The following is a 71,475-nucleotide window of genomic DNA, read 5'->3' on the forward strand; positions in this document are numbered from 1 at the left end:
GGGTCTGAGAGAGCTCTGACTAAACTGCTCTGTGAGAACAGCTCTAACAGGACTATGACTAGCTGAAGGTCACCCAGCTGGCTGCGTGTGAAGGAGTAGGGAATCGAACCCAGCTCTCTGGATTAGGGGCCTCCGAGTGTCGGCAACCCACTGGCAGTGATGGTTAGCCTGGTGGAGATCTCTACTGGGGGGGGGGGCATCTGATCTTCCAAGCCCCAGCCTCAACCATATACCTGGCGGAAGAGTTCCATCTTGCAAGCCCTGTGGAATGCTGGAAGCTCCTGCAGGGCCTACAGCTCACCCGGGAACTCATTACACCAGGTCAGTGCCAGGACCAAAAAAAAGCCCTGGCCTTGGTTGAGGCCAGGCGAACTTCTCAGGGGCCAGGAATTACCATCAGGTTACTACGGGAGTTATAGGGTGACAGGCGGTCCTTCAGATCTGTGGGTTCCAGACCGCGAAGGGCCGGAAAGGTCAAAAACAGAGCCTTGAACCCGATCCAGGTAACAACTGGTAACCAATGCAGCTGCCTAAGCACTGGCAGGATATGGGCCCTCCAGGGTGTCCCAACAGCCACATTTTGCACCAGCTGCAATTTCCGGGTCAAGGACAAGCCTGCGTAGAACAAGCTACAGAAGTCAATTCTGGAGGTGACTATCACATGGATCACCATTGCTAAGTGCTCAGGAGGCAGGTAGGGTGCTAGTAGCCTCGCCTGAATGAGATGGTAGAATGCCTGGCTGGCTACCTTTGTGACCTGCACTTCCATGGAAGGCAAGGCATCCAGAGTCACCCTCAAATCTGTCTGTCTGTGATTTCTATACCACCCGGCCTTCCATATGGCTCAGGGCGGTTTACATACAACAACATGGGGGGATACATGGAACGAATTAATATATAACATAAACAAATACAACAACAACAATCTAGATAGCACAATTTCAGTGACCTTAAACAACAAAAAGCCTTGCCTGGAGCACCCAGTTTCACCCAAGCCTCAGCTGGACGAGAGCTTAGCACAACGGGCAGAGAGCTCTGACCAGCAGGGGAGAACGGAGCTGCAGACAAACCAGAGCTTAGATTCCAAAGTTGTTGCAGGAGTTCCTCATTCCTCTGTCTAGCCTCTAGTTGTAGTTCTCTTCCTTGTCAGTTGACCTGGCTCACCTGAGCCAATTAAGCTCACCTGAGCCAATTAAGCAATAACAGCCATGTGCTTGAAGAGAACTCCAGTCTAAAAGGCACCACACCATGATAGCAAAACAATTGCTGACTACGGAAGACTGTAAGTTATCACAGAGTTAGGACTGAAAGGCTATTGACAGCCTATATTAACTGGAGGCTGGGAGGCCTGGGTTGTGGAACTTATCCTTCTGCTGGTACCCTTGATGCACTGGAGTGAGGTAAGACATTCATTGCATTCTGTCTGTCCTTTGACTCTGTTTTTAAAATACTGATGCTCCCTACCTTCCTGGGAGCTCACCTGTGTCCTTTTCAGCAGAGAGCTGAAACATGAGACCAGCACAGGAAGCAAATGAAACAGCTGGCTTCCCTCCCTTTTCTGGGGGAGATAAAAGGTGGGATGGGGCAACTTACCAGCATCAGGGTATTTCAGAGAGTCCAGCGCCTCTTCCACCCAGCAAGCAGCAGGAAGAGGATAGATAAGCCCCAAAATTGGCCCTCATTGGCACATTTATTTCTCCCTATTGCTGGCACACACCCAGGAAGGGCCAATCAAGTAGGGAGTGAGTTGTCTGCACACAATTTGAACTGATTGGCCCTTGTTGATAGAGTGCAATTTGAATTGATTGGTTCTCATTGGCACTCTCTCCCTATTGACAACACCCCACCCCCCCAGAGAGGGCCGATCAGGTCAGGAGTGTTTACACACAACTTCAACTTTATAATGTTTAGTGATAGTGATGATGAATGGTTTGGGTTGAACTCTGCAGGGGGGGGGATGGGACATAATGAAAAGCATTAAATATGTCAGGACCGGAGACTAAAGGACAGATGCGCCCCCAATTGTAAAATGGAGACTGATTAACTGTGATCCCGCCACTATGCCTAAATGAAAGCATGCACCTTGAATAAAACTTTCAAAAATATGAATCATTGTTTTGATTTTCATAGATTATAGAAAGAAAAGAAAGAATATTCAAATGCAAATTGCATCATAAAACAGAATTTTTGCCCTGTCTGAATTCTAATGACTTAATCACATATCTGTATGGCTATTGCTTACATATTAATACATTTCAGATAATAATTCCAATGTCGTTTCAGTTCTTCAATTGGTCTTCAGTTCACTAAGATAGTTAGTTTTGCCATTTTACACGAGTCTCCTGTCTTATCCACCCATGCGGACCTCGTCACCAACTGTGTAGCGGCCATGGTGGTGGTGTGAAAGATCAGTCCCTTAAATAAAACTTGATTGGTCTTAAAGGTGCCACTAGTCTCAGACTGTGTCTGCTAGTTCAGACCCACTCAGAGACCCCCCTGAATCTACGGCAGGCATGCCCAAACTCTAGCTCTCCAGATATCTGTGAACTACAGTTCCCATGAGCCCTTGCCAGCATGTACTAGAAGGGGCTCTTGGGAATTGTAGTCCATGAACAATTGGAGCGTTGCAGTTCGACCACCCCTGTACCATGCCCAGGCTTCTGATCATGGAATGCCAAATTAGGGCTGCCAACCTCCAGGTGGTGCCTGGAGCTCTCCTGCTATTACAGTTGATCTCAAGATGACCAATGGCTTGGAGGATGGACTCAGTGGCCTCATACTCCACTGAAGTCCTTTCCCCAAAACCTGCCTTCCCAAATTTCCATGAATTTCCCTACCTGGAGTTGGCAACCTTAGGTCTAAATTTATTTCTTCCCTTGCATGCCTCCTTCCTTTCCCTTCCCCTTTTCTCTGCTGTTCCCCAATCTCTTCTCTCTCTCTCTCTTTCTCTCTTTCTTTTTTTTTGTCTCTGACCGTGTTTAAAAGAGAATCAGAAAACGTCACAGTTCTCTGGAGAGTTTAGCCTCTGATCTCCCTCGGACTCCATTTCTCCTTCCCTCTCTCCCCTCGTGTCCTTTCTTTTCACAGCCTTTTCTGTTTGGATCACAAGCCTGCCGGCAGAGTCTGTTCTTTGTGACTTCGTAATTGTCCGGCACCTGGTGTCAGAAGCGCTTTATAAATAATAAATCATGACTCTCTGGGAAGTTGTGAGGAATTTTTGCCTGGCTTCTGGACTCTGTGTAAAAATGGCAAGTTTTCTGAAATCCGGTTATGCAGACTCGACCTCTCAGAATTCGGTTTTGATCTCAGAAGCCAGCTTAAGCCTCCGGGACGGGGGGGGGGGGCGAGGGAAGAATCTAAATAAAACGAAGGCAAAGACAGATATCAGTTGAAAAAGAGAAGCCAAACAGGTTTTTCTACCTGCAGTCTGAGTCTCCTTGCCTCTCCGTTTCACAGGAAGCCTGAGAGGGACTCATAAGCAAACAAAATTTTGTTTCGGCAGCAGTCAACGGCTCTGCGAAGATTGGGGTCATGCAGGGTTATGACATTGCTGGCCTGAGCCAGTCGGACAATAACCTGACTCCAGATCCCCGCTGGGAAGAAAGATGGGATACGGCTGAAATAAGTAAATAAAAAATAATTAGAATTAATATGTCCCTGGGAGCAGAAATGAAAATATGGGTATCGAGCCACTCGTGTTTTGCAAATACAGAGTCGTATCTTATCATTTTTGTTCAGCAGCACGTGGAGCTTTTGTCATCTCTGGGTATTTCTAGGAACGGGCAGGAACTCCGTGGTAAGAACTTCCTGTAAACAGGCCTTATTGTCCTTTTAATGATTTCCTCTGCTTCCAGTGGTGGCAAGCAATAATGTTACCAAATCCCTCTGCAAGTTGAGAAATTCCTGGAGATTTCAGGATGCAGCCTGGGGAGAACAGGGGGGCCTCTGTGGGTTACCATGCCATCAAATCTACGTGGAAGTACAGTTGCCAGCTCTAGGGTGAGAAATACCTGGAGACTTTGGGAGTGGAGCTTCGGAGTGGGTCGTATTCAGGGCAGGGAGGAACCTCAGTGAAGTATAATGCTTGGGAGAGTACCCTCCAAATCAGCCACTTTCTCCAGAACAGAGCTCTTTAGTTAGGAGACGAGCTATAATTCTCAGGGATCCCCCCGTCCCACTGAAAGACTGACATACATTCTTGGGTCTTCACAAATCTAGGATCTGCCAAAGCAAATCACAGTGGCTCAGGAAAATGTGCTTTTTAGGGAAGACATCTGAGCATTTCTTGGGTGGGGGGGGGGGGGGACCCTGCAGTACAAAAGACTCCAGAGATGTCATGGCCTAGTTCTTTGCAAGGCCCAGAAAGCCCCGCCAAAGCTCTCTGGCCAAGCTGTGCGGGGGAGATACGGCTGTACAATGAGGCCCGGCCAGCTCCAGAGGATGTGCCACGTTCACTGCGAGGCGCCTATCTCCGGAACGTCTTCAAGTCCAATTAGTCTCAAACGTCTTTTGAGCTCGCTCTGAAATTGCGGCAGAAAAGAATATATTTCCGTTCTGGACATTTCAAGGCGGGATGTGGAGAAGCTGGACAAGAAATATTCGGAGGGAACAGGCGTTCTCTCAAACACTCTTCAGGCCGATTGAAGGCTGAGGGCCAAAATTTCTTTAAAAAAAAAAAGCATTCATTGGATGGATTTACAGGGCAATCTTTGGCAGTTCATTGTGCTCCCGCTCGGCCTGTTTTCCCTCAACATTTCCAGGATGTGATGAGTCACAAGAAGGACTCCCATCAAAGCAGCTCAGTGCACAGGACAATGGTGGAACCCCATATTTGCTGACTGGGGAATGAGTGTGAGGCGGGGTGCCCAGACAGAAGTTGGCAAGTAGCACAGGAATTGGGGGATCAGGCAAAGGCCGTTGTCAAGAGTCACACATTCACATTGCCGTTCACAGATCTTGACAAGGGCCTCAATTCGATCTCAGCTGCCGTCTTCCCATTACTTATGCCTCTTGAATCTTGCTAGGGATACTCGCCTCCAGGAGGGCAAGTCAAACAAAACCGGGCAGGCAAAAATAACCACAGATTTGAGAAACAAAAATCTGCAATGGAGGGGGGTTACGCTGACTATCGGGAAGTGTGCACAAAAATGAAACGATTATAGAACTTAAGTAGCAGTTTCTATTAATAACTCTTAAAGGAAGACAAAATGTGAGTCCAAAGGCCAACAAAAATTTGTTCCAGGCGTGAACTTTCATGTGCAGGCACACTTTCTCTGATGGAACAAAAATCATAAGACTACTGATATAAGGAGAGAGTAAATTAGCTCAATCAACCAATTAGCCCAACTTACCAACCAACCCAGTTCTCCAGTCTACTAGTCCTGGGGGACTTTAACGTCCATGCTGAGCTACTGTCCTCTGGAACTGGACAGGACCTAGTGTCAACCATGGCAACACTGGGGCTCTCGCAATTTGTTGTTGGCCCCACCCATCAAGCAGGCCACACCCTGGACCTTATTTTCGGCGTAGGTTTGGATGTGGATCTGGTCACAACAACAGCCGTGCCATGGTCAGATCACTATGCTCTAAAGGCTCGGCTAAGGCTTCCACCACCTCCTCAGTTGGGCGCCGAGCAAATTTTAGCTCGCCCGCGGAGACTTATGGATCCAATAGGATTCCTGAACGCTCTGCGGGAACCAATGCCTCCCGGCACTTCTCTCAATGGCCTGGTCAGTGACTGGCATGACAGACTGCTGACTGCCATTGATGAGATAGCTCCCCGACGCCCTCTCCGGCTCCGTCTCAAGCGAGCTCCCTGGTACACCGAGGAGCTTCGCGACAAGAAACGGGAACTGAGACGGCTAGAGCGAGTTTGGAGGAAGACTCGTGACGAAGCCTCGAGAACATCTTATAGAATGCAGATGAAAGCCTATGAGATGGCGGTGAAGTCAGTAAAACGCAATTTTTACTCGGCTACCATCGCATCTGCAGACTCACGCCCAGCTCAATTGTTTAAGGTAGTTCGATCTCTCACTGCCCTGATTGAAGGGCAACAAAACAGTAGCCAATTGGACATCAGCTGTGAGGCATTTGCGAGTCATTTTGCGGACAAAATCTCGACACTCCGCCACGACCTCCCCCCAACCTTAGATACAAAAAGTGAACTAGAGGCCCCTTGGCCGTCTTTGGAGAAAACTATGAGTAACTTCAGACGACTCACGCTGACCGAAGTGGACAGGATTCTAGCGACAACAAGACCAACTACATGCCCACTAGATCCTTGCCCATCCTGGCTCTTGAAAACAGCTGGCATAAAGATAATGGGCCCCCTCCGGGAGATAATCAACCTATCTCTAACAACAGGAGAATTCCCGGAGGGCTTGAAAGAGGCTGTGGTACGTCCACTGTTGAAAAAAACATCTCTAAACCCACAAGAGCCTAACAACTACAGGCCCGTGTCTCACTTAGCGTTTCTGGGCAAGATGATAGAAAGGGCAGTCGCAAACCAACTGACAGAATACCTGGAAGAAGCTTCGGTCTTAGACCCATCCCAGTCTGGCTTCCGGCCTGGCCATGGGGTAGAGACAGCGCTAATCGCCCTGACGGACGACCTCCGTCGCCAGTTGGATCGAGGCGGGTCGGCACTGCTGATATTATTAGACCTCTCAGCAGCGTTCGACACAGTCGATCACGAGCTTCTAGCTCGCCGCCTCATCGATGCTGGAATACAAGGGACAGCCCTTCAATGGCTGATCTCCTTCCTCCAGGGTCGTGGACAGAGGGTTGCAATAGGAGAGAAAACATCAGGCCGCCGGCAACTTACTTGTGGAGTCCCACAAGGAGCGGTCCTCTCTCCTATCCTATTCAACATCTTCATGCGCCCTCTCGCACAGCTGGTACGGACGTTCGGGCTGGGTTGCCATCAATATGCAGATGACACCCAGCTCTTCCTCCTGATGGATGGCCGCCCTGACTCTCCCCCAGAAGCATTAGCCAGCTGCCTGGAAGCAGTGACGAGATGGCTCAAGCAGAGTCGTCTGAAGCTCAATCCTTTAAAGACGGAGGTCCTGTGGCTAGGTAGGAAGGGCCCTTGCGAGGAAGCGCGCCTGCCTACCCTGGATGGCGTGCAGCTCTCCACGGCTCATGCCGCCAGGAACCTAGGCGTGATTCTGGACGCCTCCCTCACAATGGAGGCCCAGATCACAAAGGTAGCGCGGCTGGCATTCTACCATCTCCGCCAAGCCAAACTACTAGCGCCCTACCTGGCCCCGGAACACCTAGCCACAGTGATCCATGCGACGGTCACCTCTAGACTAGACTTTTGTAACTCGCTCTACGCAGGCCTGCCCTTAGCCCTGACCCGGAAACTACAACTAGTTCAAAATGCAGCAGCCAGGATCCTCACGGCAACACCGTGGAGGTCCCATATCCGGCCTATTCTTCATCAGCTGCAATGGCTACCAGTTGAATTCCGGATCAGACTAAAGGTTCTGGTAATTACCTTCAAGGCCATACGCGGTCAGGGCCCAGTGTACCTGAGGGACCGCCTCCCCGCCTATGCCCCCAAAAGAGCTCTACGCTCTACTGCCTCAAATCAGCTAAGGATCCCTGGCCCTAAAGAAGTCCGTCTGGTCTCGACCAGGGCCAGAGCATTCTCTGTTCTGGCCCCTACCTGGTGGAACGAGCTCCCAGAAGAGATCAGGGCCCTGACGGAGCTTAAACAGTTCCGCAGGGCCTGCAAGAAGGAGCTCCTCCATCAGGCATTTGGCCGAGACCAGACGTAATCAACAGCGACCAAGGGCCCCTGCTCCCCCCCCACCCCCCCTCAGAATTCAATCAATAAACCACCCCTCTCAGAATCCCATCAACAAGCCCTGGACCTGTTTGTATCACAACTGTTTACTGTTATACTGTGTTGTGTTTGGTTGCAATTGTTGGTTATTGATGTATATGTTTTACAGACTGTTTTATGTAAGGTTCCTTGTTATAATGTAAACCGCCCTGAGCCTCCGGGGAGGGCGGTATAGAAGTATGATAAATAAATAAATAAAATAAATAAAAATAAATTAGTAGTAATTTAGTAAACAGCATCGCAACAAATCTGCAGCAAGATAATGAAGATGGGATAGTTCCTTGCTAGAACAATAAAATATGTCCTTCCGGTTCAGTTGACATTCACAAAAACATAGGGGGATATAAAACTGTTAAGGTTAGTGATTAATGGCAGACGCTTTCCCAGTTGTGGGAAGAAGTAATTAAAAGGGACTTAAAAGACTAAATAAAATTTATAAAAAATCACTTATAAAGCAAATGTAATATAAAGAATAATAATAGTCTTTACTAATCATTCCTTTTTCAAAAAAGAAATAATTTCTTCATGCGCAGAAATAATGTTGACACTGAAGTGCTGAGACAGAAGACACAAGACTCTGCAAGACTCTAGTGGGTGCCTGCTGCAAGCCCTGTATTGCCGCTAGCTACATTTACGAGAGCCAGCTTGGTGTAGTGGTTAGGAGTGTGGACTTCTAACCCGGCGAGCCGGGTTCGATTCCGCGCTCCCCCACATGCAGCCAGTTGGGTGACCTTGGGCTCGCCACGGCACTGATAAAACTGTTCTGACCGGGCAGGAATCTCAGGGCTCTCTCAGCCTCTCCTCCCTCACAGGGTGTCTGTTGTGGGGAGAGGAAAGGGAAGGCGACTGTAAGCCGCTTTGAGGCTCCTTCGTGTAGAGAAAAGCGGCATATAAGAACCAACTCTTCTTCTTCTTCTTCTATGAGGCATCTTGTTAATATCAAATATGAAACTGACAATACCGGATGTCTGTCTTGTCTTTTGAATCTTCTGTAAAACCCAAATTTACTTTTGAGTCTTCTCTTCTATGAAAAGCCTGTGCTCTGACCTTAAAGAATCACATGCAGATGATCTTGGACCTCTGAGGAACCTTTTTCTTGTTTTTTGTAGCATTCACGGACTGGGTTACCCCTACGTACTAATTCCGGCACCCTGAACTTTGAAGTAGGCATGGAAATGAACTTGGCAAGCTGTTCCATTCCTGAAATCAAGGTGTTTCACAAGCGAGCTCTGGCTAGCAATTTAGCTGTTCTGCCCGGGGTAGAATTCCAGATACTTTTCGATGCAGCCGTCTAGGGAGAGGGGAATCCAAGATGCATCAAGGCCACATGAAGCAAGACAGTCCCACAGTTCAGATGGCCATGGCCTCTCCCAGCGAGCCTCGGCCACATGGGAACGAGCTTCCCCCAAGTACTTTAATCAACTCAAAAGGCAATTTGTCTAGCCCTCTGTTTATAACCTTGACAAGCAGACAGGTTATTTTAAAGCACGTTGCTAAAAGCAGACGTCAAATGCTCTCTCCTCCTCCGCAGACAATCCCCAGGCTGCCTCTAAAAGGGGAGCTCAGAGCATCCCTTGGTGTAAACATGGACTCTAGAGCAGGGGAAGTCAAGCTGTGGTCCTCCAGATGTTCATGAACTACAATTCCCATGAGCCCCTGCCAGCAAACGCTGGCAGGGGCTCATGGGAATCGTAGTCCATGAACATCTGGAGGACCACAGGTTGACTACCCCTGCTCTAGAAGACCAGGTAACCAGTCGCTTGGGACTGGTCCCTTGGGTTTGTTGACGTAGATGTCAAAATCGAAGAAAGTCATGGCCTTTCTTCTTCTGTGTGGGGGGCAGAATCATTCTCCCATGCTAAACCCCCTGGACATCTGACCAAGGGACAAATGGCATGATACAGTCACTTCACAACCTGTTGCTCTTGATTCGATGTGTCAGAACAGCTGATGTTACATGCACTCATCTCTGCGGTCACAATCAGAATGTGAAGAAGTATACCCCACTTTTCACTACCCGAAGGAGTCTCAAAGTGGCTGAGGATCCTAGAATCTTGGTGTTGGAAGAGCCCTCCGGGGTCATCTAGTCCAACTCCCTACAGAATGCAGGAAATTCAAAACTACCTGACCACCCACAATGACCCTAATTCCATACCCAGATGATTTCCCCCTCCAAAACCCAGAATCCTTGGGCAGTCTGGCCTGGAGGAAGTTTGCCTCCTGACCCCAAAGTGGCAATGGGCATTTCCCTGGGCATGCAAGAAAGGGCCACAAGAGCCAAGCTCAGACGCAATCCCTTCTGCCCACCACTCTTAAACTGCCTAAGTTCACAGAATCAGCATTTCTGTCAGATAGCAATCTAGCCTCTGCTTTAAAACTTCCAAAGTTCCATCATTTGTCTGTGCAGTGACACACTTTCCCCAGCTAAAACAAAGGTACTGTTATAGAAATAGAGACAGAGTTCAATGAGATCTGAACACAATGGAAAAATGGGCAAATGAAAACAAGATGCAATTTAATAAAGATTCTTTAGTAAAGTTCGGCATCTGGGTCAGAAAAATGAAAAGCAAGCCTACTGGATGGGGGATATGCTTCTAGGTAACACTGCGTGTGAACGAGACCTTGGGGTACTTGTGGACTGTAAGCTAAACATGAGCAGGCAGTGTGATGCAGCGGTAAAAAAGGCGAATGCCATTTTGGGCTGTATCAACAGGGGCATCACATCAAAATTACAAGATGTCATAGTCCCATTGTATACGGCACTGGTCAGACCACAACTGGAGTACTGTGTGCAGTTCTGGAGGCCTCACTTCAAGAAGGATGTAGAAAGGGTACACAGGAGAGCGACGAGGATGATCTGGGGCCAAGGGACCAAGCCCTATGAAGATAGGTTGGGGGACTTGGGAATGTTCAGCCTGGATAAAAGGAGGTTGAGAGGGGACATGATAGCCCTCTTTAAGTATTTGAAAGGTTGTCACTTGGAGGAGGGCAGGGCTGTTTCTGTTGGCTGCAGAGGAGAGGACACGCAGTAATGGGTTTAAACTACAAGTACAACAATATAAGCTAGATATCAGGGAAAAAAAAATTCACAGTCAGAGTAGTTCAGCAGTGGAATAGGCTGCCTAAGGAGGTGGTGAGCTCCCCCTCACTGGCAGTCTTCAAGCAAAGGTTGGATACACACTTTTCTTGGATGCTTTAGGATGCTTAGGGCTGATCCTGCGTTGAGCAGGGGGTTGGACTAGATGGCCTTTATGGACCCTTCCAACTCTATGATTCTATAAATCTGGAAACATCATGGTTGGCTTTGCTAGCACAGACTCTAATCACTTGGGTTGCCCTTCACAGCAGTCAGCGCTCAACATGGAGTCCTACATCTTCAGAGTTTCGAGGAATGCTGTGTGATTCACATGTGTTGACTAGACCTTCTCTGGGGTACTGGGATCAGTTAAAGGCATCATCTTCCAAGAAAGCTATAGACAAATTGGAACAAGTTCAGCAGAGGGTCAGGTGTCTGGAAAACAAAGAAAGGTGGCGGGAACTGGGTATGTGCAGTCTGGAGAAACAAAGACGAGGGAAGACACGATCAAACTGTTCAAATGCCTGAAGGGGATGTCTCATGGAAGAGGGCCAAGACTTGTTCTGTAGTACTGCAGAGGGAAGACTGAATCTCATAGGTTTAAATTCCAGGAGGGCAGATTTTTGTTTAATATCAGGAGGAACTTCCTCATGGAACCAGTTACCCAGAAGAAGTTAGGCTGTTCCTCAGCAGCGGTCTACAACAGGGGTAGTCAACCTGTGGTCCTCCATATGTGCATGGACTACAATTCCCATGAGCCCCTGCCAGCAAACGATGGCAGGGGCTCATTGGAATTGTAGTCCATGAACATATGGAGGACCACAGGTTGACTACCCCTGATCTACAAGCACAGGCTGCAGTGTCATCTGTTGGAGATGCTCCAACGTTTGTTTTTCTGCATGGTGGAGGAAGCGGAACCAGGTATCCTGAAAATATCCTTGTCACTCTAGGACTTCATGACTCTATGGATTCACACCAGTGCTCAGAAGAAAAAATTGGGAATCACAAAAGTTCTCCTGAAGTGGAGATGATATACATGTAAATGTCAGCCCTAAGGAAGATAGAAAGATCGTGAAGGGAAATGAGTAGTTATTGCATATCCCTATATCAAAGCCATGGGAAGGAAGGCTGCATGGTGGAATTGAATTTCTTTGTCACTCTAGGATTTCATGTCTCTATGGTTCACAACAGTGTTCACAAAAACAATTCAGGAATTGGTATAGAAATGATGGTATACCAATACTGGTATAGAAATGATGTAAAGACTTTTTCATATGTATATGTAAGCCAAGAGGAAGTTAGAAATACCATGAAGGTAAATGAGTGGGTTTTGTATATCCCTATAGCCTTTGTATATCCCGTATATCCCTTAGCTTCCAACGTGGTGTGGTTACCTTCCACCAAGCGGTGGAAGGTAACCACACCACGTTGGAAGCTAAGCAGAATCAGTGCCTGGATGGGAGACCACCAAGGAAGGCTCTGCAGAAGAAGGCAACGGCCAACCATCTCTGCTTCTCCCTTGCCTTGAAAGCCCTGGGATGGGCATGGGAACACCGCAAGTCAGTTGTCACCAGGCACCACGTACATACATATATTGAAGGTGTGATGAATCTAGATTGAACACGTGGTTGGGAAAGAATCCGATCTATCTCTGCAGTCAACCCGCCATGGCAGGCAACGTCTCTTGGGCTGCCAGGGCCTTTCTCCTCGACTTCCTCAGAATGACACCGCCGACAGAGTTTGGTGGTCCGTGAAAGCCAAGAACACACGTAGAATGTTGATGGAACCCCAAGGCCACATCTGGTAAGATGAGACCTCATACTCCATTGGCCAAATTGGAGGCGTTGGGCGAAAGCCTCAGCGACAACGGTCTTGGGTGGAGACGATCCGCCCTGGAGGGTAATCTCTGAACAGTTGGTGTGCTTTTCCACGGCGCGCCATGGATCTGATAAAAAAAATTCTGCCAGTCGGAATTTCATTAACCAAGCGAAAGAGGGGGTCAGGCCCAGAGCAATATGGCTGGAAAAGAGGGACCTGGAAACTCGAGACCGAGTCCAGCTGTCTTGTAAAGTGCTTCTCGCCGATTGGGACCCAGGGCATTGTTTGCTTTGGCCCACCACAGCTCTGGGCTGGAGCGAACAGCTGTTCAGATTTGCTGATGATATCACAATTAGCGGCAAATTGTTTAGTGCTTTCCCAGAGAGTAATGTTCCCGTCGCCCTTTGCGAAGGGAAGGGCCTGCCTGCATCTCCCACACCCCATGCAGACCAATTAACGGCGCTCAAAGCAAGGCGACTCTGCCTCCAGGATCTTCCGCCCGGTAATTTATCACACACACCCCTCCCCTTTTATTGCTACCACCAGAAAGGCGATCACAATAGCAAGGTTTGTGCTTCCCCCGAGATCCTTATATCTGCTAGACGGTCCAGGAGTAATGCTGAGTATCTCACGGAAGCCGGTTCAGCCACTTGGTGAAATTTTAGGAGTCAAATCGGTGACTTCATTCCTCTTGGGTAGCACAGGTTGGCTAGAATAGAGTCTTTGTGAAATGCGTCTGGATCAAGCTTCTTCAGTTCAGGCTCGGATTGGCTCGTTGGCTTACTCCTCCTGTGGTTTCGTTAATTGTGCGCATCAATGGCTGACTGATGCATGGACATCCCTCTGTGGGTCTGTAACAGAAGAAGAAGAAGAGTTGGTTCTTAGATGCCTCTTTTCTCCACCCGAAGGAGTCTCAAAGTGGCTTACAGTCGCCTTCCCATTCCTCTCCCCACAACAGACACCCTGTGAGTTGGGTGAGGCTGAGAGAGCCCTGATATCACTGCTTGGTCAGAACAGCTTTATCAGAGCCGTGGTGAGCCCAAGGTCACCCAGCTGGCTGCATGTGGGGGAGCGCAGAATCAAACCTGGCTTGCAGTCTTAACCCCTACTACAAGAAGAAGAGTTGGTTTATATACCCCGCTTTTCACTGCCTGAAGAAGTCTCAAAGCAGCTTACAATTGCCTCCCCTTCCTTTCCCCACAACAGACACCATGAAACATTTTGCAGACTTTGAGAAATCCCAGAAGTAGCACAATTATGCAGAATATGGTTAGGAAACATGGCTGTGTACATGTCGATTTGGGGCCCCTCCCCATGACCTCTAGTGCAATCATTGGCCGTTCGGGGAGAGCTGGGTGGCGGTCACATCACTCAACAAATGTTTCACAAATTAAAAATATATAGAAAAATAAATAACTCCCACCCCTTCAGGAAACCCTTCCAGGACTATCAAGAAAGCTAGGATTTCATGGTTGAGAAAGCCAGGTCAGGGGAATGAACTCTACAGGCTCAAGGTTTGGACTCTCTGGCTTTCTCTGTTGGTCTGGTTCTCTCCCTGCTTCTCTCCCAGAATGCTTCCTGGTAGTTGGGGGAGGGCACTGGCAAGGGATATTGGGGGGGGGGGGTGAGGGGACTGCCCCATTGTCTTAAGTGTCACATCACCTTCTGTAAAAAGTCAGAAGTAACTGTAGGAGTCACAACAACATTACGGTAGCTCTAGAAACTAGTTGAAACTCTATGGTTTTACCATAGAGTTTGCAGTGACTCCTAAAACTTTCATTAAAAAAAAAACCCAGAAATGCCATAATGCTACAGCTGGCATTGTGCCCCTTTTCTGCTGGCTGCCACTTAATGGGAAGTGGAAATAAGAACCCAAGAATGTAAGAACGTAAAAAGAGCCCAGCTGGATCAGACCAGTGAAGGTCCACCTAAGTCCGGCATCTTGGGCCCCGATCCTGGGCACGGATGTCAATTGCCTGACCCGACAACCATGCCTGCATTCTAGCTGTCTGCGATCTGCAACCGGAGAGCCTTGCCTATCTTGATTGGGGGGAAAATGGTGCAAATGAGGAGAAACTGAAGCGAGACAAAATATCGAGGGCAGACAAAACAGAAGCAAACTGGTTCGCCTGGACGTCCTTCCAGGAATTAGAGAATGTGCCAGAATTCCTCTTGGGGAAAAGGGAACGAACACTCAGCCTACTGCTGCCCTTTCCTGGTATTTCAGCAGCTCTAGTTTTCGGGAGCCGAAGCTCCGTGGCAGCACAAAGGAGTTCTAGCAGCTTTTTGCAAGAGTCCCGGCACTGTGGACGGGTGCCTCGGCACCCTGCTTTCGGGTTGCAGTCCTGACTGCATGGGCGAACGGTTGGGAAGAGTTGGCCAAAGTTAAATCCATCGAAACCAGAAGTCAAGTGGCTGGGGAAGAGAAGGCCACCGGAAGGGCCTTCACTACCAATGCTCAACGGGGATCATGTAAAGAACTTGGGAGGGAGGGTGGCTTGACTCTTCCCTTGCTCTGGACCAGGGGTAGTCACTGCGGCCCTCCAGATGTCCATGGACTACAATTCCCAGGAGCCCCCTGCCAGCATTTGCTGGCAGGGGGCTCCTGGGAATTGTAGTCCATGGACATCTGGAGGGCCGCAGTTTGACTACCCCTGCTCTGGACCCTTCCTCTGAAAAAAATTCACAGAGTAGTTTAGCAGTAGAAGGTGCTTCTTAAAGAGCTGGGGAGCTCCCCCACACTGGCAGTCTTAATCAGCTGGAGAGATCCTTCTCCTAGATGCTTGAGGCTGTTCCTGCATTGAGCAGGGGGTGGACTAGATGGCCTCAATGGACACTTCCCACTCTAGGGTTCCATGATTCTAGTCCAGCAGTGGAATGGGCTGCTTAAGGAGGTCGGGAGCTCCCCCTCACTGGCCGTCTTCAATCAGCGGTTGGACAGACCCTTATCCTGGATGCTTGAGGCTGATCCTGCATTGAGCAGGGGTTGGGACTAGATGGCCTGCATGGCCCCTTCTCACTCTAGGATTCTATGAGTTCAGCCCCAAGACCAAGCTGGAAATAGATAACCTTTTCTTCATTAGCTCTTTGCAGCCCCTCCTACGTTTGGCCTTGAGGCTTCCAGGTAGTTTTATCAAGTAGTTCCTAGAGGTAAAGGTAAAGGTATCCCCTGTGCAAGCACCAAGTCATGTCTGACCCTTGGGGTGACGCCCTCTAGCGTTTTCATGGCAGACTCAATACGGGGTGGTTTGCCAGTGCCTTCCCCAGTTATTACCGTTTACCCCCCAGCAAGCAAACTGGGTCCTCATTTTACCGACCTCGGAAGGATGGGAGGCTGAGTCAACCTTGAGCCGGCTGCTGGGATCGAACTCCCAGCCTCACGGGCAGAGCTTTCAGACTGCATGTCTGCTGCCTTACCACTCTGCGCCACAAGGGGCTCTAAGTAGTTCCTAGCCGAGCACAAAAAAGTCTGTTTTGTTCTCCGTGCAGAACCCCCAACCTCCAAGCAAGCCAGCCCCAAGCAAGGTGCTCCTGGAACCAGATGAAGGCTTCTAGGCTTGGCCTACAATGAGTCCAGATCGCTCCTCACATCTCTTTCCATGTTCGAGTTCAGAGGCCCTTCAGACATTTCGATGGCGGAAAACGCCGTAAAGTCGGACCCGGAGCACAGCCTTGTAGATTCAGGCCGAAAATGGTCGTTTCTGCATTCCTCAGCCCTGCTCCAAGAATGCTGGCTGCCCTCCCCAAAATCAGCCATGCTTTTCGCTCATCTGCTGCTCAGTCATCCTCGACCAGGAAGTTTTGCCTAGTATTGTACTTGCATCAGTGAGCATTGTAATATTTTTTTTTCCATATCTTCATTTTCAGAACATTTTAACTCTTTCAAGACAGCGAGCTACATTTTTGAGGGAAGTTAGTAGTGTTGTGCTGCACCGTCACCCAGAGCTGGTTTGCCGGGATATAAAAGTCTAATAATAAATTAAAAAATAAAAATAAATTTATCTGTACCTGCTATATCAATTTAGGGTTGCCAGGACTCAAATGCAGCTAAGGCACTTTAGGAGAAACCTCAAAGTGACATGGGGTAGTTCTAGGAATCACTAAAAAGTCTATGGTAAAACCACTGTGTCCTGTGATTCCTAGAGCTACCCTGTAACACTTCTGGGATTTCTCTGGATGTCACAAAGAAACACCAAAGGCATTGTATGATTTTACAGTGATATTCCTGTGATTCCTATGACTAGCCTTTATCACTTCCAGATAGAACTTTGAATTAAAATACAAATTGCCTCATGATGCTATGCCCTCCATCTGGTGGGGGGGGGGGACATTTTAACTACTGTGTATGCCCAGGAGTCATGACTTCCTTCCATGAACCCACAGAGATAACAGATAGGCTGAGTCATTTGACTTCTTAAACTTGAACTGCTCTTGGACTCTTCCTCATAGATATTCTGTTGGGTCAGATGTCCTGGTTACCTCTGACAATCTCTGTATGAAATCTGAAAGGTTTTTTTTTTTTTAATTTGATTGGCCATGACATGTTACTTCTCCTGCAGTTGCTTGTCTTTTAGCTGATTGGACTGGGGGTTGGAGTAGATGACCCAGGAGGCCCCTTCCAACTCTATGATTCTAGATCAGAATACTTTATTAATCAATCCATTTAAGTGCTTTTGTCAAGGAAAACGACAGATGAAAGATACCTCAGGAAAGAAGTAGGCGTCCCATATGCCAGCGTGGCGTAGCGGTAACCAGGTGAGGTGGGTTTGATTCCCCACTGCCCCACATGCAGCCAGCTGGGTGATCTTGGGCTCATCACAGCCCTGATAGTTCTGTTCTCACAGAGCCGTTCTGTCAGAGCTCTTTCATCCCCACCTGCCTCACTTTCAAACGCTCTGCTACTCTGTAACTCAGTCTTTCTGGAGGGACTCAGGACCAAGCCAAGTGCAAAAGTCCCAACACAGATTTGCTAATTAGCAGGCTGGATAGCAGAGCACTACAAAGTTTTTATCTAAGTTTCAATTGTGATTTTATAATGTGTGTGAAATGAATGACAAGAACCACGCTGAGCCTGCTTGCGGGCAGGGGAAGTCCATAAAACTGAGAGGGAGAGGGCAAGGAGGAAGAGAGAGAGACAGACAGACAGGTCAGTAGGTAGGTAGATGATAGGTAGGGTAGATAGATGATAGGTAGATATGCCAGGAGCCAGTGGCAATTGGACAGCACATTCTCTTGGTCCCAGGTCCTGCATCACTTAGAAGCAAAGTATGGGATCGGCTTCATTAACATGGTTGAAAGATGAGATGACATTCCATAAACCAAGGCAGACGCATGACTCTGCCTTTTGCGTCCTTCCAGGAACGCCTGCAGTCATGAAAACCCTCTAGGAAGGCCACTCGATCGGGCCTTACGAAAACAGAGCTTTTAGTATGAAATCCACAAGATCTCACGACCCTTCTGACAAGATCCGCTTTGCAGGGTTGAGATCCCTCAAGGAGGGGGGACCCTTCCTGGCTTCCGTGGCTTTCCTGGATGCCAAGGTTTTAAATGCTCAGAGAGAACAGTGTGTGCGTCTTGAAGAAACCTAATGAGGTGCAGCAAGAGGAGGAAGTGCTAAAATTTGAGTGCGAGAGAACCCTGGTGAGTTTCGGGAACCGCAGATGGGAGGACGAGGGCAGACGGAAAATGGAAAGCAACCCATGTGGCTTTTTGCAAATTATGGGTTCTCAAAAAATGGGGGGATGAAAGAGGGGAAGTGGGACACAAAGTTCAGAGCTGCCGAGCGAAACGTGCCATGGAAACACAGATGGGAGATGTTCTCTCCGCACGAGCCCACTGTGAGCTCCTTGAGTGTGCATTTGTGGTGGTTTCTTCCATGACGACAGAGGAGGAGGTGACCTATCTCCTAAGCTGAGGCTAAAATCTCTTCATGTTCTCAAGGTATGAGTTCCAGGGAGACCCAAATGGGTTTGGTTATCTCCAGCAGGTTCAGAAATACCTGGAGATTTGAAGGTGGAGGCGGGGGGGGGGCTCAGGAGGGGATAATACCATAGAACAGGGGTAGTCAACCTGTGGTCCTCCAGATGTCAGTGGACTACAATTCCCATGAGCCCCTGCTAGCAAACACTGGCAGGGGTTCATGGGAATTGTAGTCCAGGGACATCTGGAGGACCACAGGTTGACTACCCCTGCCATAGAACATGACTACAATTACCATGAACCTCTGCCAATTGGCTGTGCTGGCAGGGGTTCGTGGTAGTTGTAGTCCATAGATGTCTGGAGAGCCCCTGTGATGGAATCAATCATGCAAGACTCTAATTTCCTCTGGAGGAAGTGGAATAAATGTTTTGAATAAATGAATAATAAATCGGCGATCTCTGTAGTTTAGCGATCAGTTGCAATTCTTGGGGAATTATTGACAAACCAGCTCTCTCCTTGAGACTGGAAAGCTGAATACGAACTGACCGGTCTGGTTAGCAAGTCTACATATTGGGCCAAAAAGCAAAGGAACCCCAAGGGGGCTTAATTTTGTTATAGCTTTTAAAAGAAATGTGTATCCTGTTTTTCTCTCCAATTGGACTCAAAGATGCTTTTCACATCCTTCACCTCTCTCCCACCTGCTCTCTCATGATGCCAGCAGTCTCTGTCTCTGTCTCTGTCTCATCTCTGTCTCGTCTCTGTCTCTGTCTATCTCTCTCTGTCTCTCAGCCTGATCCACCTCACAGGCTGGCCGTGAGGCAAAATAGACAAGCGTGCACTGCCTTCGGCTCCTTGGGGTGTCAAAGTATCCTTAATCTAATATGAAAACCTGCTAGGAGGCATTTAAATGTTCACATTTACATGTGATCTGTTCACAAGCTCGTGTGGTTGTGGTGGGTCTGGGGTCACCTGACAGGTTTCCGGGGTGGAGGATTCAATCAAGGGATTGCTGAGAAGAAGAAGAGCTGGTTTTTATACACCACTTTCCTCAAAGGAGTCTCAAAGTGGGTTACAATCTCCTTCCCTTCTTCTCCCCACAACAGACACCTTTTAAGGGAGGTGGGACTGAGACAGTTTGGAGAAAACTATTTATTGGAAAATTTGATTGAAACGGCAGAGTTTTGCCCAGTGACAGAAATCATCATCAAATCATCGAATAATGGAATAATAAAGTTGGAAGGGAAAGCCTGGGTCAATAATAATAATAATAATAATAATAATAATAATAATTATTATTATTATTATTATTATTATTATTATTATTATTATTATTACTGGATTTCTTAGCCACTTCTCCCCCATCGCGTGCAATAAATAATTCTCTGGAGAAGTACATTGCACAGCACTGCACATTTATTCACATCAATCTTGTTCATATTTAGATTGTAGCTAAAAAGAGAGAGAGAAACCTAATCTAAAGAGTCCTCTCTCTATCACAAATGGCCAGCTTGTCCAGCATCGTGTGCAAAGGGGAGAATGAGGGCATGATATCAAGAGGAGACACCTGCAGAGACATGTGTCTGCACTGCTGGCCATGTGAAGCAAGTGAGAGGACAAAGAGAGAGAGAAGAGGGGTCAAAGGGCAGCTCTCAGGTTAAGACTAAGAGAGACCTTGCATTCAAGGAGTTTACACCTATACACCTTTAGATGTACCACCTCCCCAGTACCTGAGGGACTGCCTCTTTGTATACATCCCCCGAAGAGCTCTGAGGTCAGCAAATGCTAACTTGCTGGTGATTCCTGGCTCTAAAGAGGTGTGCCTGGCCTTGGCCAGAGCCAGGGCCTTCTTGGCCTTGCTCCAGCCTGCTAGAATGGGCTGCTGGCAAAAACATGGGCCCTTATGGAGCGCCTGAAGTTCTGGAGGGCCTGCAAAATGGTGCTTTCACCAGGCATATGGTTGAGGTCAGGCTGTACATCGACTATCTGTCTGGGCCCCCTGCCTACACCCACTCTGGGGGGGGGGATATTGTCGGATGGGTGCCCCCTCATTGGGCCAGGTATCTCTGATATTTGTTCTAACCTGTTACCTGGCCTGCTGTCATGGATGGTCCAGAACAAAGCAGGATAACGGGAGCAAGTGATATTAGTTTGTTACAATCTTATGCAGATTTCCATGACATTTTATTTATTTGTTTGTTTGTGTGTTCATTCATTCATTCATTCATTCATTCATTCATTCATTCATTCATGTGGTTTATATTCCACTCCTTTATTGCATGTTGAAATCTTTCTTTCTTTCTTTCTTTCTTTCTTTCTTTCTTTCTTTCTTTCTTTCTTTCTTTCTTTCTTTCTTTCTTTCTTTCTTTCTTTCTTTCTTTCTTATTACAATTTGTCCATATAAAAAGCCCCATAAACCCCATTAAAACACTCTGGACATAACATACAATAAAATCAAAATCCTAAAAGAATTGACAGTATTCAACCCCCTAACCCCCCCCCCCCAAACACCTACACAGAGGAGTGGGAAGAGGGAGCACAGATGACAAATGCTAGATCGCTTACACTTAGCACCAGGGGGCTCACCAGATTTATTCATGTTCCCTGCCCTAAGAACAAATTTAGTGAGAAATCTCCAAAATACATATCCCAAATTCCTCCTTTCCCTGGCTCCTCCCCCCCCCCCGCCCAAATCTCCAGGTACTTCCTGCCCTGGAGCTGGCATCCCTCAGAGTACACATTGTGCCTCCTGTGCAGGGTATGGCATTGCACAGGGCCACAGAACATGGGCTGATGCTCCTCCCAGGTCAAATGCTGGGACTGCAGCCATACCTTTGCCCCCTCCCACTTCCCCCATAAAAGGTAAAGGTATCCCCTGTGCAAGCACTGAGTCATGCCTGACCCTTGGGGTGATGCCCTCTAGCGTTTTCATGGCAGACTCAATACGGGGTGGTTTGCCAGTGCCTTCCCCAGTCATTACCGTTTACCCCCCAGCAAGGTGGGTACTCATTTTACCCACCTCGGAAGGATGGAAGGCTGAGTCAACCTTGAGCCGGCTGCTGGGATTGAACTCCCAGCCTCATGGGCAAAGCTTCAGACAGCATGTCTGCTGCCTTACCACCTTGCATCACAAGAGGCTCTATATACTTCCCCCATTAGTAATGATTAAAAAGAATGTGAAACATACGTTTTCAAATCGAGGTTATTATGTTTTGCTGAAGATATTAGTTTTGGATACGTTTGGAGCTGAAAAAAGGAAATTAAAATATCTTCCTACAGCAGGAAAAGAGCTGAGCACTTCCAACTAATAATGCAACACTTCAAAGCACTTGGCTACATCATCGGGGGCGGGGGGAGGCTGGGTGGGGGTGAGGTTTTTAGTTAACCTGGTAATTCCCAACCTGTGTGTCACAGGGAGCGGGCTCTGAGGCATGAAACAAAGGCTTCTGCAAGGCCCAAACAGCATACTTATGGGAGAGGCGGCCTGCTTTGTCTCTGCTTGAGTTACTGTTCTGGCCTAGCCACCTTCCAATCAGCTCCTCGTGGAAATGCATCGATGAGTTTCTGCAGCTAAAAGGACCCTTCAAGGACCCTCCCTGCAAAGATGAAACCGAATGACTTGTCCTCAGAAGAGATTGCTTGTTGCATCTCTCTGTGAGTCCCCCCCCCCCTTGGGCTTTTGTTGCCCTTCATTCAGGAGGCAATTTCAGAACAGTGAGGCCTCTGGGAGATTTTCCTGCAGGGGAGTAATTCTTACCCACAGGCAAAAAAGAAGCCAAAGTTTGAGGGGGTGCTAGACTGGGATATTCCATAAAGGAAGCTGCAAGGCATGAGCATGAGGTTGCCATCTCTGGGTTAGGAAATACCTGCAGACTTTAGGGGTGGATTTGGGAGTGAGCAGGATTTGAGGCAGGGAGGGACCTCCGTAGAGTCTTATACTGTCTCCAGTCCTCTCCCCTCCCCCTGCAAATTCAAGAAAAGAAAGAGACTCCTGCTGTATTTGGCTCCCCCCCCCCTACTACAATCTACAATCGAGTGCAGAACACTTTTCTGTTTCAAGGGGGGGGGGCTGGAGGAAGACTCGAGTTAAACTCAATCTGGGCCTATTCTGCACACAATAGATAATGCAGTTTCAATGCACTTTAGAAGTAGATTTTACTGTCCTGCACAGGAAAAATCCAGCTGTCAAAGCACATTGAAAGTGCATTATCCTATGTGTGCAGAATGGGCCCTGGATTCAGCAGGATCCACAACGGAATGAACAAAGTAAGTGCAGAATCAGCCCTGTTGCTTGGCATCCCTACTTGGACAAAGCAGTTAATGACAGGAGAATCTTGAGGCCATTAATCCACAAGGCTGGCATGAGCGAGAAGCAATTTGAGAGCACTTAATGTGCGAACGCTGGCAGGGGCTCATGGGAAATGTAGTCTATGGCTATCTGGAGGGCCGCAGTTTGACTACCCCTGGCCTAGAGGGTGTTTATTTATTAGTCCATGGGGTTGCCATCTCCTGGTTCGGAAATTCCTGGAGATCTGGGGGTACAGCTTGCAGATGGCGAGATGTGGGGAGGGTGGGGACCTTTTCAAAATCCTTCAGTTAGTAAAAGAGGGGGGGAGGTCCAAATAATCAGTTATTCTCCCTCTTCCTCCTCCTCCTCTTCTTCATTTGCTAGCTTCCAGCCTCAGTTCGCCTGTTCCTCACTTTGTCTCCCTAAGAAATCCACAATGGGGGGGGGGGGGGAGGAGACCTCAAGCTGCTGGAATGCAAGATGCAGCCAGGGGGGGGGGTGGTTCCTTGCACCAAGTCGCCCCTCCTTACCATCCAGGCGGGGAACCTCACACCTCTGCAGTGAGAGGGTCAGGCTTCAAAGCCCACGTGGGCACTGATCCAACAGCCGGGCCCGTGCTGGCCATCTTGATTTCTACCAGGAACCTCCCCCTCTCCCCGCAATGAAAATGCACTGAGACTCTCCGTTTGCTCTTTGTATGAATCACCAGCTCCGTAGCCAACGATTTCATCTTCCTCGGGCTGCAGTCCGACCTGTGCATCGCCCTCTGGTCCCCCCCTGCTAAAGACGAAGCCCTCGCGGGGACGCCAGGAGACAGATCAAACTCTGCACAACTCTCCGAATCCTTCCAGGGGCTGGAAGCCGTCCAGGAGTCTCATTTCGTGGCTCCTCCTGCCCCCACCCCTCCCGGCCTCCCTCCACGCACCTCCTGCCAGCCCACTCCCCCGACTCTGAGCAATTTGACTTTTATAGTAATACCTTCTGAACCCTGGGCCTGGGGCTTTGCCAAGTCAAACAGGGAGAACAATGGGTCTCCTATTGGGGCCTGGAGGAATTGGGGTGTTGGGGGGGGGGGACGAAGAAGGCTGGAGAGGGAAGGGAACTCCGAGGATGCGGGCCAACCCTAAAAATAACTTTCGTTCTGTTATTATTTACATGGCGAGAAAGTTCATTGAGAAGCCGGGAGGCGAGCTAAATGCCGGTGAGATGCATGTGGCGTAGACTGGAGTCGATATACCTGCCCCCTGCACACAAGGTATATTTGGGGGGCGGGAAACGTCTAACGGCTCAGACTTCTTGGCACGGGAAAGAACAAGTGCATTCACCCAGTGCAGTCTTACTGGTAGGGCTGCCAACTCTGGGTTGGGGAGTTTCTGGAAATTCAGGGAGGGGGGCGCGGGGAGGGAGGGTTTGGGGAAGGAGCGGGACCTGCATGGTGTCTCCTGCCGTACAATCCACCCTTTCAAGGCAGCCATTTTGTCCAGGGGCGCTGATCGCTGGCACCTGGATGACTGGTGCCATTCTTGGAGATCTCCAGGAAGTGAAACAAACCAAGAAACAAAACACAGAGTCGAGGCTCCCAAATAAGCAGTGATCAATGTAACGGTTTGTTCAAAAGACAGCTGGAAAACACTCCGGTTGAATTGGTTTTTCGATGGACTTCCTCAGCAGCCTAGATTTGTATTAAATTTATGACATGCAGAAATACCATCTTCAAGTATTTAAAAGGCTGCCATGTAGACAATGGAGCAGAGTTGTTCTCTCTTGCCCCGGAGGGACAGACCAGAACCAATAGGATGAAATCTATTCAAAAGAAATTCCGTCTCAACAACCGGAAGAAGTTCTTGACAGTTAGAGTGGTTTCTCAGTGGAACAGGCTTCCTCGGGAGGTGGTGGGTTCTCCGTCTTTGGGAATTTTTAAACAGAGGCTGGAGAGCCATCTGATGGAGAGGCTGATTCTGTGAAAGCTCAAGGGGGTCGCGGGTGACAGTGGGTGAGTGATAGGGTTGTGAGTGTCCTGCATAGTGCAGGGGTTGGACTAGATGACCCAGAGGGTTCCCTTTCAACTCTATGATTCTATGATTCTATGTCGGCAACCGGTCTCACTGAAAGTGTATCTTTATCCCCCCCCCCCCCTTTCTGGGATAGTGGGCAGAGCAAATTTCCATGGCACACCTGGGGAATGGTGATTAAAAGGATGAATCTTAAAGATCTGGAGATGCCTTGACCTGGATGGCACAGGTCGGCTGAATCCTGGAGGCAAAGCAGGGCTAACCCTGGATGGTACCTGGATGGGAGACCCCCAAAGGAGACCAAGGTTGCTGCTCAGAGGCAGGCCAACCACCTCTGAGCATCTCTTCTTTTGACATCTCATATGCTGAGCATAATCAGGTCTGTGGATGGGAGACCATCTAGAAAGTCTAGGTGAAGGAAGAAGATGAAGAAGAAGAAGACTTGGTTTTTATACCCCACTTTTCCCTATCAGCAGGAGTCTCAAAGCGGCTTACAATCCCCTTCCCTTCCTCTCCCCACAACAAAACCGTCTGAGGTAAGTGGGACAGAGAGAGCTCTAGCAGAACTTATCTGGGACAACAGCTCTACCCGGACTGTGACAAGCCCAAGGTCAGCCAGCTGGCTGCATGCGAAAGAGGATTGGGGAATGAATCCCAGCTCTCCAGATTAGAGGCCGCCACTCTTAACCACTGCCCCAAGCTGGCCTTAGGCCCCCCGAGCTGGCTGCATGTGGGGAATGAAACCCAGTTCTCTAGGTCAGCGTCCATTGTTCTCAACCACTATACTGTTCTGGCTCCCCAGGAGAAGACGCCTTGTGCCAGGGCAGCTCACAGGCCCGTTAAGTTCAAAATTATTTCCTCTGACCTTCCGGAGTCCCACGCAGGGTCAGAAAGGTCTGTTTTAAGAGGGGCTTTGGAGACCTTCCAGCAGGAGGTGCCGGGACTGCGTTGAGGACCTTCTGCATGGCCCGACCACTGGGCCAGGATTCCCTCCCCAATGCCAAATGCCCCCGTTTCCAGTCTGACCTCCGTCCCAGACGCCTGGGCAGACAGAAACCCTTACTTCTCGAACGTATATTTAAAGGAATAAGCGGATTCTCGTAGCAGCAATTACCACGGCTGGGGACACCAGCAGAGAAACCACGACAATGTCAAAAGATCATCAGAGGGCAAGCTGAGGCGAAAATTATACAGCAGCAGCCCAAAGAAAAGCTGTTTTGGAAAAGACACGTTTGTTCCCGTTTTGAAAGAGAAGGCTTGCTTGTCGGCTGTTTCAAAGAGGGACCCTTCTCGTTTTCACAGGACCAAGCAGAATGTTGGTTCCGAAGGTTGCCAACCTCCAGGCTAGACCAAACCATTGAATGGCAGAAATGGAAGTAATCAAATAACTGTTTGAGGCACAACCAAATCATTCTAAGTAATATGGAAGACCCAAGTTGTCTCTCTTATGTGTCGAGCTTCTTTAAACTATTTCATAAGGGAAGGTTGTTATTTTTATGTTCATCGAAATGTTCCTGATCAAAACTCAGGTTGAAATCGGCTTGGTTTGATTATTGGCTGGATATTTTGGGCTTTTTTTTTTTTTCTTGAGAAAAAGAAGAGTTGGTGTTTATACTCTGCTTTTCACAGCAAGAAGGAGTCTCAAAGCGGCTGACATTCACCTTCCCTTTCCTCTCCCTACAACAGACACCCTGTGGGGTGGGTGAGGCTGAGAGAGCTCTGACAGGACTGACCTGTGAGAACAGCACTATCTGAGCTGTGATGAGCCCAGGGTCACACAGCTGGCGGCCTGTGAAGGAGCAGGGAATCAAATCTGGCTTGCCAGATCAGGAGTCACCACTTTGAACCACTAAACCATGCTGGCTCTATCTTAGACCTATCTTAGCCAGATTTGATATTTTTATACCCAATATTTTGGAAACTATCTTCTGTGCTAACAGCTTCCTCAGCTAGCAATTTTTCCTCGGTGAGGTGCTCTACAGATACCTCATAAAAGTTTGTACTCCATATTCCTTCAAATCAAAATTAGTTGTTTTCCTCAAATGGTTTAGGATTATTTCAGCCTCCAGGTAAGACCTGGAGCGCTCCTGGAGTTACAAAAGATTGCGGGACACAGTTAAGAGTGGCAAATTCTAATCTGGCAAACCAGGTTTGATTCCCCAGTCACAGTCCTGATAGTGCTGTTCTGACTGAGCAGTCCGGTCAGGAGCTCTCTCAGCCCCCCCCCCTCACAGAACGTCTGCTGTCTGCTGGTAATGACGGAAGCACATCGGTGATGTTGGAAGGTGCCGCTCTGGTTTGGGGGCAAAACTCTATGGTATTAATGTAATTCCATCATAGAGGATTTGCCCATGAACCAGAGCGTCACGCCTAGTGTCCCTGATGTCCCTATACTTTGAGGTGACATCACATTTATTTCCGCCGTCTTCCCTTCCTGCTCCTGGTAGGCTCCCCGCCATCCTCGGGAGGCTGGTCCGACAGGCCTGGCATCGCAATCCCATACCGAGCGAAATTTCTGCCACATATTTGACTCCTGTTCAACAACCTCCCTCAAGCAGAAGGCTGAAAATCTGCTCCCGACTCTCTGGTGCAACATCAGTTCTCGAGATGCCCTGGGTCCTAATAACCAGGACATCCCGAGTGCATCTCGGGCATCTTGAGATTTGAGCCTGAACGAACGCTGCAAAATCTTTGAGGGCCTTCCGGGATTACTGGTTGCCCCAAGCAAACTTAGTTGTTCTGATCAGTGGGGGAAGCCGGATTTTTGAGGCCTTGGGGCAAGGCACATCACAGGAGGCCAGGCCCCCTCCCACATTTATGCACCGCCGCACAAAAGGCATGGATTCTTCAAAAATGGTTGCTGCTGTAGTTGACTTCCTATCCAACCGTTCCTGCCTCTCCCCCACCTCCCCTTCCTCTCTCCTGGCTTTCATTTCTTGGCAATGTACTCTCAGAAGTGGAAGGGACCAAGCCCTGTGAAGATAGGCTGAGGGACTTGGGAATGTTCAGCCTGGAGAAAAGGAGGTTGAGAGGGGACATGATAGCCCTCTTTAAGTATTTGAAAGGTTGTCACTTGGAGGAGGGCAGGATGCTGTTTCCGTTGGCTGCAGAGGAGAGGACGCGCAGTAATGGGTTTAAACTACAAGTACAACGATATAGGCTGGATATCAGGAAAAAATTTTTCTCAGTCAGAGTAGTTCAGCAGTGGAATAGGCTGCCTAAGGAGGTGGTGAGCTCCCCCTCACTGGCAGTCTTCAAGCAAAGGTTGGATACACACTTTTCTTGGATGCTTTAGGATGCTCTGGGCTAATCCTGCGTTGAGCAGGGGGTTGGACTAGATGGCCTGTATGGCCCCTTCCAACTCTAGGATTCTATGATTCTATGAATAAGGTTGCTGATGCTGCATTGGGGAATTTTTTGAGATTTGAAGGTGGGGTCTGGGGAGAGACCACTGCAGGGTATAATACTATAAAGCCCCTTCTCCAAAGTAGCCATTTTTGGCGGGGAAACTTGTCTCTGTGTGGCCTGATTATCATTCATGATGAATCTCAGGCCCCCACCTGGAAGAGGGAAACCCTAGGTATAGGCTACCAAAGCCCCCCAAAAAGTAGAAATAAAAATCTGCAGTACGTTTTTCGCATTGCACAATTCACCACATTGTCCGCAATGAAGAGCTGGTAAGCGGAGCGGCATTTGTTGAAATACTCACACGACACTGCTAGAATAACATTTGCAAAATGAAGCTCTCAGCCTGACCTTTGTTAGTAAACAGTTGTGACCCTGTTATGGCTTAGCTGGTTTGGAAAGCTTGAGCTGAGAAACGGCTGGAAAAATCACCTCCAAGGCAACTCTCTAGGAATTCCCTCACATCTCTATGGTCTTTACCATAGAGATGAGGGGGAAATTCCAGCATCTTTTTGATTATGTGGGCACAACCAAAAAATGGATGCCACAGGAGGCAGTGCCAGACATGCAGACAAAGCCCAAGTGCTGGGGGAAAGAGAGGTAATTTTTAAAAAATACTTCTGGGAAAAAGGAGTGAATGAGATGAACACAGTGGTGGTAGCTGCCACTGAAACGTTTTTTTTTTTAAGGCATCTTCCCAGCCAGTTGGATCTTCAATGGCCAATCAGAAGTCCTCCTGGGCAAGTACCCACCCACTTCCTAAAAACAATAGATGAGGACCAGGAAAAGTGTCCGCAGGCAACAGGGCAGCCACCACGATGCCTTTGGGGTCCCCTGTCCTACAGCAACATCCAGAAGCGACATCACATCCCCTTCTCAAGCATCTCATCCCCTTCTGGGTCCCTAGACCCAGTAAGCATGCACTGATGATGCCCCTTTCTTCCTTCTCTCCCAGTTCTAGCTCAGCTGGGATGAACACGGGAGACAAGTCACCTGGGGGCCACCCCAATCCGGTCTTCCTGGGCACCATTTGCTTTAATCCCTCCACCTTTCACCTTCCCTTCAAAACCAACTGGCAACTGGTCCCAGGCTAGATTCCTCCCAAGAGTCATACGGTTCTAGTCCATAGGGTCGCTTCGTTGTTGTTGTTGTTTTTTACCCCTCTGGGGCTCCCTGACCTTTTTGAGCCCTGTGGGCCCCTTTGGAATTCTCAAACAGGGCGGTGGGCACAGCGACAAAATGGCTGCCGCAGGAGGCGGAGCCACGCACGCGGAGGATGCCCAAGCACAGGGAAGAGGAGGGGCCATTTTGAAAACGCCCTGGGAAAGAGGAGTGACAGAGAATAGAACCAGCATCATGGTGGTAACACGAATTTAGACAACATCAGTTTAACCAGCCTATCACATCTTCGGTGACTAATTAGAAGCCCTGTGGTTTAACCTCCCAATGAGATCTCTGGTGACCCCTCTGGCTCCACCCACTTTCTTCCTCCTCCTCCTCATCTTCCTCTTCCTCTTCCTCTTCCTCCTCCTCCTCCTCCTCCTCCTCCTCTTCTTCTTCTTCTTCTTCTTCTTCCTCTTCTTCTTCTTCTTCTTCTTCTTCTTCTTATTATTATTATTATTATTATTATTTTCCCGCCACTCCCAAGAATGGCTAGTGGCGGGTAACAAAACCCCAATAAAACCCTATTAAAACCAATATGGGACATAAGTACAATAAAACCAACCAGGCGAAAACATGGCGGTGTCAATCCCTTCTCCGATCCCCTCAGTCACATATCTAAATAAAGGAATAGGGAGAGGTGGCCATCGATGACAGATGGCCCAACGCTGCATAGCACCAGGGGGCCCCCAATCAGATCTTCCTCACACCCCGGCCTCAACCACAGACCTGGCGGAAGAGCTCTGTTTTGCAGGCCCTGTGGAACACCAACAGCTCCTGCAGGGCCTGCAGCTCTACCGGGAGCTCATTCCACCAGGTAGGGGCCAGGAATGAGAAGGCCCTGGACCAGCAAATTAGGGCATAGGGCGGCAAGCAGTCCCTCAGCCCCTAGTGCCCAAGGGTCCACAAGCACCACACGGGAGAATCCTGGACTTCTCAAGGCCAAGCACTGAAGAAGGGGAGGCCAAAGATTGCTTCCTCATTTCATTGACTATTATATCCTCTCACCACCAGCTTCCTGCCGGCATGTGTGCGCCTTCCTGCCTCTCCACAATCCTCCGCCTGATTCTCATCTCCCCTCGAGCCGCCTGGATTTATTTAGCACTTGTGTTTAATAACAGGATTGGAGTGACAGCTTATTACATTCCCTGACGGCCAGCATGTTGGCGCATATTGTTTGCATGTGGCTGAGCGCAAACTTTCACTGGCAACCCGTCACACAAAGAGAAGCAGCCTCTCCAGGATGCTTCTGCCTTGGCCTTTTCGTCCTGGCAGATCCCGCTGCATCCTGTACGCATTCCTGTCTAGGCCGGCGTAGGCAAAAAACAGACCCTGGGGCCTAACCCAGGGAGGGTCATGGAAGAAAAAAATAAAAAATAGGGTTACCACAGAGTTCCTAAAAAATTGTAGAGCTATCCTTGCCACTTCTGGGTAGCTCTAGGAATCAACCTGAATCCTGCTGCGCCCATCGACCATCTGACAGTGGGTTCCACCAGGATGGGGCCACCACAAAGAAGGCCCCCGTCCTGGTAGGTGCCAGGTGAACATCCCGGGAACCAGGTACTGCAAGCAGGTGGCAGGTTGAAGAATGCAAATTTGGGGGAAAGGGCATGTCAGAAGAGGTGGGCCACCAGGTATAAAGGTCCCAGACTGCTTTAAAGGTCACCAGTGCTTTGAATTTGATCTGGATCTCAGTTGGTAGATGTTTCAAGATGGGATAGAGATAATCTCTCCAAGGCGAACCTGTTAGCAAGCTTGCCACTGCATTCTGGACTGCCTGTAATTTCCAGCACACCTCTAGGGGCAGCCCCACATAGAGCTCATTACAGTAGTCTAGGCAGGAGGTGACCGGGCATGAAACACCATGGATATATCAGAATGGGACAGATATGGGGGCAGTTGGTGGGCCTGGTGCATATGGAAAAGTGTTTGCCTCTGCTGACCCCTGCTCAGCCAGGGACAAGGAGGAGTCAAGCCAGCCCAAAGTCCACTAATGAAAGTTGAAGCCCAACAAGGGTTGGGAGCTGATGGCCTCACGGCAATCCAGACCTCTCCAGTTAGGTTAACTCTGTTTTAGATGGGTTTAACGTCAACCAGCTCTGTTTCCACCAGCAAACCATGGCCTCAAGGCAACAGGCCAGATCTGAAGGAGCAGAGTCCACCCACCCGGCTGCTTCTCCGGGAGGGGGAAGAAGTTCGGTGTCATGAGCACCAGGGGACCTCTGGCCTAACCACATCTCACCCTGTTTCCACCTGCCTTGTCAATCCACACATGCTCTGGGAGTCCCGTGTCTGGAAGAGCCAGCTCAGTGTGGTGGTTAAGAGCAGCAGCTTCTAATCTGGTGAGCTGGGCTTGATTCCCCGTTACTCCATGCACAGCCAGCTGGGTAACCTTGGCCCAGTCACAGTCCTGATAGTGCTGCTTCCACAGAGCTCTCTCAGCCCCACCTACCTCACAGGGTATCTGTTGCAGGGAGAGGAAGGGAAGGCAATTGGAAGCCACTTTGGGGTCCCGAGCTCAACAACAATAGACTGGGGCAAATGGTCTGCTCTTCTTCCACTGGGTTTTGTCCATTAAACCTGCTTTTTAAATGCATCTGCACAAAGGAATGCGAACCAGGATCCTGAGAGAGCTGGGCTTCAGCACGGCCGGAACAACTCCTTCCGTGAGATAATTGGCGGAGGAAACAAACAAGGCTTTTATGGGCAATGCTGTGCCATGAAGGAGATGGAGGGGTTGGTCTTTGTGATGCACAGGGCGAGGGTGACCCTCGAAGGCTTGGGAAGCTCATGGAGACTGGGAGCAGGGCCCAGGGAGTGACTTCAGTTTTCCACAGAATCTCTGGAGAACATGTAGCGGCCGCTTTGAGACTCTTTTGGGCAGTGGAAAGTGGGGTATAAAACCAAGTCTTCTTCTCCTCCAAGGGAACTGATCACTGTAATCTGGGGATCAGCTCTCATTTTGGGGGTACTTTAGGCCCCTCCTGGAGATTGGCAGCCCTAGCTCAGACCAAAGGGGCCGCAGGTATGTGGGGCCTGGGAAGGGGAAGGGTAGGCTTACCAGCTGGCCAACAACCCATGCACTGGGAGACCAGCCAAACAGGCAGAGTTCTCAAACACAGTCCGAACACCTGACAGGGGATGCAGTAGGCTGGGACCTGGGAAGCAGCCCCCCATGCTGGCATGATGTCTTGCATCTCTAGGAATCCTCTAGGACAGGGATAGTCAACCTGTGGTCCTCCAGATGTTCATGGACTACAATTCCCACGAGCCCCTGCCAGCAAACGCTGGCAGGGGCTCATGGGAATTGTAGTCCATGAACATCTGGAGGACCACAGGTTGACTACCCCTGCTCTAGGAGACTGCTAATTCCTGGATGGGCGTGATGTCACACCTGATTCTCCTTGGACGCAATGGCACACTATTGTCCCAAGGGCCTTTTTCATTTTTGTTCTCCAGCAGCTCAGAGCGGCCGTAGGGGAATTTTTTTTCTCAATCCAGTTAAGCCAGAACTAGGGATGGAGGATCTGATGCCACCCTGGGGGGGGGGGGGCAGACGACCTGAAGGATGGTGGCTTCATTCATCCGCAACCTGAGGTGGGCAGGGAGTTGTGAATTTCCTGCATTCTGCAGGGGGGTGGACTAGATGTCCCTGGAGAACCCTTCCGACTCTAGGATTCTAGGATTTGGATTTAAAGAATTTGGGGATCTCATAGATGAATTTCTCCGCAGAGGTGCAGAGTTACTCCCCCCAGGGGGCACTTCTTTTTCAAAGAGCCCCTGCCCTTGAGCATCCATTGAACGAATTTTGCCTTCTCTGGCTGGTGCACCTCCCCTGACCTTACGCTTTCCTGCCTGCGATCGGCACAGAATCACGGGGCCTGGGAATAAAGCTGCCAACTCCAGCTCACAACATTCCCAGAGAGTTGGGGGGTGGCCACTGGGGCGACATAAGGCCAGGGAATTCAGTGATCCCATAATCCCATCAACTCGACCCTCGAGAGCAGAAATAGTTATTCCAGGGGCACCGATCTCTGTAGTCCGGAAAGCAGTTGACAGTCCAGGGGATCTCCAGGCCCCACCTGGAGGATGGCAGCCCTAGCTGGGGGTGGGTTTCCCGTGCGATCGCTGGCACGGGCTCAGCCGGGCAGAAGAGGCTCGGTTGGTGCTTTGAGCTCCCTGGTTGGTCTGCAGAGAGCAGCTGGTTTCGTGTGTGCTGTGGTTGCCCCCAGTGCACCCTGGGAAATCGCCCCGGCCCCCTTCACATGCTTCCAATCAAGGGGCAGGGCTCCCCATGTGCTGCTCATGTGCCGACAGGATGCCCTTAATGCCGGCTCCCTGTTCTCCCTGCCTGCTACCAATTTACACGTTGGAACTAATTACATGGGAACAGCCCTGGCAGGACTGCAGCGGCTCCGACTGAAGGCAGAGATTGGGGGGGGGGGGGAGCCTGTGGAAAGCAGGGTTTAAGGAGGGGAGGAGGGTGTAACGCCGTAGAGCCCGTCTTCCAGAGCAGCCAATTTCTCCAAGGGCCCTGATCCCTGTCACCTGGGGATTGGTTCTAGTTCTAAGACATCTCCAGGCCTCACCTGGAGGTTGGCAACCCTGTCTTGTACATAGAAAACTGGCGCGGTAGAGAGTCGTTTGCTGGCTTTGATGCAGGCATTGCCTGTTTGGGTGTGTGTTATGCAGGGGTTTATTCAAGCAAGCCATTCCCCAACAGCAGCCTCTCCCACGGATCATTTCTGAGTCTAGATCAGCCTTTTTCAAGCTTTTGTCTGTGGAGGACCCCCCTGAAATAATTTTTCAGGCTTCAAGGAAACCCGGAAGTGATGTCGGCTGGCCACACCTCCCTGCCACACCCCCAGAAGCGACACTGGCATTTCTTGGAGGTCCATTTTATCTATCCCCCTCTCCTACACCTGCAGCGAGCTCGGAGACCTTGGGCCCGTCACTGTCCTATTAGAGCTGTTCTCACAGAGCAGTTCTGTCAGAGCTCTCTCAGCCCCGCCTGCTTCACCGGTTGTCTGTTGCGGGGACAGGAAGGGAAAGCGATTGGAAGGTGCCTTGGGACTCCTTTAGTTAGTGAAAGGTAAAGGTAAAGGTATCCCCTGTGCAAGCACCTGGTCATGTCTGACCCTTGGGGTGACGCCCTCTAGCGTTTTCATGGCAGACTCAATACGGGGTGGTTTGCCATTCCCTTCCCCAGTCATTACCGTTTACTCCCCAGCAAGCTGGGTACTCATTTCACCGACCTCGGAAGGATGGAAGGCTGAGTCAACCTTGAGCCGGCTGCTGGGATCGAACTCCCAGCCTCATGGTCAGAGCTTCAGACAGCATGGCTGCTGCCTTACCACTCTGCGCCACAAGGGGATCATAGGTAGTGAAAAGTGGGGGATAAAAAACAACTCTTCTTCTTATGGATCAGTATAAGATGGCGTCATCGGAGGGAACGCTCCCAAAGGCCAACTTCCAGGCCTGGAAGCCCCTGCCCCTTGGCCCCACCACACAGAGAGGGACAACTGGTCACCCCACAGATATGGCGACCAACGGTCCGTTCCATGGTAGCCCCATGGTTTGATTGAGGTGCCCCTACCTCACTGCCCCGTCAAACCTAATGACCGGGATGATCACAACAGGAGGAAATGAAGTTTTATTCTGACGCCGGGGGGAGAGAAAGGAGCAAGAAAAGGACCGTAAAGCAGAGAAACAAACCCGTTACGAGGCGATTACAGCGTAATGTGCCGTTCCGAACATATGCCAAACAAATATGTATCTCTGTAAAAACTCCTCCATGCGCCCGGTAGGTTTTGAGAGGCAATCTGCTCCGTCCGCAAGTTTACAAGGCAAAAAATGAGGGTTTTATGCTTCCTTCCGCCGCAGATAAACAAAGGCGGGGATGGGAGGAGGGATCTGCTCACCCCGCCGGGCACCCTGCCTCGGAAGGCCAATTGGCGCCCTCCCCAGCCCTCATCCCCTTTCGCGGAAGAAGGTGCGATCCCTGTGGTCCCGGATCAAGTGATCACGACCAGAGCCGAGGTCGAGAGTTCAAGTGAGACAGTCGGCCGGCTGGAGAGGAGGCATTTCCCATCCGGATCGGAGGAGCCGCCAGGAATCCGGCCAGTGGCGCGTTCTCCTCCCTCACGAGCATGGAGACAGGCTGCCCAGTGACAGCCGTGTCTGATCCGTTACCAAGAAGGGGCTTTTTCTTTACCAAGAGGCTTCTGGGATGGCTGCTGGCGGCCAGGATCAAGCAGTCAGGCACATGTCAAGTGTAAAGCCCACAGGAATATCCTTTTCCCTGAGAAGCATTCTGCTTCCATCAGGCCCTAAGCTGGCCAGGCCAGTTCCAACTTGGGAAATTCCTGAAGTATGCTTGGCAGCTACCCGCTGGCAACCCTTGGGGGGGGGGCCTTACCAGCAGCGGGGAGAGGCCTAGGCGGTTGTTGCCATGTACTGCAGTGGTGTAACTTCTGGCGTGCGTTGTTGGCAAAGCAGGATGCCCTGGTCTTTTGGCAAAAACTCTATGATAGGAGCCACTTTGGCCATAGAGCTTTTGCCCAATTGCCAGAACGTCCCCTCACCTCTGGCGATTTGATGACATCATGGCAGGTGCATGCCAGGAGTTTCCTTGCTGTGTTGTCGGCGATGGAGAGGCTGATTCTGTGAAGGTTCAAGGGGGTGGCAGGTGACAGTGGATGAGCGATAGGGTTGTGAGTGTCCTGCATAGTGCAGGGGGTTGGACTAGATGACCCAGGAGGTCCCTTCCAACTCTATGATTCTATGGTAGCCTAGCCCCCTCTCTGCTGCCACTAAGTTCCCCTGCCAGCTACCTGACCAACGGTGGAGTGCAATGTCTCAGGGACCCGGCTACCCTATCCTAGAGAATGGGAGGCAGAACCCAGAGATGGAGACGTTTGGAAACGGGGAGAAGATCAGCAGGGCTATATGTCTTACAATCCACCCAGAGATCCAGCTTGGTATCATGGTTAAGGCTGGTGGACTCTAATCTGGGGAACTGGGTTACGTCTCCCCCAGATTGGTGTCGCGGTTAAGAGTGGCGGCTTCTAATCTGTCGAACGTGTTTGAGTCCCCACTCCTCCACACGCAGCCAGCTGGGCGACCTGGGGCTAGTCACAGTCCTGATGGTCCTGTTCTCCCAGAGCAGTTTCTTTCAGAGCTCTCTCAGCCCCGCCTCCCTCGCTGGGTGTCTGTTGTGGGGAGAGGAAGGGAAGGCAACTGGAAGCTGCTTTGAGACTCCTCCCGGTAGTGAAAAATGGGGTATAAAAGCCAACTCTTCTCCTCTTCAATGTCCAAAGTGGGTCATTTCCTCCATGGCTCTTTGTAAACTGGAGATCAGTGATGATACCAGGGGTGTTCCAGACCCTATCTAAAGATCAGAAATCCCCAGCCTCATATTCTGTCTAGGACCTTGCAATAGCAGCTCATCCATGTGTCCCTCTCCTGCTGAAGAAATCTGTCCCCCTTCCTTACCTTTTGCCTCCCGGGTAAGTTTGGTTTGTCCCCAGCGGTCTCTGCGGTCAGGTTGCCTGCCAGGCATGACCCCCTCCAGCCTTATAAACATGTGCTCCAAACTCCCTGGTTCCCTTCTCTGCCCGCCGCTGGCAAGCAGCCCTTCGGAGAACGGCGTTTCCCCCTCGGCTCGGAGACTCCGGGACGCCTGGCCCATAACTCTGCAACAGAAAAGGCCATAAAGACAAGGAAAGCCTTTTGAGGCTGCCGTGAAAGGGAGATGGTCGCGAGGAGCGGGCAGGAGGAAATCGGGGAACTGGAATCAGATTATAAACTAAGTCAATAACATTACAAGAGTAAATGCCTGTTGGGTATTGCCCTCTGGGGCCACTTCAGACCCATGAAAGCTACAATTAATTTCGCCAAGCAAATCGCTTGGCTTTCGAACCTCCCTCCGGGTAGGCTTCATAGCCCCGTGCGGTGAAAAAAGAAAGCAAAAAAACACGCACAGAGTATTATTTTCTAATTTAAAACCAATTGCGTCTTCGGGCTTGAGCGACGTCTAGATTAGAGCGGCCCTCCCCGGGCCAGGGATGGAGACAGAGAGCGCGGGAGGGGGGCATGGGAAACAGTGGTCGGCAAAGGGGGGCACACCACGGGGGGGGGGGAGGGAGGGAGGGAGGGAGGGAGGGAGGGAGACGTTGGAAAGAGAGGTAGCCGAAATTAACCTTGGAAAGCATTCAGATGAGGGCCGTGTAATAAGAGACCCACTTCTCGGGGCAAATTTGTTAGGATTAGGTCTAACCGAGCTGTTGAAGAGAATTCCGCGGTGGCTCGCAGCCAAGGCGAAATGAGTCTTCTGGCGTGGAGTGCTGCAGGGGACTTTCGGCTAATGGCTCCGGTTCAAACTCTGATAGGAAAGAAATCCGGGAACAAAGGCACTAATTCTTCCCAAAGCCCCCCAAAACCTCCATTTATACATCTCTGTTTATGTTCGTTCATAACGGAGACCCACAGCTGCTCTTATCATTCATATTCAAATTCCGTATGAATTTTTATTGTTTATTCGCCCGCCCCCCCCTTCTTGTCTTCAAACACGCGCTCGAGGGAGGGGACGGGCGTGGGGGGGGGAGACAAAGACTCCCCCCGAAATCTCTTCTTACTGGGCCGCAGGAAGTCCTAGAAACCGAGCTCATTTCCTGAAATGGTCTTCTCCTTGCCCCCTCCCTGTGGGCTCCTGAATGCCTCCCGGTCGGGGCTGTGCTTCCACCCACGCAGTCGGGATGGATTGCACTGACAGGCCACAGTAGCGGCTACCAGGACACTGGAGGGGGGGATGGATTCCCCTAACACGGATGTGCCAATGCAATCTGCTTGGATGCAAGCCGAAGAAGTCACACTGGAAGCTGGCACGTGGACAACCTGCGAGCCACAGACAGCCCAGGAGGGCTGGCCCTGAAGGCATCGACATCATGTTTATTATTACAGTTATAGCGTTCCTCTCTATGCAAGCAGGTCCAGGCAGTTGACAAAATCGTTAAAACAGTCCACCTTGATAACATCCTACAATTAGAACGGAATCATAGAATCACAGAGTGGGAAGGGGCCAGACAGGCCATCTAGTCCCACCCCCTGATCAATGCAGGGTCAGCCTCAAGCATCCAGGAGAAGGATGAGTCCAGCTGCTGCTTGAAGACCGTCAGCGAAGGGGAGATCACCACCCCCTTAGGCAGCCCATTCCGCGGCTGAACTAGACTCATAGAGTCCTAGAGTGGGAAGGGGCCATAGAGGCCATCTAGTCCCACCCCCTGCTCAATGCAGGTTCAGCCTGAAGCATCCAGGAAAAGTCTCTGGCCAGCTGCTGCTTGAAGACCGCCAGTGAGGGGCCAGGGCTGAAAAGGCCCTAGCCTGAGTCGAGGCCAGGCATACTTCTTTGGAGCCAGGGACCATTCTACAAGCATAAATACATAAAAAATAAATATATAAAATCAACCCCAGCTCCCCTCTTTCCTTCTCCCTTCCTGCCCTTTTAAAATCCCGACTTCCTGCATTTGGCTGTGAAGTCATCCCAGTGCTGAAAGATGTTTTACTGGCGGAGGGGAGGATTCGGGTCACCCCTGCAAGGAGGCCAGCCGGGATTTGGCTCGGTGGGAGGAGGCCTGGAATCCATCCCTGGCCTGGGGCACGATGACTGGCATGATTTCCCGGAGCATCACCTTACAAGGCCCCCAGTGGGGCAAATGCGATCCCTGGATGAGTAACGCTGAACTCGCCACGGGGCTGACAAAGGGAAGTGTGTTCAGGAAGGACTGCAAGGACCAAAGCAGACTCTGTGTTCCCAGTTCCTTTGTTCCTACTGCAAAAGTTTATATCTTGTGTCGTGTCTGCAGATTTGCTGAGCTTGAGGTCCGAGTGAGGATCGTAACTCCCCATTGTTGTTGTTAGTTGCGAAGTCGTGTCCGACCCATTGCGACCCCATGGACAACGATCCTCCAGGCCTTCCTGTCCTCCACCATTCCCCGGAGTCCATTTAAGTTTGCACCGACTGCTTCAGTGACTCCATCCAGCCACCTCATTCTCTGTCGTCCCCTTCTTCTTTTGCCCTCGATCGCTCCCAGCATTAGGCTCTTCTGCAGGGAGTCCTTCCTTCTCATGAGGTGGCCAAAGTATTTGAGTTTCATCTTCTGGATCCGGCCTTCTAAGGAGCAGTCAGGGCTGATCTGCTCTAGGACTGACCGGTTTGTTCGCCTTGCAGTCCAAGGGACTCGCAAGAGTCTTCTCCAGCACCAGAGCTCAAAAGCCTCAATTCTTTGACGCTCGGCCTTCCTTATGGTCCAATTTTCATAGTCTCCCCAGTTAATTCAAAAGACATTTGCCACACCCCAATTGGGCAGCTCGTGGCCAGACCCACTAGGGATCCAATCATTTCAATCCAGCTGTTACCCAATCGCCTGCAACTATGGTAGATCCTTTTGTGGGTGACCCTTGGGGGGGGGAGAGGGGTTTATTCAGGAGTTTCTCAGTACAGTTTAGTACCATGAGCCCTAATAAAGAACCCTAATAAATCATTGCAGTGCCTCCGTGTCCTTGACCCACAGATCTGACACCCTGAATAAAACTTGATTGCTCTTCAAGGTATCCCTGGACTCAAACTTTGTTCTACTGCTACAGACCAAAGCAGCTGAAGCTAAACCACTGAGGGTTCACACCAACACCCATATTTACACCACGGATCTCTCAATTCCCAGGTCATTTTTTCTCTGCAGAACCTGTAGCCCCATCTTGTACCCCTAAGTATTTGAAAGGTTGTCATTTGGAGGAGGAGGAGGAGGAGGAGGAGGAGGAGGAGGAGGAGGAGGAGGAGGAGGAGAAGGAGAAGGAGAAGGAGAAGGAGAAGGAGAAGGAGAAGGAGAAGGAGAAGGAGAAGGAGAAGGAGAAGGAGAAGGAGAAGGAGAAGGAGAAGGAGAAGGAGAAGGAGAAGAAGGAGAAGGAGAAGAAGGAGAAGGAGAAGGAGAAGAAGAAGAAGAAGGTTCTTATATGCCGCTTTTCCCTACCCGAAGGAGGCTCAAAGCGGCTTACAGTCGCCTTCCCATTCCTCTCCCCACAACAGACACCCTGTGGGGTGGGTGAGGCTGAGAGAGCCCTGATATCACTGCCCGGTCAGAACAGTTTTATCAGTGCCGTGGTGAGCCCAAGGTCATGCAGCTGGTTGCATGTGGGGGAGCGCAGAATCGAACCTGGCATGCCAGATTAGAAGTCCGCACTCCTAACCACTACACCAAGCTGGCTAGATATCAGGAAAAAGATTTTCACAGTCAGAGTAGTTCAGCAGTGGAATAGGCTGCCTAAGGAGGTGGTGAGCTCCCCCTCACTGGCAGTCTTCAAGCAAAGGTTGGATGCACACTTTTCTTGGATGCTTTAGGATGCTTTAGGCTGATCCTGCATTGAGCAGGGGGTTGGACTAGATGGCCTGTATGGCCCCTTCCAATTCTATGATTCTATGTATTGAGAAGCTTGCCCATGCACAGGGGAGACCCCTCCACAGGTAACGAGCTAAAAGATGGCCGAAAGGATGTAGACAAAAGCACAGGAGGACGAGGAGGAAGGAAGATGGGGCCGCCATTGCAGGGAGGAACGCAGGGCTCAGAAGTCACATTTGGCTCCTTCATGACAGGCCTTCCACTGACAATTAAGAATTTAAAAAATCCAGACCATCTTAGATTTCGAATCGAGATGCCGGGTTTTCACCCCGGTCTGAATCCTCTGATGTTTTGTGCCAATGGCTTATTATACTGAGGTTTCTCGTAGCGAGCTTGGGCAAAGTTTTGTGGGAAGGTGGCGAAAATATTTCTGGCTATCCCTCCAAGAGATCACCCGGAGACACTTTTGTCCGTGGCTGTCACGTGGAATCCCGGGTGCCTGATCCGGACGACGCCTTCGCTGTCTCCAGTCCCGGGTCATTAAAAAGTTCTCTCCGAGATGGTCGCTTCAAGGTATCATCCTGAAATTTTTATAACTGCTGCCCGCTCGGAGTGGCAAATCCCCTGTCTCTTCCCGAGCACCCGTTAAATATTTGAAGACCATTATCTTGCTGCCTGTACCGTTTCGTCTTTCCCCCTCCGCTCCCCAATGCCCACTGCCTTCATCATGTCCCCTCGCATGTCACACGTGTGGAAGCTTTTCTCGTCCCCTGAATCAGCTCAGTTCGGTCCCCCAATTTTTAATAGGCGGCCTCTTGGTTTGCAGCCCCAGGCTTCATGATTTATTTAAGATAACACTTTTTTTTTTAGGGGAGGGGTGTTTTCGTGTGTCGCCGGCAATGTTGTTATGTTGGCAGAATACAAAAACAACAACGTGCGCAGCGGAGGGCAGCTTCATATATAAAACTGGCATTAATAATAGATAAGTGCTGACCTAGGCAACGTGAAATGTTAGGCGTATCTGGGTCGTACGAGGCGGAGGGGTGTGGAGGTTCGTGGAGGAGGGCAAGCCCATGAGCCGTGTCAGACGCCACTGCGCATTAAGGCATGAAATTCCTGAGGACTGAATCAGACCACTGGTCTATCAGGGTCCGGATTCTCTCCTCTCCGAGGCCTCGGTTAGCTGGCCACACCTCCCTGCCACGCCCCCCGGAAGTGACATCACCGGCTCCATTAACAGGCAGGCTTCAGGAGGACTGGGGGGAGAGAGACTGGCGACAGTTGAAGAAGAGTTGGTTCTTATATGCCGCTTTTCTCTACCTGAAGGAGTCTCAAAGCGGCTTCCAATCCCCTTCCCTTTCCTCTCCCCACCACAGACACCCTGTGAGGTGGGTGAGGCTGAGAGAGCCCTGATATCACTGCCCGGTCAGAACAGTTTTATCAGTGCTGTGGCGAGCCCAAGGCCACCCAGCTGGCTGCATGTGGGTGAGCGGGGAATCAAACCCAGCATGCCAGATTAGAAGTCCGCACTCCTAACCACTACACCAAACAGGAGTGGGCATGCAGCCTCCCTACCGCTCCCAGGCACAGACACCATGACGAACTCAATTACACTCAGAGGGGGAGCAAAGGAAGCAGCCGGTTCCCCAGCTTGTGACGGAGTCCATCAAGGGAAAGGCCATGCCCCCCCCCTGAGCTCCCACGGACCCCCGGGTTGGAATCCCTGCCCCAGTCCTTGCTCGAACTTTTGCAAGACTCGTCCACTTCTCCTTGGGCGATCAGGCTAGTTCCTTGGACTGCTTTATTCCGTCTTGAGCCTCACCGAGAAACGCAGGGCTGGAAGTATACAGTAAATAAAACACCCCCAAAAAATCTACGACAGAGAATAAAAAGGGATTTGGCTCTGTGCGCTCCTCAAATGCAGGAGGATTAAAAACAATATGCAAAGCTCGCTATGCCTGGCGGATGTCGGAAATGCAACCGCTCCGGTGTTTTGGAAGGACGAATGCCAGCGGGGCTCGGAATCGGGCAGCGGCCCTGGAGGAGATCCAGGCCAACTGAGCACAGGAAGGTCAGCCTGGAGGCACGGCAGATCGCGGGTCAAAGTTGGCGCCTAGGAATCCAGTTGTGGGAAGCTGAGACAGGGCTATAAGGAAACAGGAGACAAGATGACAGGCAGGTGGATATGGAGGCAGGAAACGGGACGGCACACCTGCAGGTGTTGGCCTGGCAGCACGACAAGCACGCTTGGAGGGTGATGAGAGAGCCGGGCTGGAATTTAGAGCACAGATGTTCTTCCGAGCCCATTCAGCGAGGCCAGAGCCCTTCCTTGACCCTTCAGCCTTCTTGAGAAGCTCATCTCGGCTCTGTGCAGACTTGGGGAATTCACCTGATCCAGACCATCTGAGGGCAGAGGAGTGCAGCTGATCCACGAAGCCGCTCCAGCCAAGGAAGGCATGATATCTTAATTAAAGAAATGTTTACTTAGAGGTAGAAAAAAGAGAAATACTGCATATTATATATTACAGAACTGCTGTTTGAAAAACCAAGATAAGCCGAAGGCTGGCATTTGACAATACATATCTCGTTCTTTTGCATCACCTTGAGGTTACGAACCACGTCCTGTATTTTTTCCAGAGTTTGCATTTCCCCTTGAGTTAGCAAATACAGTCTAAAGATTGATTATTTCTTTTAATCTTAGGTTCTACTGTTCAATATAATCTAATATTGGACTCTATAGTCTTCAGAATTCCATTGTCGAGTCATTGTGCATCAGATATGTAAGTTTTGCCATTGACCCATATTCCATCAGTTTTATTTAACCAGTCCGTAATGTCTGGTAAGAATTCTTTTTTCCATCTTAATGCACAAAGGATCCCAGAGGCTGTTACCATGTATTTAACAAGCTCATTATACATATTAATAATATTTGATACTATATTCAATAGCATACATTTTGCATGTTATCATGAATCATAATCCAATGTTGCCTCGCTTTCTGGCTGGTCCACCACATATGGTAAAATGATGCATTTATAGCCTGACATTTCCTATACTGAAGGCGTGATATCTTGTTCCTTCCTGGTGGCTTCTCCATCTTTGGGAATCTTTAAACAGAGGCTGGATAGCCCTAGACAGAGAGGCTGATTCTGGGAAGGTTCAAGGGGGTGGCAGGTGACAGTGGATGAGTGAGATGGTTGTGTGTGTCCTGCATAGTGCAGGGGGTTTGACTAGATGACCCAGGAGGTCCCTTCCAACTCTATGATTCTGTGATTCTATGAAAATTCACCTCCTCCAGGTCATTCCTTTACAGATCACTGCATGCTTAAGATGGTCTGGGCTTGCAGCAACTCAAAAGATATTGGAGGCTAAGTATAGTCAACCATGAATAATGCTTGGATGGGAGACCACCAAGGAAATCAAGAGTCACTATGCGGACTATGACAAACCACCTCTGTTCATCTCTAGCTTTGCCTCTGTGAAGTTGCTATTATTTATTTAATTTACACACCGCCCTCCCACGTGGCTCAGGGTGGTGGACAACATGCATTACATCAATAAAACACAGGTATTAAAAACCTTAAACACAATACATAAATCAGAATCGTAAAATCTCAACAACCCAGGACCACCAAGCAGTTCCCCAACACACCTGTCAGAGGACATTTTCCAGGGAGGGGGCTTGTCTGCAGGAGACCCACTTGAAGTTCTAAGGAACACTGACCTCAACCAAACGTTTGGTGAAAGAGTTCAGTCTTGCAGACCCTACAGAACTGGAACAGGAGCTCGTTCTACCAAGTGGGAGCCAGGACAGATAATATCCTGACCCTGGTTGAGGCCAGCTATCCTTCCTTGGGGTCAGGGACTACTATTTTGTTGGAATGCAGAGGAAAGGACACGCAGTAATGGGTTAAAACTACAAATACAACGAAATAGGCTAGATATCAGGAAAACATTTTTCATAGTGGAATAGGCTGCCTAAGGAGGTGGTGAGCTCCCCCTCACTGGCAGTCTTCAAGCAAAGGTTGGATACACACTTTTCTTGGATGCTTTAGGATGCTTTGGGCTGATCTTGCGTTGAGCAGGGGGTTGGACTAGATGGCCTGTGTGGCCCCTTCCAACTCTGTGATTCTATGATTCTATGAATCTGCAGAGCACAATGCTCTTTGGGGGACACAGGCAGAGAAGTGGTCCCTTAGGTATGCCGGGCCTAGACCACAAGATAGCCATGAGGGTAAGAACCAGCACCTTAGACTTGATCTGGAATTCAACCGGAAACCAGTTCAGCTGCCAAAGGACGGAATGAATATAGGCCCTCTAGGGCAGGGGTAGTCAACCTGTGGTCCTCCAGATGTCCATGGACTACAATTCCCACGAGCCCCTGCCAGCAAATGCTGGCAGGGGCTCATGGGAATTGTAGTCCATGGACATCTGGAGGACCACAGGTTGACTACCTCTGCTCTAGGGGCCTTAAGTCAGCTGTAATTTGACGGCACGTTCCCCCCCATCTTTGACGAATGTTCTCGAATCGTATTTGGAATTTTGCGGTTCCTCCCCAGAGCTTTCCTCTGCTCTCCTTGCTCCCTCCTTGTAAAGATGCAGCGCAGCAACCCGCTAAAAGGCACGGGTGTGGGTCTGATTGCAGGTTTGCGTCTTTTAGCATTGGTAGTCATATCTTCAGGGGACCGTCCTTTAATATCCATCCAATCTCATTAGGCTGTGCTCGTCAATTGGAGCCATCAATGCTTAAAGGGATGGGGAATAGCCTTGGAACGTTCCTTGGCCCACAGAGAAAACAAGGAGCGTTAAAGCTCAACAAGATTTTTAATGCATGGCGGGGTGGGGAGGCGAGGGGGGGTTGGGAAAAGATGAAATCGCTCGATGTCATGCGGATAGCAACCTGTTCCTGCTTTCGGAAGCAACGGGGGCTTCTGGCTTCCCCTTCAAGTGACAGCCTCTCGCGTCGTCTCCCTTTTTAAAAGGACGCCGAGGAGCTAAAATCCATAACAAGACAATAAAAAGGGTTTGCCGCTAAGGAGGCAGACAAATGTCACATTGTCACAGTAGCGAGGCCCATTTGGGAGCCGCCTTTACATTTGATCCCCAAATACCGTCAAGTCCCCCGGGCTCGAAAATGCCAGCGTCGCACGTGCTCAGCAGAAGCCGGGGGGGGGGCAGGCACCTCTGAGTGGCAGATGTCGAGGATGTCAGGAGCTCGTGTCGCCCCCCTCCACGAAGCCCCGCAGCGCCTATTTTTATGCTTTTCTTCAAGCAGCAAATGAGGGTTTAAATAGGACAAGGCCGTGTTTACAACCAGCGCAGGGGGTGAAAGCTAAACCGGCATTCGATTTGTTAGCATGGATATCTTCTAATAAATATTCCACGCCGCTACGCTTTTCCAGTAACCGATCAGGGGAGGAGACAGGCAAGGGCAGGATGAGAAAGGGTGTGTTTTTAGGAGAACACTGCAGACCTGCCAAGTGGGTGATTTGCACCCAAAGGGTTTGAGGGAAGGTATTCAGCAGGCAACTGGCCATTCACAAACATGGCAGCCGTTTCTTAAAAGAGGAACCCAGGAAGCTGCGTGATATCCAGTCCCATCCTTGATCTGTCAAGGTGAATAATCTCTACTTCACTGGTCGTAGCTCTCCCTTTTCTCAGGGGGAGGTTGTCCACGTCAGCTTTTGTAAGGGCCGTGGCTCAGGGGCCGAGCGTGTTTCTTTCATACACGAAGTCCCAGGTTCAAGCCCCAGCAGCTCCATTTAAAAGGAAGAAGAAGGAGAAGAGCTGTTTTTTTTATATGTCGCTTTATATGCCGCTTTTCTCTACAATCACCTTCCCTTTCCTCTCCCCACAACAGACGCCCTGTGAGGGAGGGGAGGCTGAGAGAGCCCTGAGATTACTGAAGAAGAAGAAGAGTTGGTTCTTTTATGCCGCTTTTCCCTACCCGAAGGAGGCTCAAAGTGGCTTACAGTCGCCTTCCCATTCCTCTCCCCACAACAGACACCCTGTGAGGTGGGTGAGGCCGAGAGAGCCCTGATATCCCTGCTTGGTCAGAACAGCTTTATCAGTGCTGTGGCAAGCCCAAGGCCACCCAGCTGGCTGCATGTGGGGGAGCACAGAATCAAACCTGGCTTGCCATATTAGAAGTCTGCACTCCTAACCACGACACCAAACTGTTGGATGAAGGATACAGATTCTTGCTCAGCGGCAGGTTTGCTTAGCGTCAGGATCCTGGGGCCTGAGAAACAGTGGCCTTTGCATGCTGAGACCCTTGAAAGCCCTGCCCCGTCTCCATCTGCTCTTTGAGGGATGGATATGTGGATGAATATCTGATGGGCGGGGGAGAGGCTTGTGCTTAAATCTCCCCACCATTGCTCTGGGCACGTGTAGGGTAATTAGAAACAGGTCCGGTCATAAATACTCTCAAAATACCAATGCTAATAGTAAATTAGATCAACCCATTCATCACGGGCCGTTTCGACCCTAGTTGGCAGCTTTCCTAAATGAATGCTTCTACCGGTCCCTGGGGGAGGGGAGGAAGGGCGATCTGTGACAGGACCCCCAAGAGTTTGGGGGGGGCCCACGTCAGCATGTCCAGCAAAGACGCCTCTTTCTTACCTTTCTCCGACTCCTGCTTATAATGGTCTCAGCGTGGTGTACTGGTTTAAGGGGGGGGCTCTCATATAGAGAATTTGGTTTGATTCTCTGCTCCTCTGCCTGCAGCCAGCTGGGTGACCTTGGGCTCGTCACAGTTCTGTTAGAGCTTATTTTACAGAGCTGTTCTCTCAGAGCTCTCTCAGCCCCACCTGCCTCGCAGGGTATCTGTTGAGGGGAGAGGAAGGGAAAAGTGTTTGTTAGCTTCTCCTGGGATATTAAAAAAACACCATTCTTCTCTCAGTTTGGTGTGGTGTTTAGGAGTGCGGACTTCTAATCTGGCATGGTGGGTTCGATTCTGCACTCCCCCACATGCAGCCAGCTGGGCGACCTTGGGCTTGCCACAGCACTGATAAAGCTGTTCTGATCTAGTAGGAATCTCAGAACTCTCTCAGCCTCACCTCCCTCACAGGGTGTCTGTTGTGGGAAGAGGAAAGGGAAGGCGACTGTAAGCCACTTTGAGCCTCCTTTGGGTAGAGAAAAGCGGCATATAAGAACCAACTCTTCTTCTTCTCCTTCTCCTCCTCCTCCTCCTCCTCCTCCTCCTCCTCCTCCTCCTTCTCCTTCTCCTTCTCCTTCTCCTTTTCTTTCCTTTGGGAGCTTAGCTAGATGTAAGGAAAGATACAGGGCTGCCCTCGCTCTGTTTTCTTGTAACTGTTTCAAGGGTGGCCAAAGTGTGGCTCTCCAGATGCCTCATGGACTACAATACACATGAGTCCCCACCAGCATGTGATGGCATGGACTCACGGCTATTGTAGTCCATGAGACCTCTGGAGAGCCATTTCTGAATTGTGTCAATGCAAAGTGTGACATCATTGTGCTGTCCATTACATCAGCCACATGGCCGACAGCCAGGGATTCCCGGCGAGGGCAGGACAACGGAAAACTAGGTGACTTCATTCACTGTATGTGTCCGTTATGAGAGAGGAAGGGAAATAGTCCAGAGAAATGGGAGCTCTATACTTTCCATCTCTGTCTGTCCCCAATCACAAACAGCTGGCTCCATGGCGGATCAACAAATCCACATGGTAGGTCCAGCCTGGGCTGCAGCTGACAGTTCTGCGACCCTAGGGGAACCCTCAATTTTACCCCAAATCTGAATTGTTAAAGATGAAATGGGGGGGAGGGGGATTTTTAAAAAAATCCACGGAGGACACTGGTTGCCACTGCTGAGTTTTAATGAGGACCTTGTGACCCACCATGAGCCATTGAGTGGGAGTGGCAGGATATAAATGAATGAATGAATGAATGAATGAATGAATGAATGAATGAATGAATGAATGAATGAATGAATGAATGAATGAATGAATGAATGAATGAAGGACCCAAGAGCCGGGAGCTTCTGAATTCTTGTGCTGCTCCGTATGTTCGGATGAAAACTTGGCAAGGAATCTGTCGCAATCCTGGCTTGCTTGCATTCTTTCCCTCCTTCCTCCCAGAAGGAAAACGAAAGGAGCTTTGCCATCCTAAGCATGAAACAGGGAGGAGAGGAACCCCCTTCTCTAGGGAAGGCCCTCTTGCTTTCTCAAGTGACTCGGGTTGGGCAAAAACAGGCCGACCACATTCGGCGCTTGAGTCTGTATTTACATACCAGCGCAAACTGAACTCTCCTGCCGACTCCTGCAGCAGATTCATATGTTTGAAATATTCGCTAATTGCCAGCGAATGTCACCCAGCGAATATGGGCAACCAAAGGAAAGATTAGAGGGGCATCATCTCAGGACCGGAGGGCAAAAGCTTTGACCTGGCTTCAGCTAGCTGCACAAGGAGGTGGCTGTCCAACCAGCCCACAGACATATCCGCCCCAGAAATCTCTTTGGTGCAACCCCTTCCCCTTTGTTGTCTCCCTCGATGATCTGGTTCTATTCTTCGCATGCTTCTGATTTGCCATCTTCCCGAGAGCTCTCTTGAGGCTGGGGGGGGTGTTCTTGAGATCAAATTTAGCTTTTCTTGAAATCATGCTAAATACTTGCAGGCTGATGCATGCCATACTTCGTGGGGGTTATGCAAAAACAGAGAGGGAGATCTTGAGATATCTCTGTGGGATGACAAAGTAATTAGGGATGGAAGGGAAGAAACCAAGAGCAAGGAGAAAGAGCTTGCTGTGGTCGCTTTGGGGGCGTAAAATAAATCAAGACAGTTCGATGGACGAGAAGAACAGAATGGCATTGGATCGAGCTGGGACAGAGGTTGAGTTATGGACATCTCGTTCCGACAGGTAAAACGTAAGAGGGAACGGTGCTTGTTTAACTTGTACTAACTGCCATGCAAAGGCATGAGTATAGGAAGCCGGTGTGGTGTCATGGTTAAGAGCAGTGGCTTCCCAGCTGGAGAGCCAGGTTCGATGCCCCACTCCACCTCCACACGCAGCCACCTGGGTAAACTTGGGCTTGTCACAGTCCTGTTAGCGCTGTTCTCACAGAGCAGTTGCTCTCAGAGCTCTCTCAGCCTCAGCTACCTCGCAGGGTATTTGCTTTGGGGGGAGAGGAAGGGAAGGCAATTGGAAGCCGCTTTGAGACTCCTTCGGACGGTGAAAAGCGGGGTGTTAAAAACCAACTCTTCTTCTTGTCCCTGGGATGGGGCATTGAATGAGACTGGACATGTTTTCTGTAGTGTTTAACATAATAACATGAGAAGGGCCAGACCAGGGTCCTCTAGTCCAGCATCCTTTCTCACCCAGGGGCCAACCAGTTCTTCTGGAGGGCCAACAACAGGGCAGAGAGGCTGAGGCCTTCCTAAGAGCATCAGAAGAGCCCTGCTGGACCAGACCAGGGGTCCATCTAGTCCAGCATCCTGTCTCACCCAGGGGCCAACCAGTTCTTCTGGAGGGCCAACAACAGGGCAGAGAGGCTGAGGCCTTCCTAAGAGCATCAGAAGAGCCCTGCTGGACCAGACCAGGGGTCCATCTAGTCCAGCATCCTGTCTCACCCAGGGGCCAGCCAGTTCCTCTGGAGGGCCAACAACAGGGCAGAGAGGCTGAGGACTTCATAAGAACATCAGAAGAGCCCTGCTGGATCAGACCAGTGGTCCATCTAGTCCAGCCTCCCTTCTCACACAGTGGCCAACCAGTTCTTCTGGAGGCTCAACCACAGGACATAGAGGCTGAGCCCTTCCCCCTGGTGTTGCCTCCTGGCTCCAGGATTCAGTGGTTTAGTGCTTCTGAATGTGGAAGTTCCCCTCAGTCCCCATGGCTACTACTAGCCATGAATTTGTTTAATCCCCTCTAAAAGCTGTCTATTCCTGTCCGGCAGCAACCTCCGGCAGCAAATTCCACATTTTCATCACTCTCTGCGTAAAGCTGTGTCTCCTTGAGTTCACCCGGAACCTCCTGCCCATCAGCTTTATAGGAACCTTTCGAGCTCCAGCATTTCCCTTTGTCGATCTCTCCACCCATGCACAGCTTTCTAAACTGCTCTCAAGTCCCCCTTTGTTTGTCTCTTTTCGAAACTGAAAACTCCCAGGCTCTCCAGCTTGTCCTCCTTGGGAAGGGGCTTTTATCATCTTGGTTTCTCTCCCCTGCACTTTTTCCATCTCTGCGGTCATTTTGGAGATATGGTGACCAGCATTGTTCACGGCCTTCCAAATTAGGCAACGCAGGGGCATGCTACAGCCTTGTGCTTTCAAGTGCCAATTACACAGGGAAATGACTGATACAGACGGCGCATGAGTCATGATCTGAATTCATGCTGAAGCATGCAAGAGGCTGGTTCAGCATGCGCTACGCACTCTCCCTTCCCACATACCCCTCCCCCCAAGAAAAACGAAAACAAAACAAAAACAAAATCCAAACCAGATTGACTCTCTCATGTACATAAAAGGCCAAATTACTAATAGCAAAGGAACTTTTGTACCAATCACGAAACTGTAATTCATAGGTTCTGGGAGATATTTATAGAAGAGAAACTTACTTATCCTCCATTTAAACCCCCAAAGGAAAGGTAAACCTGTTTCAGACCGTCCTGTGTCCCTTCAGAACAAATGCGGAAGATCAAACTCCCAAAACAAAGAAAGCGAACGCAATATGTATTCATGGACTACATCCAGAAGGCAGAGTCAATGTCTAATAAAATTGCATCTTGCTCTTTTACAATCCTCCTTGATGCTCGAGAGAACGCCCCATCTTTTCCTCTTTCTACCTCTCCTTTTGTTCCCTGGTGCGTGTCATCCATCCGTTTTAAACATGAAACGTGTGGACCTGAATAGCAGGAAATAAGAAGATCAGGGAAAGCAGAGGAGGGTCTCGGTTGCCGGCAAAGACATTTGACCTTTCTGACGGCGCAGTGGAATGTCAAAACAACTTCCTGTTCCTGCCGCCATCGATGTGGAATTCATGGTGGTTGAACATTGCCACACAAATACAGAAGAACCAGCTGATGGTTCCTGGCCGCGAGGAGGTATGTCTGGCCTCAACCAGGGCCAGGACATTTTCCATCCCAGTTGTAAGCCACCTTGGGACTCTTTTGCACAGTGAAAAGCAGGGTGCAAAAAAAAAAAAATACCCCTAGCTCTTGCCCATCCGCCCCTGACCTGGACCCTCACTGTACGGACTGAAGCTACCCAGGTTTTTGGATCCAAACTGCTGGCCCCAGAGCAGCAGGTCCTTCCATCACCAAATAGATGAAGAAGAAGAAGAAGAAGAAGAAGAAGAAGAAGAAGAAGAAGAAGAAGAAGGGCTGATCCTGCGTTGAGCAGGGGGTTGGACTAGATGGCCTGTATGGCCCCTTCCAACTCTATGATTCTATGATTCTAAGAAGAAGAAGAAGAAAAAGAAGAAGAAGAAGAGTTGGTTCTTATATGCTGCTTTTCCCTACCTGAAGGAGTCTCAAAGCGGCTTCCAATCGCCTTCCCTTCCTCTCCCCACAACAGACACCCTGTGAGGTGGGGGAGGCTGAGAGAGCTCTGAGATTACTGAAGAAGAAGAAGAAGAAGAAGAAGAAGAAGAAGAGAAGAGTTGATTCTTATATGCCGCTTTTCCCTACCCGAAGGAGGCTCAAAGCGGCTTACAATCACCTTCCCTTTCCTCTCCCCACAACAGACACCCTGTGAGGGAGGTGAGGCTGAGAGAGCCCTGATATTCCTGCTCGGTCAGGACAGCTTTATCAGTGCTGTGGCAATCCCAAGGTCACCCAGCTGGCTGCATGTGGGGGAGTGCAGAATCGAACCCGGCATGCCAGATCAGAAGTCCGCACTCCTAACCACTACACCAAACTGGCTCTCTTGTCTTCCTTCACTTGTCTCCATCCCACCCCCCACCCCCAACCAGTTTGGGGAGCTCTCTGCTCACGGATGCCTTTCCTGAGTCACGCTGCTTTTGCCACCGAGGCAGGCCTCACACTGGGGCATTGTTAGGCCCCCGAAAACAAAGCCGAGCGTCAGGAGGTGCTGGGAGGGAAAAGGAGCAGGGCTTTGGCCCGGGGAAGCTGCTTTTTCAGCGAAACCGTCCCCTGATTCATCGCTCTGCAATTGTGGCCCAGGAAACCATTTCTGCGCATCCAACAGAAAAAAAATGCTCAGCACCGTTCAGGAAGCTTCTCGCAAGGATTTTCGCTCGCCCGCTCGGGAGGTATCTGCCTTGCCAGCAGAATCGGCCGCCGGATGCGGTGTGCGCCAGCCCTTTCCCCTACAACCCGGGGGCTGCTGTCAAGATCAGAGCCGGCTCCCCTGCCGAAGCTCACCCGCCTCCCGGGAGGCCGCCTTGTGTACCTGGAGCCTGAGTTGTGCGGTTGTGGATTTCACAAAACAAACTCCTCCCGACTCATGGGGGCAAGAATCGAGTGAGCTCTTCTGTGGAGCTGGCAGTTCGGAAAGCTCTATGCCGGGTGGTTCTCCAGCTTCCTGATGCCGCGACCCTTTAATACACTTCCTCCTGTGGTGGTGACCCCCAACCATAAAATGATGCAAGGGTTCTTTCACAGAAATTAAACCAAAACTGGCCAATGGCGTGAAGATCCATTGTTCATGATTGTATATAAATTGTGTTTTCCCCCTGGGGTTCCTCAGTTCAGTTCTGCCTCTTGTCCCACCATACCAATCTCGCTCTTTTCCGCTGCTCCAGACAGACGAACGCTCTGTCTCGATCTACCCTGCAAGGCTGTTGTGTGGATGGGCCCCCCCCTCCCCCGGCCAAGCTGCTTGCCCTGCCGCGACCCCCGTGAAAGGGTCATTCGACCCCCAAAGGGGTCCCGACCCCCAGGTTGAGAACCACTGCTCTAAAAGGACAGGGGGGGGGGACTGGGAGCATTTATGATTCAGAATCTCACCAGAGATACACCCGGGGGGATGACAGACCCGGTCACGAAAACGTAAGGATGGATCCCCAGTCAGCTGGTGACATTCAAGAGAACCTTTGTGCTACCGGATGGGCCTTTTGCGTCTGACTGTTTCGGAGCCACATCTGAGTATCCACAAAATGGAACGGCCCACATCCAGAAGAGAGCCAGTTTGGTGTAGTGGTTAGGAGTGCGGACTTCTGATCTGGCATGCCAGGTTCGATTCTGCGCTCCCCCACATGCAGCCAGCTGGGTGACCTTGGGCTCGCCACGGCACTGATAGAGCTGTTCTGACCAGGCAGTGATATCAGGGCTCTCTCAGCCTCACCCACCTCACAGGGTGTCTGTTGTGAGGAGAGGAATGGGAAGGCGACTGTAAGCCGCTTTGAGCCTCCTTCGGGTAGGGAAAAGCGGCATATAAGAACCAACTCTTCTTCTTCTTCTTCTTCTTCTTCTTCCCATCCTGTTCATGTACAAAGCCCCTCCTTGGTTTGCTCTCTTGCCTTCTAGCCTCAGCACCACTTAAAGAAAAGAGGGGGGGATGTGGGAAGAGCTTCCTACCCCACACTGAGTCCCACAGAGCAGGGGTTCCCAACCAGGGATCCACAGACTCCTGGGGGACCACAGGAGCTCCAGAGGTGGTCCACGGCCTTTCCTCCCTTGCCTTAATGAACTTAGCCACAAACTAAGGAACCGGCCACTCCCTAGCTCTCTCTCCGGAGCATGGGTGAGATCTCGTGGTTTCCACACCTGGTAGAGGGCAGAGCCTGCACCCCCCCCCCACTACCACCTTAAACCACCTGCTGCCTCTCCACATCCCCACCCCCAGTCCTTCACAAGTTTGCCTGTTAAGGCAGGTAGTGATGTGACTTCTGATGACATGTCATTTTGAAAAAGTGTGGGGGAGCTGGAATCATAGAACCATAGAGTTGGAAGGGGCCACAAAGGCCATCTAGTCCAACCCCCTGCTCTACGCAGGATCAGCCCTAAGCATCCTAAAGCATCCAAGAAAAGTGTGTATCCAACCTTTGCTTGAAGACTGCCAGTGAGGGGGAGCTCACCACCTCCTTAGGCAGCCTATTCCACTGCTGAACTACTCTGACTGTGAACATTTTTTTCCTGATATCTAGCCTATATCGTTGTACTTGAAGTTTAAACCCATTACTGCGAGTCCTCTCCTCTGCAGCCAGCAGAAACAGCATCCTGCCCTCCTCCAAGTGACAACCTTTCAAATACTTAAAGAGGGCTATCATGTCCCCTTTCAACCTCCTTTTCTCCAGGCTGAACGTTCCCAAGTCCCTCAACCTATCTTCATAGGGCTTGGTCCCTTGGCCCCAGATCATTTTCGTCGCTCTCCTCTGTACCCTTTCAATTTTATCTACGTCCTTCTTGAAGTGAGGCCTCCAGAACTGCACACGGTACTCCAATCACTTCTGGGTCTCCTTGGAGCATCATTCCAGGGGCTCCTCCATGGTCCAAAGACCCAAAAAGAGAGCGAGCTGGAATCCGTCGAATCTTCAGACCACTTCGCTCACGCTCTTTCCCAGGGGGTTAGCTTCCACCCCGCCCACCGATCTCCTCGGTGGCCCTTGTGGCACCTTATTAATCAATTAATTCCCAGCCTGGCTCCCTGCCTCATTAACTTGCACTGATTAAACTCTTATCCCTAGGTGCAAAGCCGTCCTTCTGCTCTCTTCCATTGGGAGGCAGGAGGCGAATAACCACTGCTCTTTCGGGGGGGAAACAGACCTCCTGATGCCCCCTCGGTCCTTTCTTACTGGGCTGGAAAGGAATCATAGAATCATAGAATCATAGAATCATAGAGTTGGAAGGGGCCATACAGGCCAACTAGTCCAACCCCCTGCTCAACGCAGGATCAGCCCTAAGCATCCTAAAGGAAATCCTACAGGTCCGGGAGAGGCAGGGAAGAAAACGGCAGGAAACAATGGGAGGATGACTCTCGGCTGTTCCCTAATCCTCGGGTTTCCCTGGCAGATTCTCCATTCCGCACAAGTAGCAGAGCCGGGCATTGATATGCTCGTCCTATCTACGGAGCCAGCGGAGTTGACGGGCGGTGGTTAGAGTTGAATGGCACCATTCATCACTGTCTAATTCCGCTGATTCCAGTGGCTTGGATCCAGGCTCGGAGCTTTCTGCCTGATGCCGAGGACTGTGCAGGAGATGGCACCTGACATACGAAGTGATTGAACGGAATAAATCCTGAATAAATGGATGGAACAACGGAGAGGCGGTCGAGACGCTCCAGCGGCTGCAGGGGTTGGCGGGTTCTCCTTTCCCTGGTTGCACTGTCGAGTTAGGGCCCTTCCGGTGGAGTGTGGAGAAAGCAGGCACAGTGGTGGCGGATGGAGAACAAGCTGAGATGAGCGGCCGCTGAAATAAAACTTGGGAAATTAAGTTTGGCGGGGATGTGGGTTAGGGCTGCCAGGCTGAGCCGAGAAACCAGGAAGAGGCTGGGAGTGGGGACATGGTAAAGGGCAGTATTGCTGGCATGATGACATCGCATCTGGGGGAAACCCAGAAATATCCCTGTAGGATTCCCAGGTCCCCTCTGGACACCAGGGGACGATGAGATGGTAAGGTTGCCAGATCCAGCCTGGAAACTCCTGGAGATTTGGGGGTGGAGCCAGGGGGTGGGGGGACAGGAACCCTCAGTGAGGTTAGGTGCAAAGCCATAGAATCCACCTTCCATTTTCTCCAGGGGAACTGATCTCTGTGGTCTGGAGACGAGCTTTACTTCCGGGGAAACCCCAGATCCCGACTGGAAGGCAGCATCCCTATTCTGTGCACATGATAGGGTAGTCAAGGCTGTTGGATCAGCCGGCCAATGGGGGATAGGGGGACTTACCGCGAGCAGGAAATGATGAAACAGGAAATAAAGAGAGACGAGTTTACGGCGCCCGAAAGTGACACGGGTATTTCAGGGATGTCTATTTATTTATTTATTATATTTATATACCGCCATCCCTGAAGGCTCAGGACAGTTTACATCAAACAGGAACAATACAATACATTGGGGACAACACCTTGTGTTGCGTGCAAAGACTCTATGGTAGAATTAGCCTCCCCCCCCCCCAGCATCATCAACTTGCCTGCGTCACTTCCGGGTGACACGGGCCCATTGTGATTGTTTCCCGCTTCGTGCCGATTTGGGGGAGCAATTCCCTCCCCTCCCGTCCCCTGATAGCCCTGAACTAGGGGGAGGCATTCCAAACTGGGGGATCCCCTGCCCCCACCTGGAGCCTGGCAGCCCCAGCATATTCCATGCCTCAACTCGGGGAAGGGCCAAAAATAACATCGCCGGCTTTGTGGTTTGTGAGCCAGTCTGGCCCCAGTCATGGCTTCAGGCCTAGCCCAGCCGTTTAATTGGCCGTTTTGCTGGGTGAGAAGAAGGATAAACACGTCACGGGTAACCTGGCAACTCCTAGACTCGCTGCCCAACCACTTCGGCACTGCCTCTGATGTGGCTGGGTGGCGTATCCTGAACGCCCCCCTCCCAGCAAGGAGTCGGAGCAAACTCCCTCCTCCCTCCACCCCCTCCGCCAGTTTTTTCAACATGAAAGCCAATCCCTTCATTTGAGCCATGGCCCTGAACATCAGAACCTCCTCTGCCCCAAATTAAACAGCCGGGCTCCTTCATGCCTCTCCCGTCGCTTTCGCTTTCCAGTAAATATGAAATAACGGCCATTTATTACGGGAAGAGTTTTCGATTGATCTGCCTTCTCTCGCTCAGATAGAAGTAGGGGAAGTTTAACTTTCGCCGGTAACCCACCCGGCCTTATTAACAGCCGTTTCGACTCGCAGGCGTTTTACTGCTTTGCCGAACACTCGCCTATTGATAACTCTCGCCGTGTACTAATTGCAGAAAATCCGTGCTTTCCTCGGAGGAGGAGGGAAATCGGCCGGCGGGGCTGGGTCTTGAGCCGAAATTGGGTGTGAGCTTTAGCGCCGGCGGAGAAATGCCTTGGAGGGTGATCTTGCGGGACGGAGGAGCGGCACACCGGATGGGACGGGAACAGCCCTGTGAGATCGGACTCAAGATCCATTGGGCCCAGCACTCTGTTTCCAGAATCAGACTGGATGGTCCCATCAGGGCATAAAGGCAACAGTTTTCAAAAGAGCATAAGAGAAGCCATGTTGGGTCAGGCCAATGGTCCATCCAGTCCAACTGCCTGTGTCACACAGTGGCCCAAACCCAGGTGCACTCAGGAGGTCACCAGCAGGGCCATAAGAACATAAGAGAAGCCATGTTGGATCAAGCCAATGGTCCATCCAGTCCAACTGCCTGTGTCACACAGTGGCCCAAACCCAGGTGCCCTCAGGAGGTCCACCAGCAGGGCCATAAGAACGTAAGAGAAGCCATGTTGGATCAAGCCAATGGTCCATCCAGTCCAGCCCTCTGTGTCACACAGTGGCCAAAACTCAGGTGCACTCAGGAGGTCACCAGCAGGGCCATAAGAACATAAGAGAAGCCATGTTGGATCAAGCCAATGGTCCATCCAGTCCAGCCCTCTGTGTCACACAGTGGCCCAAACCCAGGTGCACTCAGGAGGTCACTAGCAGGGCCATAAGAACATAAGAGAAGCCATGTTGGATCAAGCCAATGGTCCATCCAGTCCAACCCTCTGTGTCACACAGTGGCCAAAACTCAGGTGCACTCAGGAGGTCACCAGCAGGGCCATAAGAACATAAGAGAAGCCATGTTGGATCAAGCCAATGGTCCATCCAGTCCAACTGCCTGTGTCACACAGTGGCCCAAACCCAGGTGCACTCAGGAGGTCACCAGCAGGGCCATAAGAACATAAGAGAAGCCATGTTGGATCAAGCCAATGGTCCATCCAGTCCAACTGCCTGTGTCACACAGTGGCCCAAACCCAGGTGCCCTCAGGAGGTCCACCAGCAGGGCCATAAGAACGTAAGAGAAGCCATGTTGGATCAAGCCAATGGTCCATCCAGTCCAGCCCTCTGTGTCACACAGTGGCCAAAACTCAGGTGCACTCAGGAGGTCACCAGCAGGGCCATAAGAACATAAGAGAAGCCATGTTGGATCAAGCCAATGGTCCATCCAGTCCAGCCCTCTGTGTCACACAGTGGCCCAAACCCAGGTGCACTCAGGAGGTCACTAGCAGGGCCATAAGAACATAAGAGAAGCCATGTTAGATCAAGCCAATGGTCCATCCAGTCCAGCCCTCTGTGTCACACAGTGGCCAAAACTCAGGTGCACTCAGGAGGTCACCAGCAGGGCCATAAGAACATAAGAGAAGCCATGTTGGATCAAGCCAATGGTCCATCCAGTCCAGCCCTCTGTGTCACACAGTGGCCCAAACCCAGGTGCACTCAGGAGGTCACTAGCAGGGCCATAAGAACATAAGAGAAGCCATGTTGGATCAAGCCAATGGTCCATCCAGTCCAACCCTCTGTGTCACACAGTGGCCAAAACCCAGGGGCCCTCAGGAGGTCCACCAGCACTCTAGAAGCACTGCCACTGATGCCCCCAAAGCACCAAGAATACAGAGACTTACTGACCCAGAAAGAGTGTTCCCTCTGTCCCATGTGGCTAAGAGCCATGCATGGTCCTCTGCTCCAGATATTGATCAAGTCCCCTCTGGAAGCTGTCTATGCTTGTAGCCACCACTGTTTCCTGTGGCTGTGGATTCCACATGTGAATGACGCTTTGGGTAAAGCAGGACTTCTTCATCTCTGTTTTTTTGTCTCTTCCCAACACCTGTTTCTCAGAGATATGCTTGACATGACCCTGAGATAGACACCCATGAAGACCCCAAAGCTGACTCAGGACTCCTCGCAGGGAGGAGAAACAAGGGCTGATTCTGCACTTACTTTGTTTTTTCCGTTGTGGATCCTGCTGAATTCAGATCTCTTTGAAGATACATGACACCCCTCTCATTTACTACCACGTGCAACAACCAGTAATAGTCTATCCTGCCTGAACTGGTGTTGTCCCTCCTTAATGGAATCAGATTCACTCGATTATTTACTTCATTTGTACCCCACCTTTCTCCCCAGCAGAAACCCAAAGCGACTGACGTTGTTCTCTTCTCCTCTGGTTTATCGTCACAACAACCCAGTGAGGTAGGGTATGCTGAGAGGGTAGGAGTGGCTCCAGGTCACCCAGAAAGCTTCCAAGGCACATGTGGGAATTCGAACCCAGGTCCCAGATTCTAAAGCAGCTGTTTATTGCTATCTGTGGTGGCGAGTTCAGTTTCCACTAAATACCAGGTCTTCCGCCAAAAGAAGAAGAGTTGGTTCTTATATGCCGCTTTTCCCTACCCGAAGGAGGCTCAAAGTGGCTTCCAATCGCCTTCCCTTTCCTCTCCCCACAACAGACACCCTGTGAGGTGGGTGAGGCTGAGAGAGCCCTGATATCACTGCTCAGTCAGAACAGCTTTATCAGTGCCGTGGCGAGCTCAAGGTCACCCAGCTGGCTGCATGTGGAGGAGCTCAGAATCGAACCTGGCATGCCAGATTAGAAGTCTGCACTCCTAACCACCACACCAAACTGGCTCTGCATCTGCTGTCAAATAATGTCATGAGTTCTTCTTAGCAGAAGGTGGATAAAAAGTTCCCCCGCCCTTACTATATAGAAGAATTAGAAAGAGCCGAAAGATTCAGACCCAAATCATAGATGCTTTGTGAAGTACAGTACAGGAGAGGTGACTATGAATCAGCCTTCTGCATGACCGAGAAACCTACAATAAGCACATTTGAAAATGCCTTTCTGTTTCCCGCGGCAGAAATCTGATACTCGGTTCATTTAGAACTTCCCGTTTCCCATGGATGCTGAACAAGGGAGAATCCTCCGGAAACACTTTCAGGGGCACACATGAACGCAACATTGGGATGCCACCCTCCAGGTGTGACCTGGGGATCCCCCAAGATTACAGCGTAGGGTAGTGGTTAACAATGCCGGCTTCTAAGCTGGTGAGACGGGTTTGACTTTGATCCCCTGCTCCTCCACTTGCAGCCAGCTGGATGGCCTCGGGCTAGTCACAGTCCTGATAGTGCTGTTCTGACCAAGCAGTAATATCAGGGCTTACCCACCTCACAGGTGCCTCGCCTACCACACAGGGAAGGCAATTGCAAGCCATTTGGGGTCTCCTCCGGGCAGTGAAAATCAGAGCATAAAACCCAGCTCTTCTTCTTCATCATCATCTCTGAGCTACTGAGATCAGTTCCACAGCAGGAAATGGCTGCTTAGGAGGGCGGGCTCTGTATCCTGGTGCCCCACTGAGGTCCCTGTCTCCCCCACCCCTCAATCTCCAGGAGTTTCTCAGCCTGGATTTGGCAACCCGACCCCTCCATCCCCTGTTGGAGACTGGGGGGACCATGTGACTCTAATTAAAACAAGACAGAAGCCCAACTCCAAAACCTCGATCATATCAGGGAATCTTCTCACATTCATGACGCGAGAGATGCTACAACCCCAATCCCCAATCATTTAGTGGCACCTAGAATCATAGAGTTGGCTAAGGATCAGGAGGGGTGTGCAGCCGTCTGAAGACTCCAGTGCTCTCTCTGGCATGCCTGGGCCCACACCAAATGCCCAGCTGGGCAAGGAATCTGAGTCACGAATCCCTCCCTGGAGCCTTCCTTGTTCAGAGCGATCCAGCTGGCATCAAGTTAGGGTGACCCGCACAAGGCTGCCAAGCCGCAGGGAAATCACAGAAGCAGTCAAGCCCTTGCTGGCTGTCCACTGACATCGCCAGCAGTGTGCTGACGTCATTTCCTGTGTGACATGTCCCCTGTTATTTTTCCCCCGACCTATAGCTGAGCGGGAGTGGGAAGGGCCAGCTGGGGCTATGGGAATCGCCTGCCCCCAGCAAGCCTAACCGAACAAGGGATACAGTGTGTCTCCTTCCTCAAGGTCCTAGGTTTCTGTCATTTGGTTAGAGCCAATCTGCTGGACTAGGACTAGGGAGACCTGGGTTCAAGTCTCTGCTCTGCCATGAAGTTGACTGTAGCATCTTGTGCCCCTCACCCTTAGCTACCTCACAGGGTTGCTGTGGGGAGTGGAGATTTATACATGCTTTTGTCTCCTCCTCAACACTTTTGTGGGGGCAAGAAAGCAAAGAAGAGGCCCCACTCGTCTTTCTGTGTCTCTGCAACATTATGTTGTTGTTGTTGTTGTTGTTGTTATTATTAAGATTTGTGTGTCCTCCACTGCCGGAGAACTGGCTTGCAGCGGCTTACAATATTTCATTTACAAATCAATACATTAGAAACATTAAAATTCCCCATTAACCCCCCCCCCCAAAAAAAAACAATCAACTCACAACGATGGTGGTACAACGCTTAGCAAACTTATTCCCACACAGGCTCACTGGATGGTCAAAAAGTCAGGCAGATGTATAATTGAGCATAGAGTGGATCCATCTGGGAATGTGGGTCAGTCTAACACTGGTCTCTATCATCATCTGGGCATGGATGGGCAGGTAGTTGTGAATTTCCTGCCTTCTGCACGGGGTTGGACTAGATGACTCTGCAGATCCCTTCCTGACTCCATGTTTATAAGATTCAGGGATACAAACAATGTAGGTTTCAGTAACTGCACGATGATGATGCCAAATGCGAGTCTCGTTCGTAACGGAACACGCTCCGCACATTTTGGTGTTTGTGACTCACAACGACTGCCTCCAGCTGCCATCTCCTTCCTGGCCTTCTCTTCCCAGGGGCCTCTTTTCGGAGATACCTCCTACGAGCGCTTCAGAGTGATCCAGGATGGACTCCCCCGACTCTTCCCCCACTCACCTCACTTGACCTTGGGAAGGACAGACCTTCCCACCCCCTCCATCTTTGCGGTCTCCCACCCACCCCCAAGACAGCTCCCAGTTGCTAAATTATTCAGGCACCTGTCAGACCCACCCCGCCCCCTCCGAAACAGAAAGGAGTTAAAGAAAGCCCCGAGATATCCAGAGCCCCGGCGTTTAAGCAGAATCTGAAACCCCTCGAGAAGCTTCCCGTTCGAATGCTGATCGCTATAGAAACAGGCAAAATGCCACCGAGAGTTAAGTCATATTCTTTCCACTCGGTTACCGCAAACACAGGAAAGGGTAAATATCCTTGCAAAATCTCCGGCCTGCAATCGGTGAGGAGAAGGGGTGAGGGAACAACGTGACAACGCAAAGCCCCAAAGAGAGAACACGAGTCCAAATGCCCCATGGCTTTCGGGGTTCATTATCAGCCAGGAGGTCTCCAAGGCACCAGTCCTCTGGCAAACCATGTAAAATGGAGCCGTACAAAAGGGCTTTCCTGGCGAAGAAATTGGGCTGTACTGAGAGCCTTTTGTGGTGCAGAGTGGTAAGGCAGCAGACATGCAGTCTGAAAGCTCTGCCCATGAGGCTGGGAGTTCGATCCCAGCAGCCGGCTCAAGGTTGACTCAGCCTTCCATCCTTCCGAGGTCGGTAAAATGAGTACCCAGCTTGCTGGGGGGGTAAACGGTAATGACTGGGGAAGGCACTGGCAAACCACCCCGTATTGAGTCTGCCATGAAAACGCTAGAGGGCGTCACCCCAAGGGTCAGACATGACTTGGTGCTTGCACAGGGGATACCTTTACCTTTATAACAGAACTGGAGTTGGGTTCAAATCCTATCACACTTTAGAGACTAATACAATTTTTTTTTGGGGGGGGGGGGTTATGAACATTCTGATGAGGTCTGACATCTGATGAAGGGAGCGTTAACTCTCAAACATTTATACCCTGAAAGGTTGTTCTTCTTTATGGTGCTGCTGGACTCGGATCTAACTCTCCTATGGAAGACCAACAGGGCTACCGCTTGAAATTGTAACAAAATTATGGTCAGCAATCCTTGTCTAGGGATACGTCTGGCCATCAACCTCCAATTTTGACATATTGATTGCCTTCACTGTGTTTCCCCCTGGGATTAAGCCCAAACAAATGGTAGCTCTTTAAACTAAGCTTGTTATACCTGCTTGGTCCTTGAATCTTTTAAAGATCTTCATTTGCTCCATTCCGGAGCCAACTTGGTGGAGTGGCTAAGAGCAGTAGCCTCTAATCTAGCGAGCCGGATTCGATTTCCCGCTCCCCCACATACAGCCAGCTGGGTGACCTTGGGCTCGTCACAGCCCTGATAGTGCTGTTCTCACAAAGCAGTAATCTCAGCGCTCTCTCAGCCTCCCCTCCCTCACAGGGTGTCTGTTGTGGGGAGAGGAAAGGGATCTGAACACAATGGAAAAATGGGCAAATGAGATGCAATTTAATAAAGATAAGTGTAAAGTCCTGCATCTGGGTCAGAAAAATGAAAAGCATGCCTACTGGATGGGGGATACGCTTCTAGGTAACACTGTGTGTGAACGAGACCTTGGGGTACTTGTGGATTGTAAACTAAACATGAGCAGGCAGTGTGATGCAGCGGTAAAAAAGGCGAATGTCATTTTTGGGCTGTATCAACAGGGGCATCAGAGGTTGGATACACACTTTTCTTGGATGCTTTAGGATGCTTAGGGCTGATCCTGCGTTGAGCAGGGGGTTGGACTAGATGGCCTGTAGGGCCCCTTCCAATTCTGTGATTCTATGATTCTATGATAAGGCGATTGTAAGCCGCTTGGAGATGCCTTCAGGTTGAGAAAAGCAGCATATAAGAACCAACTCTTTTTCTTCATTATTCTATATGCTAATTTATTGCACACTCTCTACCTATATGGATGGACTGGTCATTTCCATTTCACTGAACCTGAAGAAGGTAGCCCTGGACTCCAGCTTGTTTCCATAACAGAATTTGCTCAGGAAGGTGCTTTACAAAGGGAAAGCGACCACAGACTATACCACTGTGTTACGGATATCTTATCAGTTTGCTGCACCTCTTCCCCGGCTGTAGCCGCATAGCTGTCCCCTGATGTAATCTATTTTTCCTCTGCATATCTGTCCCTCATATCATGCCTAAGAAGCGATGCTCAATCAGTCTGTTTTAATCCCAGTTCTTGCTCTTGCTTATTAGATGTTGCTTCACCTGTTATCGACTCGCGCTGCCTAATCCGCTTTGAGACTCAGTAAGAAAGGCAGCTTATAAATATAGGAAATCAATCAATCCATCAATGATTCCAGATGTTGGCCTGCTTAATAAATTGAAGAACGGTGACAAATTTATTTTATCTCTCCACTTGGAGGAGGTCAAACGAATGGAAGGCAGGGCGGTGCGGAAGAGAGAATGGGGTGTAGGGGGGAGAGAGCAGTCTTTCTCAACTTTGATTTTGCCTTGGAGGAACTTTTGAAACATTTGTCATGGTAATCCTCCTACTAAGGAAGATTATAAAAGCTGAGTGGAACCTCCATATCCCAGTGCAGTAAGCCTGTGAATGACGGGGACTCAGAAGGATTTTTTGCTTTCATGTTCAGCTTGGCAGCTTCCCAAAAGTTCAGACTGTCGGACTTTGGAAAACAGGACGGAGGACGTGGTGGACCTTCTTGGCTCTGCTCCAGGTCCGGTTTGTCCCTTTCCCTGAATGCAAAATGAGCTTTGTCCCCCGAATGTGTGAGTTGAGAAAAGAGGGATGCCCCCCCCCCATCAGACTTTTCCTCCTTGAAGCTGTTGAGGGCTATCCAGGGGGGTCTTCCGCAGACAAAAGCTCGGGTTCCAAAAGGTTTATACAAGTCACCTGGGGAGATTTGGTGGGCAGCTGTCTGCTCCGGCCCTCCACTGTCCACTGTCCTCGATTTAACCTTCCCTTGCAAATCACTCTCTTCCACCCCCAACTCCCTTCTCCCCTACAGACTTTAGGGGACTCATCAGACCTGATTAACAAATTCAAGCCTGTTCTCTTATCTGCAGCGATCTCCACGCCTGCCAAAGCCGTGTGGCTCCCAACTCCATCTTACCGCCGAGATGGTATCTTTCCCAGTATGTTTGAAGCGATAATTGATTGCTAAGACAGGTGAAGAGACACCCCCCCCCACCTCCTCCCCCTCCCCCTCCCCCTCCCCCAATTGCAAGCCGCTTCTGTCTGAGCTGATGCCCCCTTCTTTCCTGGCACTTCTGCAGTGACTCATTCTTGTGATTCCGAGGGGGGTTTTGATTCCTCCCCCCGCCCATGAAGACGCATTGGCACAGTCTGACAGTTCACACCAGCTGGCTCGCACTTGCTTCTCCGTCCTCCTCAATCAATGGAAGCTGCTAGCCAGGTCAAACTGTTTCCTAGAATAGCTACCGGAGTGGCAATTTATCCAGAGGGGATAAGGACATCCCCTGGAATCGGAGACCGGGGCTTGACAGCCGTGCTTTCGTGCCATGCCGCACGTGCTCTCCCGAACGTGAAGGGTACTTCACATGCAAGGCAAAGGTGCAGGGAAGGGACTGTGCCTTTCCAGGAAGTCTGGACTGTGAGAGGGCCCAAGAAAGTACGGAGCGGGTGAGCAAGGATAAAGGCGTCCGTTTCAATTATATATCTGTGATCCGATTGCGCATTGACGGTTCTGATCGTCTTTCAAATGCTGCTCTGATGCCAAAAATGAAGAGGGTGCAGAGGAGAGCGACGAGGATGAGCACTTGGGAATGTTCAGCCTGGGGAAGAGGAGGCTGAGAGGGGACAGGATTGCCGTCTTTAAGTATTTGAAAGGTTGTCGTCTTTTTTGCTCTCTCGCTCTTCTCTGCCGCTATTTCACACTTCTCCACTTCCACATCAGCTGCTGGACATGGTGGAAGAGAGCAACACGATTTATATGCAATTCTCTTCTGTCTGTCAGTCAAGCCAGGCAGCCAATCCCCTTTCTCCATGCTTCAAAGGGCCCTCAATGCATGCTAATTTTTTAAAAAAAATTCAATACTTCTCTGTTGAAACGCCTATGCATTTAATTATAGATGCATAGCATTTTTTTTACTGCCACCGCTTATGGAATCACAAGTCTTACTTCTTTTAAAAATAAATCTCATTCCTGATTGGGGAGGGAAACTTAGAGAAGCATGCTGTGTGCTACAACTTTGGGGGAATTTTTTTTTTGTCTTTGCCTACATGATTGAACGCCTATTCCTTGCTCCAGGCAATTCACTTAAAAAAAACCTCCTGTCCCCGGGAGAAGAGAGAGGGAGGCAGGTGCGAAGGTGGGACATTGGAGGTGGAGATAGTGTTTCTTCGCCTCCATAAATTATTTTGGCTGGTGGCCTGCTGGTTGCTCTTAATTAGCTAGCACTACATATGTTGGTGAATCCACTTTTTGGGATTCACCAGCTAATGCTTTAAAACGGAGGATGTAGCCAGCTGTTTATTGCTCAGACGCTGTATGTTGACGATGTCATGTGGAGGGGCTGGAATATAATGACAACGAAAGGGAAGTATCTCAAACATCCCCCAAGTGTTCTTCTCTGCTCTTGGAAAGTACACCCCCCCACACATACACATACACATACCTCCTCCTGGCAGCTCTGAGGGACCTCATAACCTTAAAGCCCACCTTCTCCAGGCTCCAAGCTGCTTTTTGCCAGGAACAGACTCTTGTACCCCCCCCCCTTTTCCCTGTCAACCGACTTATGGTTACCCTGTTTTCAAGGCAAGAAATGTCAAGGCGATGATGCTCTGTATTCTTGATATCTGGGGAGGGCTTGTGGAGTTCTGGCCCCACTTGTGGACCTCCTGATTGCACCTGAGTTTTGTCCACTGTGTGTGTGACACAGAGTGTGGGACTGGATGGGCCGTTGGTCTGATCCCACGTGGCTTCTCAAGTCTGGGCTATCCAAAAATGGTTTCTCTTACATTCTTATATCTGGGGCAGTGATGATATAATATACTTGGAGGGGGCGACAGTGGGAGGGCTTCTGGAGTTCTGTCTCTGCTGCTGGACCCATCAGGTTTTTCTCTCTCCCTCTCTCAACCTTGTGAATACGGTCATAATATGGTCGCAATATGGCAACGAGCCTTTTAAAAGTCCAAGAACGGGTCCTCGAAGGGTAGCGATTCATTTCAAAGCAATGTGCCCCCCTTCCCAGCAGAACCCGCCAACCCTAAAAAAGCAATGGGAATTTATAACATGGGTTGACATGACACCATTGGAGACGTGCCAGAAACATGAGAAGTCCTGTAGCAGCTTGGGGGCAGAGCGATGGAGTGCTGAGGCCCCGAGTTCAAACCTCACCGCTGTTGGGTAAGCTTTGCTCTCCGATTTCAGTCTGAATTATGGGTACAATAATACCAATCTACCTTGCAAGGTTGTTGTAAGGATGACTGAAATTTTACACATGAACTGCTCTGGTGCACAGAGGAAGAGCACTCTGCAAGTTTAAACTGTTAAATTATGCGTCTTTTCTGAAAACACTCAGTCGGGACACCCCCCCCCCCCATGTGCACGCGCTCCACTCCGGCACTTGAAATGCAGACCTCGGAACGAATGCCCCTCTCTTCTCTGTTATTTAAGTGTTCAATTACAGTTTCCCAGCGCAGTAAAACCTTTTGCCGAGGGACAGGAATCGAGTTACAGCATGGCTTTAAAAACAGAGGCACAAAGAACGTTTCTTGAGTTTAACCCTTCACTGGACAGCAACTGGTTTCTCTGCATAAGGAGACCCTTTCTTTAAGGTCAGATTCTCACTTCCTGTAGGAAGAGTGTTTGGAGAGCCAGTGGGGCATGCCCACAGGCCTCAAAAGAACTGCATTCTGCTGCTGACACCAGGTGCCTCTCTCCAGGTAAACTGGAAAAGGTGGAACAAAATTTGAGCCATGTGGCACCTTTAAGACCAACTAGGGCCTTTTGTACACTGGTGTTTTCCTGCACTTTCACAGTTCATGTCTGTTAGGGTTTTTTTTTTTTGTTTTCAATGTTCTGCATTTCCACTCACTTCACCGTACATCTCCATCAGGCTTTATTTTTCATTCTGCATAACTTTTCCTCCCTTTAGTGCTCAGTTTGCTTTCCAGTTGCCGTTTCCCCAGGATTTCTGAAAATGCTTTTGTCGTGGTTTCCTCCCTAGCTTCACTTTCAAACAAACAGTGGTTAGGACTGGCGGCTTATAATCTGGAGAGCCAGGTTTGATTCCCTACTCTTCCACATGCAACCAACTGGGTGGCCTTGGGCCAGTCACAGTTCTCTCCGAACTCTCTCAGCCTCACTTAACTCACCTGGTGTCTTTTTAGAGAGAGGAAAGGAAAGGTGTTTGTAAACTCCTGTGGGTAGAAAAAAAAAGCAAGGTACAAAAAAGCATCTCTCTTCTTCCTCCTCTTCCTCTTCTTCTTTGGGTTGTCAGGACCCGGTTGTTGTTGGGTGGCCATGGTGATGTCGGAGAGTGCAATGTGTTCCATCACTCCTGGATGTATATCTGGAAGTGATATTGCAACAAAGGTGACACTCTAGGTATCTTCCAGCTCATGACGCTCCCCCCACAAAAATGAAATCAACTTCTTATTTAACAAGCATTTTTTCAGATGAATGATGCCATGCACACTGTATACATGTGACTTCTGGGGTGTGGCAGAGAGGCATGGCCAGTTAACCTTACTTCCAGGGTTACGTAAAGCAGGGGTAGTCAACCTGTGGTCCTCCAGATGTCCATGGACTACAATTCCCAAATGCTGGCAGGGGCTCCTGGGAATTGTAGTCCATGGACATCTGGAGGACCACAGGTTGACTACCCCTGCTTTACGTAAAGAATATTTCAGGGGTTACTCCTCCGTCAAAGTGTTGAGATAGGGTCTCGATGTCTTTTTTTCATCAAACAGCAGAGAGAGAGAGAAAAGATAGAAAGAAGAAGAAGAAGAAGAAGAAGAAGAAGAAGAAGAAGAAGAAGAAGAAGAAGAAGAAGAAGAAGAAGAAGAAGAAGAAGAAGAAGAAGAAGAAGAAGAAGAAGAAGAAGAAGAAGAAGAAGAAGAAGAAGAAAAGGAACCACCCTCAGGCCTGTGATTTAATTAACTGGAATTTCCCAGTATGAAAAGGGTTGCCCTTTTATCTCTGGCCTATTAAGGAAGTTCCTTAAAACTCAGGACATGTCGTCCCTTCTCTCTTCATGAAGCAAGCGTGTTCCAAGCCCTGGGAGATTTCAAGATATCATCTACCTGCCAGGAGGTCAGAATACTTTCTGCATGGCTGAAGGCTTTAGGGACAGGCCGAGAAGCAAGAGATTAGAGTAAAAGAGGAGAATACTGCATGTGTACCTACTATGGTATGGGACTATTACAAGATCAGGGTGTGTGGTTTATGCTAGATGTACAAGGCGGCCCAACGTGGCTTCACATTGGACCTGCGGTGCAAGCAGAGCTAAACGATGCAGATTTATTTTTCGTGGTCAGCTTCCATGAAAAGCCCCCTCCCTTTGGCCATTCATTGTCACCCCCGTCTGTTTATTCAAATCGCTGAGCCAGTTTGGTGTAGTGGTTAGGAGTGCGGACTTCTAATCTGGAATGCCAGGTTCGATTCTGCGCTCCCCCACATGCAGCCAGCTGGGTGACCTTGGGCTCGCCACAGCACTGATAAAACTGTTCTGACCGGGCAGTGATATCAGGGCTCTCTCAGCCTCACCCACCTCACAGGGTGTCTGTTGAGGGGAGAGGAAAGGGAAGGTGAATGTAAGCCACTTTGAGACTCCTTCGGGTAGGAAAAAGCGGCATATAAGAACCAACTCTTCTTCTTCAGTGTCCTTCAGGACCCTGAGCAATTACAGTAAAAATCTCATGTTTCTCCTCAGAATACTGCATATGAAAATGTTACAAATATGTTCTTGGTGCATATCCTTGTTGATCTCAAACTGGCACATGACAGATCAGGCAAGGCTAAAGGAAGTATCTCTTTGACCGTTTATGCACTGGGCACTTTACTGCCCCAGCTCTCGTGCAGGAACACAAATAGGGGGCAGATGAGGTACACTGGGCCAAATGCTCCCCCGTGTGGGTGCAGGAAGAGGTGGGGCTACCTGCCACGACTAAAACTCCAGCCTGCAACCCAGCATGAAACCTCCAGTGCATAAACGGTCTTTGGGAGGAAAAAAAGAATTGATTCTTAGATGCCACTTTTTTCTACCTGAAGGAGTCTCAAAGTGGCTTACAATCACCTTCACTTTCCTCTCCCCACAACAGACACCCTGTGAGGGAGGTGGGGCTGAGAGAGCCCTGATATCACTGAAGGAGAAGAAGAAGAAGAGTTGGTTCTTATATGCCGCTTTTCTCTACCAGAAGGAGTCTCAAAGCGACTTACAATCTGTACTCTGATGCTTCCTATTCCATTGTCTGAGGAAGTGTGCCTGCACCCAAAAGCTCACACCTAGAATAAAACTTCGTTGGCCTAAACATGCCCCTGGATTAAAATTTTGTTCTGCTACTTGAAGCCAACCTGGCTACACACTGAGACACACCAGGAATGGCCAGGGTGCAAAGGACAAACAAAGATCTCACATGCAAAAGTGCATTCCCCCCCTCCTCTCCCAAAACGTTTGTCCCGACATGATTTTTAACAGTGTCTGCCTCCTATCTTTTCCTTTCCCTACCCCCCAAACCCGCCAGCCTCAGCTCCTGTTTGCTGCCGACCTCCCCGTCTGGTACATCCATGCCTCCTTCTTGTGTTACAAGGAGGGGCGAGTCGCCTGTTCATTCCTCTGACAGTTTTATTGCCACTGTGAATTACGACGCCGTGCCGTTTAACGCCTCTTGTCTTGTCGATGCT

The 71,475-nt window shown here is 50.1% G+C and overlaps 1 long non-coding RNA gene across 2 annotated transcripts; it reads left to right on the top strand.

Moving 5' to 3' along the window:
• The first annotated feature begins 1,380 nt into the window (after positions 1-1,380).
• On the top strand, positions 1,381-26,389 carry LOC143842568 (uncharacterized). Of its 2 annotated transcripts, none has more exons than XR_013233182.1 (3): positions 1,381-1,400; positions 24,118-24,205; positions 26,265-26,389. It is a non-coding gene; the product is annotated as an uncharacterized LOC143842568 (long non-coding RNA). The 2 variants fall into 2 exon arrangements; XR_013233183.1 differs by lacking the exon at positions 1,381-1,400 and adding an exon at positions 18,169-18,386.
• The last annotated feature ends 45,086 nt before the right edge of the window (positions 26,390-71,475 follow it).

This window comes from Paroedura picta, chromosome 8, assembly GCF_049243985.1.
Source record: "Paroedura picta isolate Pp20150507F chromosome 8, Ppicta_v3.0, whole genome shotgun sequence".
Taxonomy (NCBI): Eukaryota; Metazoa; Chordata; class Lepidosauria; order Squamata; family Gekkonidae; genus Paroedura; species Paroedura picta.